Genomic DNA, 72,089 nt, shown 5'->3' on the forward strand with positions numbered 1-72,089 from the left:
TAAAGTATTAGTCATAGATAATCCACAGCAAATTCTTTCAGTTTAACTGTACATTGTGTGGCTTAGCAACTAAAGTGTCAGAGACTTTGAGAGGCACTAAGCAGCTGAAGCGGTTCACTCCTGTGTACTGCAGAGTCGGTTTGGCCTACAAATTCTTTATGCTCTCTTGCACAGACGTGGCAAATAAAGGAACTACTGACCAAAATTTTTGTTTTGTTCATGTCATGTAAAATAATAATAAATAAAATTAATAATGGCTGAATTCCATTTAGTTGCTTCAGTTTCCAGGTTCTGGTGTTCACACTGTCATGATTTACTGGGACACTTGAAAAGAACAGAGCCATTGTTAATGTTAGCGCTTTTTCTACTATAACAACTCAAAATGACTGTCTGCTGTAAAAAAAATCAGGTGATCAGGCCCCATCCCTTTACTTTCCAAAAATATAAGATAACGAAATCAGTTTTAACTTTATCTCTAAAATATTTACAAACGAGACATGTTACAATCACAGTCTTATTGTCTTCCTCTTGAAAATTTGATGTAATTGTAATGTAAATTGGTTACTCGATTTTTTGTGCTTGTTGACATTTGACTTTTTCATACTAAAAACCTCTTTCTTGAGTTTGTTTTTCAGAGTGTTAATCCCAAGAAAAATAATATTCATAGGCTTATTGAGGTGTTCGATTGTATAGTGGAAATAAGTTAAATTCAATTTACTTTAATTTGTATCCAGTTAAAAAGAGATGAGGTAGTTATATATCAAAATGTTACTGTTACAAAGATCCTTTTAAGCCCTTTTAAGTTCACAAGTATAGTTTTTTTCCCCCTCATGTCTTCCTCTGTGGGCTCCTTGTATGTAGTTCACTAGCTGAGGAGAACTCATTTTCTCAACACCAGAGGAAGAATGTTAAACAATTCTTGTTCTTCAAGCCCTCTGTCCTAACAAGGGTATTTCAGACCATCTGCAAATACTTCAAAACCAGTACAAACACAGCTATCCACTGGAATCTCACCACAAAGTTCTGATGGTTGTGAGAAACATAACTCATGCACCATGAGGATTCATATGCAGAGGTTAAAATCAGTAATTTCAAGGCTACAGGCTATTACAAGGCTATTTCATAGCTTAATGGGCAGTGACCAGATTATGAACATCATAGTGTAAATATTGATAAGTAATCAAGATCAAGAAGAAGTCATCAAGATTTCTGTCTATGATATGATATGATATATGTTATACATATGACAAAAAGGGAGTGTAGCCTTTGTCCAAGAGTTAGTAGTTAAAGCTAGCCTTATAATATTCAGAGGTTAGGAGGAGCTAAAGCCATCTTTGCAATTGGAAGGTCAAAAAGTTAGCAGTGAAGTAGTACCTTATGCTAGCCATGTAATGTCAAAACTTTAAAACTTTAGCAGCTAATGCTGGCTCTGTATCTCATACGTTAGTAGCTAATATCACTGACATGTTTTCATTTTATCTTACCATTATATTTCTGAAGACCAAAGGTAGCAGTTAATGTTAATGACACTTTGTAATGTAACTTAATGCTAGGCTTTGTCCAAGAGACAGAAACTAAGGCTAATGCTACTTAATGCTATCCTTGTAATGCACAAACATTAGAACTCTAGCAGCTAATGCTAGCCGTATAATGCCTGATTTATGTTAGTGACACTGCTGTGCTTAGCTCAATGCTAGCCTTGTTTTCTATATGTTAGCAGCTAATGCTATTGACATGTTTGCATATCATTTCACGATAAAATTTCTGAAGACAAAAATTAGAAGCTAATGTTACTGACACTGTTCAATAAAGCTTTATGCTAGGCTTAATGTCCAATGGTTAGTAGTTATGCTATCCACTAAATATTCAGAGGCTAGGAAGAGTTAAATCTTTGTAAATGTATGTCCAAAAGTTAGTAGCTAATGTCACTTGCCCCCACATTTATTTTTTTATGCTCTGCGTTTTTATACATGCTTTGTTTAGTCAGATTTCTACCTTGATCTTTAGCACTGGAAAACCTTTCTATCACAAGTTTGTTTGGTTAGCATTGTGTTACAGTGACCAGCACTATTTTTTTGGTTAAATAGATACAGTTCTACTGTACTTCATTGGTTTAATCTGAGCACTGTGGTCCTTTATACTCACCATTGAGTTGCCATAGGGTGTGGCAGCCAAACATTTCCCTATTTTATGCTCTTGCCGATGTCATCAATGATGTCACAGGTTATACCATGACTGTGGGGGTGGTCTCGAGTGTAGTATACTGTGTAAGTTGATATTTGTCTGATTTAGAGCAATTAAATAGTTTGTTAACAAGTTATGATTCATGGCTTCTTTGTAATGTTGATATTTACTGATAAAAGTAACTTTTAGTCGATTGATTTTTTAAAAAATGAGATAAACATTGACCCCCTAAATTAAGTTTGCTTTCGTCCAAGCTAATTGTTCAGTAGAGAAAGGGACTATAAAGTCAATTGTTTTTTGACTTTTTGAATTTTTGCCAACCGCCATTAAACAACATCAGAAGCTGAGAGAAGCTGAGAGAAGCTGAGGGAGAACGATGTCTGTGCAGGTGAGAGCTTTATGGTGTTAAGGCATAGAAGTTTGAGAGGAAGGAGTAGAACAGTGAAGTTAGAAAATACTCACCTAAATAGAGTCAGTATTTCGTTAAACGTACTCCGGTGTGGTTCCTTCTGCGAGCCACTTCGTGGCGCTGTCGTTTTCGCGTTTTGTTAAGACTGGTCTTCCCGAACCACCGTAGTAATGATAAACATGACAAGCAGCTGTTCCTCTAGTATTATGTTACAGAACTCACGTGTGACATTTTACTGCTTGAAGTGCTGAAGAAGAGACTAATTTGTATTCACTGATAACACAATGGAGCCTGATATAAAAATAAATCCTGGTAGGGTAAATGTTCGTGCCGTTTGTTTTGTCGTTAAAAATTAATATCGACGCATGCCAAAGTGGAGCAGATGTAATTGTTGGTAACGTTTGGCTAATGTTGCTTCGTTTTCTCTTCAGGAGCGTCCAAATGGGACATTCGTCAGAAAGTTTGGGACTACATCGAAGAAAAGAATCTCGCCAACTTCCCAAGGCCTGTTCACCACAGGATCCCAAATTTCAAGGCAGGTTTAACTGAAGGAGGAGTGAAGTAGTTCAGTTACACTGGCAACCAAACTGTTATATAGAGGCATCAATGTCAGCATTGTTGAGGGCTATCACTAAGGCTCTGATCAGTCATCTAATTTGTCATTCATTCACTCACATTTTTTTCATACAGGCTCGTTCAAGTCACTTTGTTGTGCTCCGTGTGTTGGGAAAGTAAATGAACATGTTAAATAACTAGGTACAGTACTGTTACAATAATGACATCAGGGTATGGACAGCAGCTCCTAACTGATTTTCTTGAACTGTGAACTATTAATGGCTATCTTGTCTGTGCATCTATGCATCTCTTTTACTGTGTACTTAATGGCCAGGGTGCAAATCAAGCGTGCACCAGGCTTGCAGACCTGCAGGAGTTCAAGTCCAGCCAGACAGTCAAAGTAAACCCAGACAGACCCCAGCAGCAGGCGCGCTTTGTCACTCTGGAAGTAAGTTAACTCTGAGAGAAAAGTGAAAAAATATCATCTGCCCTCCTCTCAAACAGGGTGCATTCACAGCCTGTGCCAGGGTGTCTGAGCTGGAGGTGTTCACCCAGACACCTGAGGTGAAGGTGGATCCTGACAAACCTTTGGAGGGTGCCCGACTTGCAGTGCTACAGGTAGCACTGCACTGTGGAAAAAAGCACTAAGAACCATATTGCCTCAGGCTGTACTACAGAAGTATCTTAAATCTGTCTTATCCATTTTGTAACCATGTCAATTTTACCTACATGTAGGGGTTAACATTTGAAACTGTTAGAAATTCCTGTTTTAAACTTCTTAAAGTGACATATCAGGCACATCAGTACTTTGCGTCTGCTAAATTTGAATCTACTCATTTGTTATTTTCACCAACACTCACTGAATTTGTTCCAATCCAATACTAATCTGCAAATATGTTAAATAACTGCAAATCTCTAGATAATTTTTGGATTATTTTTGCAGGCACAGAAAACTTTATTGGTCCCAACTCCTCGTCTCCGTACTGGTCTTTTCAATAAGATTACTCCTCCCCAGGGGGCCAGCAAAGAACAGCTACAGATATGCTCTTCCTCTCAGGTGTGAAGTTACCGATTGTACATATTTTCATTTTCATCCAGAATTTTCTTCTCATTCATAAACCCCAAACATTTAACCTGTTCCACTTTTCTTCCTGTCTTCTGTCCTCTTCCTTCAGGGTGTGAAAGACTTCAGTGTGCCTGTTGGCCTGGATGCGAAGGTGAAGGTTGATCTGGTGGTGGTTGGCTCAGTGGCGGTGTCAGAGAAAGGTGACTGTCAGTTGGCATTTCCACCAATGATTCACCATCTCAACATACCAATTCAGTTAAATACTGAGAGCCTAAAACATTGCAAATTTGCGATTCTAATAGATGATCAGTTAGCACAAACTTGCTTAAAATTTATTTCAGTTTAAGTATTAATGACTAGTAAAACTCCATGAGAGACAAAATCATTAGTATGTTCCCTCCAATATTATTGTGCTGCAAAATTTGACACTGACCCAAGATTCATAGTCTGTTAGATACTGAATCTGTTAAACCCATACTTTGAATATTAGAAATGACATGCTTTATATGATATTGTTGTTTATTACACTGTGGAAAATGACAGGATACTAAAAGGACAAGTTGTTTGGCAAAATATTGTGATCACTGCGGAACCAGGACATCCTGTCAGGGAGATTTGACGAAGAATAGAAATGAGAATGAGGGCAGATGTGAGCAATCAGATCCATTTTGCTCCTTGTGGGTTATGGTGTGTTCTCCCTTACATGAATATTGTGCCATCACTCAATGTGTTTTGATCCTCATTTTCAAAGTGCCTGAGATAACTGGTGCAGTGCTTCAGTGAAACAGACATGTTTACCATAATGCATATATTTCCTAATGGCTCTAACTGTACAATGCCACATGGTTCTCATAAAGGGTTTGTTGCACAGGGTTCATCCATGTTCCCATCAGACTCCATAAAATTAAGTTATTTTTTATGAATTGAAAACATTACTACAGCTGCCTTCAACATGTAAGTCAGTGTGTCAGTGTCTGTTTTGCACTATTTTTAATAGGGTGAATGTAATGCAGGTGTTGGTTATTTCAGTTTTATACACATTAAGTGAATCTGTGATACTGGCCAAGGGAAAAATGCCACCCCAAAGATTAGGTGTAGACTACTGTTGTATTTATCACATAATGCAAAACGTACCTTTTTTTTTTTTTTTAAATGAAAGGAAAAAAAAAAATTCCTTTGCTTCTGCCTCCTCTTGTAGGCTTTCGAATTGGAAAAGGAGAGGGCTTCGCTGACATGGAGTATGGCATGATGGCTGCAATGGGAGCTGTGAGCGAGTCAACTGTTGTGGTTACTGTTGTCCATGACTGCCAGGTTAGTTTGTTTAGGTCAAACTAAATAAACAAACCAACGGTTTTATGTTTTTTTTTTTTTTTTTGTTTTTTTTTTTTCTGTATTGTGAAGTTATTATTATTGATTAAAGCTACAGTATCTGTAGTTTGACTCATGTTATCAATTAAAAACCTGACAAATACTATAGCAAGAAAATGGTGAAAAAGCTTAACATAAAACTCCAAAATATGGTTTAAACTAATATTTTCCCTTTCTCAAAATTATTTAAAATTGTTATGAAGTTTGATGGAAAACATCAACTGTTAGCTGATGGCTAATTTGGATATTTGTCCTTTCAGGTGGTGGAGATTCCAGAGGAGCTAATAGAAAGTCATGACCTGACTGTGGACTACATCCTCACTCCCACCAGAGTTATTAAAACAAATTGCCAGTTACCCAAGCCACAGGGAATCATCTGGACCAAGGTAAATTTAATTTTTTTTCCTTTTTCTTTTTTTTCTTTTTAGTGCTACTGTAAGTTCATGATACAGTTATTTCATTGTGAAGTTGATTCAAAGGGGCGCCATAGTGACCAAGGAGTTAAGTTGCCAAACATAAACCATAACATCTCCAGTTTGCGTCTGACCAAAGACCTTTGTTGCATGTCATTTTTCCATCTCTCTCTCCCTTTATTTCCTGTCCTCTCTTGCCCCCCAAAACATAACAGATTGACAACAAACTGTTGAATTAAAAAAAATAAATAAATAAATAAAAAAAAGTACAAATGTGAGGAAAAAAATTGAGTTTATTATTGATTCAGTCATTCAGTGTTTTTAAAATGTGGATCAGTCATACGAATTGTATAACTTTGTATGGTGACAGGGGCTGTTTTATAAGGATAAATAGTGCATTAAATAGGCGGTTGGCAAAACATTTATTGTACATAATACAATGGGTCAACCTCTGTACCTCGATGAAATGAAACAACATGCAGTATTACTGAATTTGATTCAGCTGCTGTAGTTTCAGGGTCCTGGTGTTAGGCTGGCTCACTGTCATGGCAGCTGAGACAATTGAATAGAACTGAGCTGTTCTTAATGTTATTAGTAACACCTGTGCTTTACCAGTCAATATCTGCTGAAAAAGGCCTTGCCAGTGTTGTTAGTATATGAAATGTACATTTATGTTTCAAAGACTGGGTGCACTTGGGTTATTTTTAACGCAATATGATAATGTCTGTGATGTTAAAATGTATTAACTTTGTGTTGAACCTAATCTAATCTAACCTAAACTAACAAACAGCAGATCGTTTTGTTTGAGTGTATGTTTTATAGTCTAGACCAGTTTTTCTCAACCAGTCCTCCATGTCAGGTGTCTTCTGATCTGACTGAGGAGTACACATCTTTATGACCCTTGAATGGGATTAGTAAACTTGGAAAATAAGCTTGTACAGAGATGGTCCTATCAAAATGTTTAGCTACTCTCTTTAGAGACACTGCCCTCTAATGGACATACAATGATGCCACACCTCATCAGAGGACTCATTCCAACTGTTTCTGTGTGCATTTCATTTCTTTGTGCTAATAACGTACTCCTTTCTTCTCCCTCTTTTTCTTTCCTGTTCAATAACAATAATGATATGAGTCATCATTTTAGTTTTTATATACATAACTTAGAGTACATTCTGTATGTACTATGGTGCACCAAGACATCCAAACAACCAGTTATCAAACACAAAAGAGTGAAAATGATCTTGAGGAAAAACGGTCAACAAAACAAAATAAATAATTAACTGTGTGAGTATACTATTACAATGGTACTTCATCATCTGTCTATATATAAATGAGATCCTGGGCCTTAAACCGCTTCTGATTTACTGAGGGTGGCAGAGATGTCATGTGTTTTTCCACCTGATAATTTGTCTTTAATTAGACATGATGGGGATATTATTCTTATCATGTGGAGAGTTTCTGTGTAACCTCTGGGTTTCCTTCAGACACGCATGTAAGTAAACAGGACCCAGTGACCTCACAGGCAGGAAGGCCATGTCTGATCATCAAAGGCTCCTCTGCCCAGCCAGCTTGGCTCTGCAGGGGCAGGGGAATGACAGGTCAAACAGGCCACTGTAAAAACAATAGCCCCGTATATCCTTTACAGGACTGGTCAGCATCAAAGGCTGCCAAGACACTTGAGGACCCAACAAATCAAGACAAGTTTTTATTTTTAACTGCTTGGGAAATGAAATGTCCTGCTGCTATAAAGAAAGTTATTACCATAGCATGGGCTGTGCAGGATGGAGTAATACCAATTAATTTGTCAGCTTTTGCTTTGGTGTTGATTTAACTCATCCATAGGTATGCTGCCTTGGCTCTCAGCAGGGCTATTTGTTTGCTGTGTGTGACACCCCTCCCCTTTCAGCCTTACCTGAGCCTGTCCAGTTTTGTGTCTTCAGCTGGACACAGAAAAGCTGGAGAAGATCCCCATCCTGAAGAAGCTGCGTGCTCTGGAGGAACAGGTTGGAAAGGATGTAACACTGGGGGCGGTGCCTGCTGAAGCAGAGCCTCGTCTGCACACCAGTCAACCCAAAAGGCAAACCAGACGGAGGCCAAGGCAGAACACGCAGCAGGATGCTGAGGGAGTATCCACACAGGACTCCAAACAAGAGAAAAGAGCAGAGGGAGAAGAGAGGGCCAGACTGCGCCCAGCTAGAGTGAGAAAAGAAAGCAGAGGAGATGGCAGGAGGGATGAACAGGGAGAAATCTACGAGAAAGGAAAGGGAAAAAGTGGAGGCAACATGAAGGAGAAGGGCTCAGATGAAAGGGGAAGTGAAGTCATGTCTCAACGTAGGCTTCCTCCAAGTGTGACCACGGTATACCTGGGAGGAATCCCTGCCGGGCTGCGTGTTAGTGAGCTGAAAACTGCCCTCAGAGAGAGGGAGGCTGCTCCGCTGAGGCTCACCTGGCAGGGAGCTCAGCACAGGGCCTTCCTTGACTACAGCGACCCTCAGGCTGCAGAGCAGGCCCTGGAGGCTCTGCAGGGTCTCAGTCTGAATGGTCACAGTCTGCAGGCTGAGCTGGCCAAGAGCCAACGGGGAGGCAAGAGGTCTGGACAATCCAATAGGAGACTGAGAACATCAGCAGCTCTAAGATCTGAAACAGCATCACCAGATACCAAGGGTGACACAGCTGAAAAGACTGAGCAGTATGAGCAATAGGCAACAGTGGAGCAACCTTAAACACCTTAAGAAGAGTGTAGTTGTGTTTTTGTTTTGTTTTTTTCTTTTATGAATATCTAGATTTATTACAAGAGGACCTCAGTTATATAAACTGTAGACTGTGACTGCTAATGAACATCACAATATATGAATAAAATATGCAACAACAATACCTAAAAATATCATCTCTGAATCCCAGCATCATAAAGCATTTCACTAGAAAAGTATTTTGTTCTTTCCATTTAATTATATTTAACCAATACACCAATGTGCCTTTATTTAATTCTCACACACCTCCTGGTCTGTGTCCCAAGAGCCTTTGTCATTGAAGGTGCTTTTTTTGAGTGATTCATAAAAAAAAATATATATATATATATATATATATATATATATATATATATATATATATATATATATATATATATATATATATATATATATATATATATATATATATATATATATATATATTTTTTTTTTTTTTTTTTTTTTTTTTTTTTTTTTTCTCTTTCAAACCACAGAGTCAACATACAATATGTTTGTTAAATACTTGTTAGTTATCTCAAAAAACATTGAACTGAGGACTTGGGCCAAAGGAAGAAATGGTTAGTTTTTTTTTGCGGTAGCGCCAACATGTGGCGATTTATACAACCCCGATTGTCCCTGGCCCATGAGGCATAGTAAAATTGAAAATTCATTGGTCTAACATTTATGTATCCATATATGCCACAATGTTTGACCAAAAAGATTTTCCACAAAGATTTTTTTTTTTTTTTGGTTCTTTTCACCGCTATGAATTCCATCCAATCCTCACCACATCTGTAACATTTGAATCACTTTAAAAGCATGTTGGTTGTTTTTTCTATTCCATTTCATTGCTAAATGAATGTGGTCTATTTCACATAAACTACCATAAATCTTGGACATATTGTGCCTTTTCAACCAAATTTAGAGGACGTGAACATACACACATATCACAGACTACAGCAATACAATAAATTTAAATGGCCATAATTTAATTGTGGTTCAATTGCAGTTCAAAATTTTTTTTAAACGATTTAGGTATTATCTCAAAATATCTATTGTTATGCAGATTATAAACATCCAAAGCTATTTTAATTTAAAAATAACAACTGTTGAGGCACTAAGCTCTTTGATTTCTTCTGTTCTGTTTTCTGCTCACTTAGTTATTTTTCTGAATATTTTGGAATTGGACATTGTGCATTCAAGCAGTGATATTTGTACCTTTACTGATAAAAAAACAAGACTTGTACATGGCATGTCTGGTTAGATCGGTTTGGGTATGATGCCAGCATCAACATTTAGTGAATAGGAGATGCCTGAATGAGCTGTTACAGACTTTATGCATCTGTTTGTAAGATGTTACATAGAGACAATTTCTACTAAAGTGTTTGACTGTACCTGTTCAGTCTTAGTGTCTTTATTTATTAATTTTAAACAATTGTGCAGTATCTCACTTTGATTTTAACAAATATCTGGGGGTTATTGAATTACTGATTGCACTTTTTGGAGACCACACTGCAAACTTAAACTAAAAAAAAAAAGACCTTAGACCAGTTGTAACAAACACGCCTCAAACTGTCATAAAGAATAACGTGAATCTTTGTACTGATGAGGCAGTGATGTATGGTCAGATGCTAAACTTAAACATGATATATCAATCCACTGATGGAATTTTGACAAAACTGTGATCATTGGACACCAATCATAAAGTCAACTTTTAACCTTTTGAATTACCGTAGCACCGTAAAAGCAAAGATTTTAAGCAAATTTTAAGAGATTGATGTTTTCTTAATGACACCTGTTTTTGAAAGTGAATCTATCTATCTGCATTAGTACTGTTGGTTTCCAGGCAGAACAACAGGTTAGTTTAGAAATACCAAGAGTATCACACATATGCAAACCACTTATCCAGACTTTAGCGCCCAATAACTTGTAACTTGCACCCCCCCCCGCACAGGCATTACCCGATAAATGTTCACCTTCGTGTCGGTCTGTACTGCCAGAGAAGTGTCCTGTTTTCTCTGAAGTCTTGATTGTATTGAGACATAAGCACGCAGCATGTCTGTCTGCAAAGGGCAGGCCTCAGGCTTTTTATGGAGCTGTCATCCAGGCCTGGCCAGGGAACAGCTGTGGAGCCCCATTGCTCTCCCTCAGCCCCGCCAGAGCACTGAACCTCGGCAAATGTCATCGGTTTGTTAATGTGCTGTTCCACTGCTGTTGAGCCTGCAGCCCCTGTGCTCGATTGCATGCTCATTCTACTGGGGTTCAGTCAGTGGTCAACGTTGTGAGGGTGCAAAGTTACACAAGTAACAAAAGAAAAAAGATTTACCGTACTGTATGTCTGCACACAAACCTCAACTGCATGATATACACAATAATATTAACAAGACGACAACTTCAATTACTCTGTTCCTTTATCTAACTTACATGAGGTGTGCATCAGTGTAATCTGAGTGAACTATGTTGCCATGTTTTTCAGCATGAGGACAACCTGTTGTTGCTTTCAACACCACAGAATTCTCTGAAACTAAAAGAATTCAAATTCTAAAAGATATGTATACATTTTTTTCATTTGTGCCAATTCAAATTAATATTACCTGCGTTAGCCTTAAACTATAAGCAACAAGTTATTCATGTTGGTAAAACTGATTTTTTTTTTTTTTTTGCCATAATAATCAAACAACAAGGAATTTGATAAAGAGCATTTAGGAAAATTGGCTCATGTGCCTTTTGTTATATTTTTGAAAAACAGTATGTTGTATTTCCAAGACATTCAGGGATTCACTTATTTGTATGATTGAATCTTATACCTGTGCCTTTGCTATAGATTTTGAACTTAATATTTAAGAAGTACAAGGTTTTGCCTGCACAGCTTTCCTTCATATTTTATGTTAAACCTATTTAATTTTTTCCCCCCTCTTCATAAATTGTAATTTTGGAATCTGTATCTTCTTACAGCTCTTTCCTCTGCAGATTTACAGAAGTTGATGCGTCCTTGACAACCTGAACTATTCATTACAGGAGGTAAAGGATTATTTTTTATCAGCACCGTTTATTATATTTTCACCAGGGTATTATGCGGAAATATTCTTTGGACCAAATGCTTTAGAGGAAAACAACTGCACAACCTGTAACCAAACGCGAGTGAAATCTTTGTAACTGCCGCGTGGACTCTCAAATAGAATGCGTGTTACAATTAACTTTTCAAACCATTTATTTTAAATCTACATCAATTAATCAGCGTTTTGTGGAAAATCAGATTTGTTCATATAACATCAGTTTACAACAACAGGCACGACCTGCTCCTGCTGCGCTGATTGGTTAAACTGCCAGACTCTGGCTGCAGCCATGGTCTGAAATGCATTATACAGACACCACTGTGATATTCATGTTACATTTTTCTGTAGAACTTCTGTAATGATACTGTGGACCTGTGCGCAATGTTCTTTAAATGTTTTGGCTTCAGTGTCGCCAAAGATGTAGATGAGACCCACATGAACTCAGTTTACCCACCTTTTAGATTTATTAATTACAAGATTATACATTTATGAAAAATCCTGCTGAATTATTATAAATATTGTGTTTTTTTTTTTTCTTTTCAGGAAAATGCCTCACTGTCTTTAAATACTGTTGCCTTTGGGTTCATTGTGTAATAATGGTCGCTAAAATTTTCAGTTGTGGTGGCATATTTGTTTGCAGTGCCCCCCCACCCCACCCCACCAAAAAAAAAAAAAAAATGCCAGAGATTATAGGTGTGTGATAAAATCGAAATATGTCTTGTTCTTGTGGATTTAGGCTTCAACGTCCAACAAATGATTTGTTGTAATATAGCCAAAAGATTAGCCCTCACTAATTTTCCTAACAATATACAAGTATACAGTGCTGAAAGTAATGGTCTACATATATCTACCCCAACAACATAACAGTGCTTACAATATATCCTCAATTTTCATTTTAAAACAAATAATAAGCGTTCTGACAAATATTGCCAATAAAGCATATACCTCCTTGGCCAATTCGCCTGAAATTAAAATATGCAGGCCTACAGAATAAATAAAAAGTTGCGCTTATAGGCTATTCAAAAAGTGCCTTCATCGTTTTTACACAGTATATATGGACTTACAGTATATGTGTAATGTCCATAATTGTTCATTTCAAATTCAATGCTGGTATGTACGTCCAAATAAAGAGCCTCAGTCTAATTTGTCAAAGAAAAGTAAAAACTTCAGATGAAGAAAATGAGTGTGCATTTTTTACATTGGCCTACTTTAACAATAAGAATAAACATGAACAAAGGTGTGAAGTGGTAGTCATCCGCTCTGCAGGACTAAGTACCAAACAGCAGCAGGGTTTCATACGCCCAGTCTTTCCCCGCTGGTCGATGTTGATGGCATGAAAAAAAGTTTTTTATTATTATATATTATTATTATGTGGTTGCTTTGGTGATGATTTGGCCTGTCTCCGTGTCTTTGTCGCTGTGGGAACCAGTACAGAGAAGTAGTCCGGTCCACTTGAAGCGGTGAGCAACTCTCCAGGGCCGGGGGCATATGCCTTCATGTCTCTCAGTGGTTATTTACTCGTTTGTTCTCGTTTCAGTTCACTCTGCTGCGCGCCTCAAGTCTGTGACACCGTCCTCTGGTCTTGCAGATTGTCCGTGGAGGCATCACATGACGCAGGGCTTGATGTCCTGGTAGGAGACCTGTTGGTGGTGGTAGTACGAGCCGCTGCTCGGTGAGTGCATCGCTGAGGACGTCATGGCGTTGAACGAGAAGACAAACTCCTTTCGGTCACACATGCTGGGAGACTGGGAATGGTACCGAGGAATACCTGCACAAAGGTATTTTAAATCATGATCATTTGTAATGTCACAAGGTTTACTGAGACTTTGTCTATGAATTAAAATAATATATCCTCCCAGTTTCTAAGATAGTTATTTGATGTTCTGACATCTAAAAATAATAGAATTATTTTAATATTTTAAGCTTTAATTACCCAAGATATTACACATTTACCCTAAGAGCCTTTCCATTGACTTTAATGATGATAATGATGATGGTAATAATAATAATAGAGTAGTATCATTAGTGGTTAAATAAATGGAGTGCATACCCAAACTGATACCTGTCTAGCATGTTTTATTATTTGTATTTTAACATCAAATTTACATTTAATTTGTAGATATAGGCCTTTTCACTGACTCAAGTGCATGCCTATATATTTCTCGTAGACCTGAAGTCCATTTAGCAAGCACGATTAAGATAGTGAGAGGGGGAGGCGGGCTTGCAGGGCTAATTGACAGTGGCCCTCTTGCACGCCAGTCCCGGAGGACTGAGGGCCTCGGGGCAAGGCAGGCTGGACCAAACCGCGCTTGTTTTGCTTGCCCGGAGATTGGCACTGCTCTAAACTGTCCCGGCAGACTCTCTCTGATTTTCTTTTTTCTTTTTTTCTTTTTTTCTGTACCACTTCTAGAAATTTAGACCAAGCGAGTTTGAGACTCCTCATATCTGGGTTCTATTTGGAGGATCACTGTGCTCTATTTAATTGGGAGCAGGACAGTGACTAAGCTTAGGTAATTTTCGTGGGAGGAAATATGCATGTTTTTTTTTTTTTAGTTGCATCATTTTCCTTAATGGTCTTTATTTGAATTCGTCTTCGGCTTTGTACAGCTCAGATAAGCCTGTGATTCACTGATTGCAAAATACAGCGCATTTCGAAAGCTTTGTGGCTACCTCACTATTTCCATTAGGCCCATTTTGGCATACAACCTTACAAATCTGTAAACCCACCAGGCTTGACCATGTGTAGAAAATACTAAACATGAAACTGTGCTATCTAATAGGCTAATTAAGTGGTTTGGTAAAAATGGGAAATAAATATTCTTACTTCATATTGTCCCTTTAATTTCACTTTCCTTTATAAAATCAGCTTCTTTTTTTTTTTTTTTCATGCAACATTATGAAGTTGAAATATTGACCCACCTTGTAAATCTGTGGTACTGTGCCCGTTCTGGTGCAGGTAAGGTTGGTCTAGGGAATGTGTGGGCAAACTCGGTTGCAGCGGGTTCGCCCCTGGATTACAAGGAGACAGAGGCTGCTGCTTAATGTAGGAAGCACCGTTATTCAGTGAGGCCGTGGGGGCTGGAGCCCACGCCGAGGCTGAGCTCGAATAGACGGGGTGAGGCTCCATGACTCCCCCGCTGGTGAGCAGGGGCGAGGCGGAATTGTCGTGGTGAGGATAGTCACTCCCAGTGGATCCTGTACAACTTCCCATGTAGGAATGTCCACTGTTGGTCGACAAGTGTGACATGGAGTGCCCGGACAGACCCATTCCCTCCATGTTACCTGCCAAATGTCCATTCATCATCCCAATCCCACTGTCCAGAGACAAGCTGTTGGGCGGACAGGATAGGCCCCCGCCGCTCCCCTGGAAGTTGTAGGACTCGGGGATGTGGTTGAATCCAAGGCCGTTCATCATGCTGTACATGGGCTTTAGCGCCTGGCACTTGCGCCTAAAACCCCTGGGTCTCCTTCTGAAGGAGCCTTCCTCGAACATAAACTCACTAGCCGGGTCGATAGTCCAGTAGTGGCCCTTCCCCGGCCGGCCGAGGCCCTTGGGCAGTTTAATGAAACACTCGTTCAGCGACAAGTTGTGACGCACGGAGTTCTTCCATCCCTGGTATGAGCCTCTGAAAAACGGGAAGCGGCTCTGCAGAAACTGGTATATTTCACTGAGCGTCAGGCGCTTAGTTGGAGAACTCTGTATAGCCATGACTATTAAAGCTATGTATGAATAAGGGGGCTTCTCTGGTCGACGGATCCCTGCATTTGTCTTTTTGGTTTTCGTCGTGGAGGAAGCGGTTTCCATCACCGCCGTCTGTCCGTGCGGCTTCTCCGGAGCAGACATCGGGCTGCTCTGGGCAGGAGTCTGCGCTGGAGGCTGCTGGACCTCTGCCGTCATTAGTTGAATTTAGTTTTCGAGATAGTAAACAAAAATCGTTGCTTTCCACCTTTCCACCTATACACACAACAAAGTTGGTTACTAATTCGCTGGCATAAAGAGCCAAGAAAAAAAAATTAAACGTAGTCAAACTTAACGCGCAAGCCAAAGGCGAGACTGTCTTCTTAACTCTGTCTTCTTCCCTTTGATTCAGTCCTGCAGCAGTCTGAAGCCGGACCGCCTTGTACGCAGCGTCCGAAATGGGATAAGGAGCAGAACAGGAGCCGCTTTCCACTTCAGTTGGTGTGTTGTCGTGCGTCCGAGGACCTCACTTTTTACTTATCTGTTGCCATCAGCGCATTGGAAGCTGGATGTCTTGGCCATCCTAATGTTGGGACCCGCCCAGTTCCCTCCTACTCCAGTGGTGGGCTGTGAGCATGCACATCTGTGTGCGTTCACTTTTCAGGGAAATGTTTTTTTCCCTTCCTTGCATTTAAATAGGGAATATATATATCCCATACAGCCTGTAATAACTTATATCTGTATATTTGCAATAGTGTTTTAAGAAATTCATATGGATTATAATGTATTACATGATCACGCAGTAGCCTGTTGATAGTAACTGCACTGGGCAGGGCCTTTAGATGCAGATTTCTTATTTTCTAATAAAACTGAATTTCATTATTATTTCTTTCTCCTTTCTTCTTTGACACTGAACGTTGTGATATAAACAGCGTAGACTCATAAGCCTGCAGTGCAAACAGTATCTCTCCGTTTCAAGCCAACACGGTTGATGCACCAGCACGGCAAATAGGTCATGTCTCCATTGTTATTAAACTCCTGAAATATTTTATAAAAAACATTTTTAGCGCATGAAAAGCATTTGCCAGAGAACATGCGCCTCGTATTCAAAACCACCCTCCTGATTTCTGTAAAAGATAGACAGGAACATGGGCAGGATGTTTATACAGCAAAATGTAAACATTTTCCCTGGCCTTCTTTAAATAAAAAATCAAGCAAAAGCCCCGTTAGATCAGCTAATACTCAATCTGATGCGATATGCCCGTCTGTTCGCAGCGTCTTGTGTAGATACTGGACTTTTTTTTACACATGAATATTGTTTGTGTAATGCAGTCATAATATTTACGCAGGGACGCAGGAGGAGTGAACACCGGACTGCCGAGCTTTGAGCACAGAAACCCGGACTGGGACTTGAGATCGACTCCTGCCGGCAGTTTTACCATCGAATGATCCAGGAATTACAGTAAGGTGGATTTAACACTTTTTCAGTCGCAATATCAGCAGCAGAACTGTGGTCGCTTTAGTTCAGTGCCACATTGGAAAATCTGAGATGCTCAGTTTGTTTAATGTGACATGATACCTTTATAGGATAATTAGAGCAGCGAAGCCTAAATTATGCCTCAAAGCTCTGCAGAATGTTTTTGCTTTAACTAAATTGTAATTCACTCATGAGAGCATGCGCACCGGTTTGTTTATCTGTTTGTGTTTCCAAAGTCGAAAAGCTTAGTTTTAGCTCGATTTACTGGCTTTTCTACAGCTGTGCGCGAGAGCTACTGAAAGACGATCAGTCCATAACCCAAAACTGTTGACAGTAGGTTGCTTATTGTTCCCTGGAGATCTCGATAGCTGCTGCCTGCAACCTTTTGCCTCTCCGTGGGTTCTGTTAGATGAGCTTGCTGTGCTTTTGATCTCTGCCGGCGTTACTGTTTCCAGTGGATGCCTATGATGGCTGTCTGTTTTCACACTGTGGAATATAATACCGGAGGAAATAGTGGATGAGCAACTTTGCAGATTTTGGCCTGTGCGTAAAACCAGAGAATGTTTGGCGACTTCATTCTCCGTGCGTAAAACTCCTGTATTATTTTTGCGTAAAATAATGCGACAGCAATTTTAAGGAAGCACATTTAAATCAAATGTCAAGTAACAGAAATACCAGATGGTTTATTGATGTTTACCGGAACTGTCTAGTCCCAAAACGCAAATGGATGACTTTCTTTGTTTCATCCACAGAGGAAGCGAGAAAACAATTCACTGTCAAATTGTCTTTGTTAACCCAAAGGTGACAGACGTGCCACTGTTATTTTTTTGCTGTTGCAGGGGAGATTTAAAGCCATGGATAAATGAATGTAGGTATTGTTTTAACCAGTGCCTGCTCGGCCACTCGCCTGGAGTGAGGGCCACACATTTATCAGCGCAAGGGACCACCCAGCGCGCACCACTGGCAGGCGCGCTCCCGTCCTCCCTCTGCCCACTGCATTTAATTACCGCTGATGACTTCATTCCATTAAGGCGCTTTTTTTTTCTTCTCACAAGCTCATTCGCCCCGTGCCATGTTATTCTTTCTTTGTTATTTATAGATCTGTATATTTTTTAACTTGCATGTCCATCCAAAGTGTCTGCAATGTTTATGCAAACCATCAGTGTTGGACGGTGATGCGCTACTCCCTGCTGCATTCTTCTTTCTTCAGTAAAAAACAGCAAAATCTGTTATTTTAATGTTATTTTTATGTTATTTCCCACACTGTTGAATGTTGAATGGTCGTATTTCAGCAATCGAAATTAACAGGTATTCTCCTAATATCATAATATACTTGCATCAACAAAAAAATGAAAGAGAAAATGTTTTCCAATGGATATGTCCACATTTTAAAACATTTTTGCTCCTTCACAAATTTAAAACATTTTGTTCCTCCCATGTAAAGGATGCCATCAGAGCATCAGATTATGTTCATCATTACTGAGGCTTGAGTCCCGAGGTCAGAGCTTCCCTGTTGCTCCATCGCAGACGAAGTCATGCACTTTTCCATGACGTCCCATCATGAAATATTTGACAGCGCTGCATCCTCAGGAATGCTCGGCCACTTAGGTGGAGGTACACCGCAGAGTGCAACAGTCCTGACAGGCTTTCCGGGCCGTCTTACCGTTATTTAGTGCACTCAAACCAGCGTGGGACCCCTCAAAATCACGTTGTTGCAATATTCTGCAGGACTGTACACATACATGTTTTCTTATTGGTTACATTTTTACTCCAGCCTTATACAATGCTGGCACCCCACGTCAACACGCCAAAATACATATAATTTAGGCCTTTTTTTTCCCTCGTAGGCCTGTAATCTGAACATCATTGTATTTCAGTCTTTCCAGTACAGGCTACATTCTGAGTTTCTCTTGCAAGGATTAATTTCATATTTGTACATTAAGATCTTATTGATATCACAGGCTTTGTTCTTCCAGAGCCTACAAAACTACAATGTGCTGCTTCATCAGAGCAAGTCAGGACACAGGTAACTTCAAAGTTATTGCTCATTCATGCCAATTGGGCGAATACACCCGGCGGATTATAGATCCAGCAGCTGCATCGGTGAGCAGTGGGCCTATAATTTGATTTGGTCTCACAGCAGCAGATTAAACCGTTGGGGAGATGAGGCACGATCCAAAGCGATTCTGAGAATTTTAAGTGTCAAACTCAGATTACATTTTATTTACAAACGATCATCTTGTGAGAAACAAACCAGCTCCCCTCCTCAGTGGTGAGAGAGGGCCGCAGAGGGTCACCGAGAGGCCGCATTGACTTTGTTTGGAGGCCAGTGCCACAGAGTGATCGATCAACTGGTCGTAAGTTCATCTGACTTGAACTTGAAGTTTCAAAGCAAGCTCTAAAAAAAAAAGAAAAAAAAAAGATTAATTATATTGTGAATATTTAAACGTGTCAGTCACACAAGTAACTTATTCCGCACCCTTCTGATGTTATTAGTTAAAACGCCTGTCTTAAACAATCTGGAGAGAAAAAAATTAAAACATTTTTTATTAATATTATTTCAAACAGATGAATATTAAAGTATTCGTTTAAAAACACGCCATAAAGATTAAAAAGTGGAAATTCAAACATAACATAGTAGCTTATGTTCATAAGAATTACAAACGGTCAGAGAGCCTGCAACTGATTTGGAGTTTGATAGTAGAATCGATTTTTATATAATAACATACACATATGTCTGATTTGATTTATGCTACTTTATTTTTTCACCTTTATATCGGACTAAAATAGTGAAGGACTAGCATGTAAACAATGTAAACAACAATCTGTATTGTGCACATACAAGTTGCAGGCTGTCAGTTTTACACAGAAGATAAAAAAAAGAGCGTTTTTAGAAAACAAACCTGTGCTGCTGGTTTATCTCGTCTTCATATTATAGGGATTCTGAAATAAATAAATATGATGTTTATGAATAATTTAACTCTTATTTTGATTAATATTGATCGCATAAATTAAAATTGTATTAAGAAAATAATAATCTTATGTAGACTAGATATCTGAAATCATTTTTATCAGTCGGTATTTCAAGTGTAAACAAGACGTTTTAGTGTCTCCGATTTTTTTGTCCAACAAATTATTTTGAGATGCATCCTAATTGGTTTCCTGGCTCTTCGTCTCTGTAGTGTCGCCTGCAGTTCACTCAACATTGTCGCTTTAATTGAAAACAGTGTAATGTCGAGGTGGGTACCCCCTGATCACTTTCCCTGCGCTGTAGGTGGCCGTGTATATTTTCGTTTTAAGTAGTGTTTATGTGAAGGAGAAAGGACGGGATTGCTAGCAGACCGCTGATTGCACGCACCGGGCCGCTGCATGGATGTGAAGTGTGTTTGATAGGCACCACCCTCTCCAGTAATCAGCTGCAGCAGCACTGCGCTATGACTTTTTAATTTTCTTGCCGAGATGTCTGCCCCGTGCCTTGCTGCGTGTGTAAAGGCGCAAAGTAAATTAGTTCCTCCTCTCAGAATCCCTTCCACGTTGATTAGTTACTTAATATTAATTTCACAGCATAGAGATGCCCATGTTTGGTGGCCTATGGAAGTATGCAAACTCATTCGAATTAGTCTGCAAACATCCGCACTACTGACGTGTCCTTGAGCACGGCACTGGCACCAACCAGCTACAGTATGTATTGGCACTACGGACCCTGCTGTTTAACTCAGTTCATATTTTCAGACCGTGCCTCGTGTCGCAGGTGTTGCAGTCTGAAGGGAATTGTAAGGTGTTCATTAATCTGATCCCCGACATGTATTTCATCGCTGTTATCTTCCGTTTCATTTTCATCTCTAAAAGGTCTCACACGTGATTCAAACAGATGATATATCCAGACACTGTCTTTGTAATTGAAGATAGAGACAGCTTGATATAATGTTAAATTATGATTAAAGTTGATTAAAGTTTAATAACGGACTTTATCACATAGAGCGGCTGATAACAACCTGTTATTATCATGGAAGTGAGATTTAAAAAAAAAATGGGCGTTTAAATTTTTTTTCCTAGAAATGTTTGTACTGGAGGTTTCGCACCTTTTTAATTTAAATTTACTACACGTATCAATGGCTACATTTTCTCTCTTTGATAATCCTTTCATACACTGCATTAAAAGCTAATATCTTTAATGTAATAATCAAACAGTTGGCTGGAGTCCCCAATGTTGTTTCCCATTGGTTGGTAGAAATCACGCGTGAAAACGCTCACCTGTCTGTCTGCGCTGCACACCTGCAGTAACAGGTATGCAAGGATCAGTAGCTATATTGATAATTGACAGTGTTTGATTATTGCAGACCTTTAATAAAATTGAATTCATGCTTGCACATTGAATGTATTTATTAGCGTTTATATCTGATATTTTCGGTTAGATAGCTCATTAGCATTTTCACAGCAGAGATAATAAAATTATCAGTGGAGTGTTTTAACCTGTAAGTCATCAGGTGTATTTGACATTTGTTTCTGGGATCATGGAGCAATCGACACAAAGTATTTTTTTTTTATTTTGTTACACACAACGCGCTACACAGAGAGCGCGAGCCATCATGCCAAAACACATGAGTCATTGACATTATTGTGAGAACCCCGGCCTCCTCAGGAAAACCTCACATGCCTTCCCGCAACAGTCTCTGGTGTACTATATTGTCAAATGAAAGATAACCCACTCAAATAGTCAGATTGCCTTTTTTTTTTTTTATTTCTGTAGCCTTCTGACTTGTTTGTCACATGTAAAAGCAGATTAGGTTCAATTTTCAAACTCGTCTCCGTTTGACAGCCTCATGTTGAAAAGCAAAACGTGCCTTTCAGACAATGAAGAAAGAAAAAAGGCATATGTAAAATTCTTTCTGGTTTATTTTGTGATCATAGGCAGTACCACATAATTTGACATGAAGGACAGCAGTGGGGAGGATTTGGCAGGTCTAGAGGTTTTACAAATTCCAAACTGTCCAAATGTGGTTAGCACTTGCAGGGAAAATCTTCCATAATTTTAAATACCTGTTTGCAGCAAATTGGTGTTTCAGCAAGGTGGCAAGCTGATCTTTGTGTAAAACAGGACAAAAAAACAGACATACAAAGCGTAGAGAAAAATATTAAAACAATAAAAATATGAGCTGATTTGAAGCTTAGATTTTCAAGGTTAATGCACAAAGAAAAAAAGTTTGTGGTTTCAATGTAGGATTTTGTAAGAATAGTTGACAGATGGTTTGTCTTTGTATTCAAGCCCAATTTATGGAATAATACAACAAAAATTATATAACAATATTTCTGATTTTTAAATTTTTTACAATGAAACAGACGCATGAGGATTTTAAGGATATGTGTTCTGGTTTATTATTCAGGTATATTAACATTCTAATATATTTATAAAAAAAAATATCAGACTTTGTCCGGGATAAAATGAGAAAGTCCAACTTGTTTCAACTGTTTGGTTAACAGAGTTAATGAAAGTTGTTGACACCAAGTTATTCTAACTAAATATTGAATGACAGTGTTTGACATCCCTTAAGTTTGTCGGTTTCCCTATGTTCCAGTGTAGTATTTTAGTGTTTGTGTGTGGTCTTCAAATCCAGTAAAGTGAGGAACGTGTATACACCGATCAGCGACAACATTAAACCCAGTTATCGGTTTTAATGTTTTGTAATGTTTAATGTAATTTTTTATAAAAGTACATTTAAATTTGCTGTTGAATATTCAAACTAGGATCCTGTTGGGTTGCTGAATGATTGTGTTACTCGTGTTTGAAGAATAATTAGGGATCATATTGAGCATTTATTTCTCCATGGGGTTTTTTGTTATGATGCTCTCATAATGTAGAATATATAAATGATCAGTAAAGTAAATTTGCAATTTAATATGGATTTAATTTATTATGTTAAACTTCATTACAAAGTTGCATTATTATCTTCGACGATTTTTGCCCGTGTGAAAGCATTCATGCTTTTTTTTTTTTTATCCCGGTGACCACCTCTGCAGATATCACGCATTCATGACAGCAGATGGGTATGGATGAAAACACACTGCACATTGCTATCCGCTCCCATATAAGGCCAAAAAACACAAAGAGATTTTCCTTTAGACGCTTCCTCGGCGCTCCGCATCACTGCTCCTCTCTGCTCTGCTGTGGCCTTTCTGAGAGGATTCAGTTCCACACTGTGTGTGGGAGCCTGTTTGGTGCCCCACCCTACAGCCCTGCACACCTCCCAGGGCCAGTCCATCATGGTCTGTCTGATGCAGGGAGAGACATCAATAATAAGAGCTGAAGCAGAAACCACAGTGGAGAACACAAAAGAGAGAGGGAGGGCAGGCGCAGGCCACAACCGGCTCTGCTGCAGGTTAGCTCCTTTGATACTGCCTTGATGGCAGTTTGATGGGTGCACATGGGGCGACATGGGTTTATATGTATGTGTTTACATGCATGTTTACATAATATCTATGGTGTTTACGCACAGCTCACCAACTCTTTTTTTCTTTACTCTGAAGGGGGATTTTCCTGTGGCAAGCTGCATCGGAAAAAGCAATTAAGAATTCCCAAACAGTACACCACAATGGGAGATATCATTTTGTGCAATGTGTGTTCCATGTCCCTCGCAGTTTTTGTCTGGAATGGGCTGGCTATTTTTAATCTGCACAGAACCGAACCCACCTACAGACAAACCACAAATTGAATGAAGGGGAGGGGGATGCGTGGGCATGGTAATTGTCTATTGTGGAGCTCAAACTCCTCTGTTCTGCCATAAACAGCTTTGGTAGTTCACAACTTGATACCCAGTGCTTCAGCCGGTTTGAAATGAGGGCATATCCTCATTGTCTGTGGGAACCCATAGCCAGGCCAGTGGTTGGAATCAGTCAGGAATGCTTTGGGATGGTAACTGGATTCGGTTGTAATGCCCAGCTCTCCACAGCGGAACACTAGGGTGGGAAAAAGGCCGAGAGCATTTCCTGAGTAGAGGGGGGTCCCAGCGAAGCATCACACGCATGGGCATCATGTGACAGTGATCCTGCCAGGTTTTAGCCTATGATCCCAAGTGGGGGGAGTTGAACAGTGGGGGAGCTGTGGGGGTTGAAGTGGGCAGTGCCAGGGAAAGAAAGCAGAGGACAGAGCGAGAATGAAAAGGATTCAGGGCTAGTTGACGGCTGAAGACATTAGTGCTGTAGTGTAGTGGTGTATGTTATTGTCTGTATCTGTATCTGTATGTTTATTTAACAAAATTTGAATTTATTCATGCCGGGCATGCACTGAAAGTTGTCTACGTGCCTCACTTTCTGTATTAATTGTATTTCTTCTGCCATTTTTACTCCTCATACACATATGTTTAAGTTTAGTGGCTCACAAAATATGCAAAATATCATAAATATTTTAACCATGTACCATATTGATCAAATGATAAAGCATGATTTGTATTAGAACTCCACCTTCAAAACAATTAAGGAAAAAGTGTAACCTGAGTTGACATATAATCTGTCAATGTTAATGGCCCAGTGGAAATGAATAATGGACAGCAGAAGATATTAACAATGGGAAAATATGTCAGAATAGCACTGGGCCATGTTGCATAATCTACTGTATAAACTGGAGGTTGGATATATAATCAGAGGAATATCAGATGAACAGAATGTGTCCATGATTTAAAAATGAGAGAGCTATCAACAAAAAACTCAATTTTGCATGAATTTTAGAGACAGCTCCTTCAGCTCATCAATTTCCCATCAAGTGTCAAAAATCTGGTCAAAACTGATGAAAAGTTATTGAGGTTGACTCTTGCGGAATGTCTGAATGCCTCAATTAAAACTCTCTACACCTCAGTGTTTTTAGCCTGAAGCCTATTTGTATGATTTTTGGCAGATCAACAACATGGAAAGTCATGCTGCTTTGGCTATTGGCAGTTCCTGTTTGCAATGTACAGACGACAATCACCTTAATTTGTACTTTTTTAAAATCTGATTTCTAAGTACATTTATGGACATTTAACCTCAATAGACACAACTATAAAGAGAGAACTCCACTGATTGCAGAAGGTTGTGCGTGTGGTGTGTTGTGTGTGTTTTGATTTGACTGAGTTATGACTGTGAGAGGAAGGGGTGTGACGTTTGTGGCAAACTGTGTCAACTGGGTGACAGAAAAAAACAGCCTAAAACAAATATTGCAAAAATAGAGATGCTGTGTCTGTTCAGGGCACATTCTCTAATCACATTCATGTTCATTCACATCCAAGAAAATCATGCTTCTGCAAAGGGAGCTGCATACTTGATACATACAACAAACCACATTGTAATGTCAATTCTACACAGTGGTGCAGCATATATTATTATGAAGGAAACTTATTTCCATTTGTCTGTCTCTGTGTTTTTTTGTCCGTGCACATGGCTGCATCGTGTGTACACGTCTTTGCGCTTTGTGCATGTGTTCATGTATCAGTGCATATGAGAATGTTGCTGACTAAATATTTGCGTGCGTGTGTGTGCATGTGTGTGTGTGTGTGTGTGTGTGTGTGTGCAGCTCTCTTTGGCTTGTGTAAATGTTGTGACGATCTTGGGAGGAATCTTACCCTATACTTGTCAAAGGGCTTTTTATTTCCACCTGCTACCGGCCTCTTTCCGTTGGTCTGCTCTATAACAATGGTACTGGGAAAGCTGTGGAGTGCAAAGTGATTGATGTTGGACTGTATTTGGATCCTTCTTCAGATTGGGGCCTGAAAGGAAGTGGCTATCCCTCCCTTCCACCCCGACTATACCCTGCAATAACGCAGGGCTCAGGAGGGCCGATCAGGACTTAGACATCACATTTTTATAAAATGCCAGTCGGCCCAAAAGACAATTTGGCAGGCGCATAAAACCAAGGTTTCATAACTTAGAAATCAATTTGCCAATTTATGCCACGCAAGTAAATCCAAGTTTATCCCCTCCATCTCGTCTCCAACCATCACTCTTTTTTTTGTCTGGGATGAAAAGAGATACCAGCTCATCACGACCGCATTCTTTCCATTTTGCTGAAGAGCGGTGTGGCAGCGAAGGTAATCTATCACCCAAATGGTCTGTCCTTCTCTCTCTCTATTTCTAACTGTGTTTCTCTTTCTCCTTCCTCTAGGCTGGAGTGGGCAGGCGTGCGGCTTTGGCCACAGGAAGCTGTGAATTATTTGGAGAATGGAAGATGTCTTATGGGGAGACATACTGGCCCCCCACCCACCCACTCACCACCTCAAAATGACCTCTGACCCCTTCATGTGTTTATATCAGACGGTGGAAGTGAGAAATAGTGATGAGTCACTCTGGCTGTGTGTTTACACTCCGGAGTCACGCAAGGAAGGAAATCAGCTACGGTCTGCTAAAAGTGGCGAGGTGACAGAGAATAGCTGCAGTCCCCGAGCGCTGCAGTGATTTACCTCTCGCAACCAGAATTTATTTCACATCATCTGTGCTGTGAAGACTTTCGAACCGACAGAAAACAGCAGCATTCAGTAGCGCTGTGGACTTATGTCGAGGCAAAGGCAACCCAGCAGCAAAATAAGTGGTAGTTACTAATGATGTACTGTACGTGCAAGTACAGTATGTGTGTCCATCTATTTCTATTTCAACTGATAAAACAGATGTAATAGGAAGGATGATTCATCAAGAAAATCATGCATAAATTGAATTTGAGGAAATTCTTGATGTATTGATGTCTTTCTAATCAAGGCAGGTAAAACACACATCACTGTCATAGAATGAAAACTTGTATCTCCACACATTAAATGTTTTTTCAGTTTGATGACTGTACATTTCACTGCCGGATTCATCTTGAAACATTTTCATAATGTTTCTCAGCTACAAGGAGAAAATCTATCTTGTTAATTTAAATTAAAAATTAAAATCTGCACTGATGGAATATAGTGTTTTATCATCATTAATGTACTATATTGACATGATTTAAAAATACTTTTTGAAATAATTTTCTTTTCATCCACAATTCAAATTCCTGGTCATGATCTCCTACAAAAGAAAAATAACAATTTCTAATATTTTGTGTCTGACATTGTGTCTATCAAAGGCATATCCCAAGTTGAACTAGGTTTAGGAAAAAAATCATATAATTATGATAATAGTCAATGTATAATTATGATGGTGGATTAAATTTAAGTGACAAGTGGATTTTATGAACGCAAGCCAGCGACAGTCAGCACCAATGTGATTAAGTGATACGTGTGTTTATGGAAAAGATTCTATAAAAATACCAAAACCACTGTAAAGTGAAGATGCTGCTTAGGTCTTTAAACACATCGCTTAAACTGTCTTGACATTCAATTTTCAGCATCTTCATCTTACACATCATGCAACTGTGCACTTTATGGCTTCAAACATAAAATATTATAATGTGCATTTGCCATTTGTGTTATAAAATATGTTTATGATATATGCGAATGACTGTTCTTACAGTATCATTGCTGCATGAACCACACTGGACACGTATTGCATTATGCTCTGCAGGACTTTATGTTCTATGTACTGTAAGGTGTGTTTACTGTGGCTTCGACCAGTGTTTCAAACATAGTGTCATTGTTGTCCTCCACACGGAGCGACTTCAGATTTCAGATTGCACAAGTGTTGTTTTCGAGAGACAGCTGCAGTTACTGCAGTTCTGCTCTGTAAATAAAAGTGACACTTTATTTCTTTCCCTCATTACATTGGTGCAAGTAACTTCATTGCTGACTGTAGCGGGTATCCTGTTACACACCCCCATACACACCGCCACAATGAGAGAGTCAGCAGCTCTTATTTTGGCTGATCTCTCCTGAATTGTAAGTCCTGTCAGGGGCTTTGATTGATAGTTGTGTTTATCACCATATTATTAAGTAATCAGGCTCACCACAGCTGGGCCTGAAGCTCCTTAATTCCAGCTAAAGCGCACAGCTTCATGCTAATTAAAGGTTTGGCGAAAGTGTTTATTTTTGTGAATTTTTAAAATATAGTTGTCTGTGTTTTTATGAGAGTGCGCTGATTGTTGCATTTGTATCCTCTGTGGAAAATTTAGTACCAACCTTTACTGTTGTATCTTCATCAGATCATGCACTGAATGCACAGTGTAAAAAACTTGCCTTTCAATAATGTACTGTTTTACATTACTGTAAAACCTGCAAAATGACAAATAACTTACTTACAATACAGTATATAAGATGAGAGGGTCAATCAGTCTATGTTGTGGGTATCAGCAGAGGTTTCTTCTCGCTTCGTTAATACAGCCTGCGGCAGGCTGCCTTTGTGTATTCTTCAGGTAAACACAGTCATGGCAAAGTGGACATGCTGCTGAGTGTGTCCTGACTGGAGACAGAGAGCACTGTGGCACTGTACTGACTGAGACACTGGCAGCTCTCTAGAGGCAGGGTTAATGTGATGAATGGCCATTTGGTAATGGGCCATGTATTAGGGTGAAATAGCTCTTTTAAAAGCCCGAGCTCGAGCCGTTGCTATGGGCAATTTGATTCAGGAATCATTCAGGTGGCAGATGTTTCATGTTGGATCAGTCAACTTTGTCTTGCTCTCTCTTTCAACTAAATGAAGGGAAAAAATTATTGTAAAACCTGCACATAGCAATCAAATGAAAATATAACTTCACACAGTCAGAAATATCAGTGATGCCTTTTTGTTTAAAAGTCTTATGAAATTTTAGGAACTGTGTAAATAAACCCGTTGATTCTTAAGCAAGCTGAAAAATGTGATCATATTATTTCTTTTTTCTATTTTCTACTTTGAGAAGTCTAGGTTTTCTCAAATGCCTGCAGCCCCCAGACTGTCTGTGCTTTCTGTTGAAACCACTCCAGTGTCAGCCAGGATGATACAGAACTTATCAATTAGTACCTGCAGTGCTAATTGTCCTTGCTGTACACAAGCTGGATTTGCAGTTTATTACAAAGACCTAAACTTGTTTGTCCTGTTCATTCAGGTTTAGGAATTTCACACATGACGTGAAAGGTGCATCTTCTCTCATACCACATAAAAATATGTATATGTTGCTGAAGAGGTTTAGAGGTGTTCACGCAATTATGAGGGTGTTTTATGCAATAATTGTCCCCATATTTTCCATTACTATGATGCTATAAACCTTTCATTTTTGTATGTTGCATATTGTAAAAAAAAAAAAAAAAAAAAAAAAAAAAATTTAATTTTCAGCTTGTTCATAATGTATTTGTTATTTTGGACAGATGTTAATCTTGGATTTAGTACCACATTTGTTTCCACATTTCAATCAATAAATTTCCACTTAATACAAGTTGGAAATGTTGTTGGTGCCTTTGCCCGTATTTCTCCTGCTCTAACCCGAACCTGCTTTAATTTGAGGTACTGAATATTTGCTTTGCTGGGTTTCGTCAGGAGTGTCAAATGAAATGGCGGCTCTGAGAATCTATTCGGTAGACGCCTTTTGTGTAGAAATGACGATGAAGCTAAACAAGGAGACTAACAAAATAATACTTTTAAAAAAGTTTCTTTTCTTTCACTTAACATTCCTCATACAAATTCTTTTATGCATGAAACCACTTTATTATAGTTAAATTTAGCTTCTTTAGTCTTGTTCTTTGCCAAATTCAAGTGAAGAACCACTTAAGGACTTCATGATGAGTTCTCTGTTTTTCTGTGGTGGCGTGCAGGATCATAAGATAAACATTGCCAGAAACAAATTCAGCAGTATTTAAGCTGTTGGTGGTCCTGTTGTTTACTTCAGTGTTATTAGTTTCCTCCAATGGGCTAGGGATCACTGTTCATACTGTCCAGCAATCTAAATAAGTAGACTCCACTACTGAATGATGCTTTACTTAATCAATAATGACCACTATGTGTGATATATATCTTAAATGCTGGCATTATCGCTGTTTGACCTCTGCTTATCCAAAAGTGGATTCACATTGGTTTATCAGTAATTCTGAAAAAGGTCATGTGAACCAGAGGAGCTCAAATATGCTTAAAAAATTCCATCTGAATTTCCCCATTTGGAAAAAAAAGTGGAAATGATCAGTGTGTGTTTACACTGTTGTCTCTTATGGCAGCATTTGGACATTTTATTGGTTTTACACTATAGAGATGGAAAAAAATTAAAAGTGAATCAAGGCATTGCAGAAGTTGTGTCTTCTTGGTAAGTGGATAGGCTTCATTAGCCATGTTTTAGCAAGGAGAAAAAAAGTTCATTTGGCCTCAACACAGGAGCCTCTGAAGCATTTTTCTCAGATTTGGATGGTTTTGAATTTCCTTTCTTGCTTACTATCACTTCTGCCTTTAGTATTTAACAGATAGTGACAGACACTGAAGAAGTAAACCTTCAGGGATCCCTGGTGGCCAAATTAATGTGTGGATAACCAAAGGCAGTGATATGCCATTTCTCTGTGTCCAGAGAGCCTTTTCACAGGTGTTGGTAAGGACAGACAGATGGACAGACAGACAGCCACATGGTTCCACTTTGACGTCTGCTAATTCTAGGGAATCAATCCTAAATGACACCTATGGGATACACAGAGTGGATTTCCCTCTGATGCAGATTGGTGGTGGTTTGCAGATGAAAGACAGTAAAATAAATAAAGCTGTGGCGAGCAGGCAGAGCTCTTCTGTCCGCACAGTACAACCATAATGGGATACATACTGACATGAGGGAAGAAGTGGAGGCCTGCTCCTGTTTTCACCACTGTTGCCATAGAAATGCTGATGGACTACTGCTGGTAGTCCTGAATATTTTTGTTGACATTTGTTGTGAAAAATATTCAGATTTTTTTTTTTTCTCATTTCACATAGTAATAGAAAGTTACCTAACAAGTGGAATAATAGTGATTAGCAGGAAGCAGCTCTGTTCCTTGTCACCCACCCTGCCTGCTGGCCACTGCTGCTGATACTGTTTTAATCCTGAAACACACCATTAAATCAAACTCAGCGGTATCAAATGACTTTTTAACCTGCCCCAATCAATCTTTTCATCAGCTGCAGTGTCTGCGGTCGGCCTGGAGTAAGAATAGTAATGGTAAGACAATACTGGCTTGTCTCATCCTGGCTGGGATCATGCCTGATACTCCTACAAGTTATACTGACCTCCTATTCGCCGCAGTGCCAGAGCAACTTTATGTTGTGCAACGTTGCAAAGTTTGTTGAGAAGCACTTCCAAGTTTCTCTGCCCACTCAAAATGTGTTTTCCTTATTGCAGCAGCAATGTTTGGATGCTTGACCATCACTGTGCAGATTGATGAACGAGTTTGACACTATGAAAGCGGTTTTTAAATTCATTACTGAAGGGGGAAAGTTTCTTTGTGCTCACCTTAAATCTCACTCGTATGTACCAGCATGATTTTTGTGACATCACAGTTAGCTTGGAACCCACCCATTGTCTAGTATACATCTTTCACATGTGATCTTCTACATGACATGATGCATGCATTGCACATAAATGGACTTATCAGCGCAGTAGGAGACATCACGTTCGACAGTGAAACTTTGTATAAGATCAATATTTGCACATGCATGATTAAATAATGGAGAAGGAGTAGATATAGTGTAAGAGGCTAATTGAACATTTTTATGGACAAACCATTTCAGACACAAATTATTATTCCAACCAGATTTTCCTTTTTTTTAATATATATTAAAATGTTTCTGGAGGGGATAAAATAAAAAGTGACTGTTTTTTCTTAAAAAGGTAAAGGCAGATAACCAACTGGCTCACTTATTGGCTCACAATAATTAATGCTGATTGAGAGGCGCACCAATGCACTTAAAATGGGGCCATTATCAAAGTTTTGTCACTGGTGCCACTGAGGTGATTTATTCAGATTCTGGTCGACTCCCGTCTGATGCAATTTAACAAATCGCAGCCTGAGGTCTGGCGAACCCCACACCACACTCATCTCTGTCCCCCTCGCTGACCCCCACACAGCTCAGTGTGACTGCGTGTAGCACCCAACACAGATATCAGCCAGGGGCCGTTTTCTAAAGCTCAACTGACCAGATGTCAAGCCACGCTGCCCCCTAGACTCCCAGCAACTGCATTAGGAATTAAAGCCAATTTGACAGCCACATTCTGGACAAATGATATAAAATAAAGTATATGATGTAAAGTATGTGAAGGCTGTGCTATGTGTTTTCAATCTTCACATAAAGAGCGTATTTCCAAGCGAGTCATAATTTAGTTTCCAGCAGACTCACCTCTTCACTCACAAGAAATACCTGTGTGCTGAGCAGAGCTGTGAGTTTTCGTTATGATTAAGGGGTCTGTGACCACCAGCAGTGCCGTGTGACCCAGGGGCTCAGGGTGATAAGACCTCCATAACTCTACTTTATCCCCCTGCTCATTATCAACCTCAATCCCAGATCTGCCCTGAGCCCCCGGGCCACAGCGGGGGGACAGGGAGCTCTCCACCTTCCACTGCCCTCTGCAGCCTGAAGATTACCAGGGAGACACACAGACTGAGTTTAACTAAGTCCAAACACTTGACAGCTTCTTTCTACGGGGCAGACGGTTAAATATTCTGTAGTGAAAGAAGAAGGACTCTTCAGGTTATAGACTCCTGATTGGCAAGGAGGTAATTTATTAAGATTAAAAATGACACATTTATATCCATTTTATTCTGATTGGGATTTTAGTTTTTATTTTGCATTAGTCCTTCACATCTGAGAACAAATCCTCAAACCAGTTTAACAGTCATATATTTCCTAAGTATGAAAAGTTGAATCATACTCTGACCAGCAGTGCTATTCAGGCTGTCAGGTTGTCGGCCAGGACTGTTGCACTCCCCAATTTTGGCTTTTTGGAGGGAAACTTACAGCAATCAGTAGCTAAGGCCAAGGAGATGTGTGAATATATGAATAGAGGAGATTTTCTTTTAACCTCATGCTGTTATTCCTGGCCTCCAGTATCTTCCGCATGGCCACGTATTTTTCATCACTTTCTTTGAGCGGCAAAACACTGGACTGTTTTCATTTGTTTTACTTTCAAGTCTCTGTAAGAGGGTTTTTATAAAATGAACTACTGTCCCACCAGTGGAATATGATTAATGTCTTCCATGTTGACCAAAGAATAATTATGTGGTGCTCTTTTAAATTACTTGTTAAAATGTCTCCTGATTGCGATACATTAGTGTTTGTGTGTTTTCTCCATATACAGGTTTGGATTGTATACAGGTTGCATCCTAAACTACGCCGTGTTCTGTGCTTTATTTTTCAAAGTAACTGATATCCTAGATGCATAAGATTTTGTTCTCTCTGAATACTGTGTGTCTTTTTTGCTCAGCCTGAACATTTCCTTCAGCTATTCAACTGCTTGTTTATGCATCCATGTTTATGCATGTGTGAAGGGAAGTTCATTACAGCATGTGTGCTTTTCTCTCTCTCTCTCTTTCTCTCTCTCTCGCTCTCTGTGTGTGTGTGTGTGTGTGTGTGTATGTGTGAATGCGTTTTATATTTGGTATGAGGAGTGTGTTTCATAACAATCACTTGCATACTCTCAGCCTGATAACCATGCTAACATTTATGACAAGGAGACTATAATCTGATTCTATTAAATGTCACCAAAACAGCTGCAAAATGTAGTAGTGAAAACTTTTTTTATGTTTTGAAATATCTATAATATATGTTTATTTTTAGTTTTATAGTCAACACGTTTTGTGGTAGAGAAAGTTGTATTCCTTTATGTATACATGTTGTTGTGTGAAAAGAATGAAAGTTCAAGTGAAAACAGTCGGCTTGTTGATCATCAAAGAGGTGTTACAAACTGTTGTAGCATTAAATATTCATGAAAATATATAATGCATAAGGTTTTAATTTCTAAACAGTTAAAGCATCAGAGAGAGAAGATTATTTTTAGACTGCTTTCCTCTGGGGGCTGTAGAGTAACCAGACATTTTCAGAACAATATGAAAAACTGTGTCTTCCGCTATGATGTTTTAATTGTGAAAGTAGAATGAATAGACTCACTGTTGTTAATAACCAGGTTGCTCAGTCTTAGGATGTGGTTATTTTACGGTTTGCACTTATATTTACTGAAGAGACAATGTCAGTCTATCTGTCAGAGAGAGACGTGTAATTGGAGGAGGCTTACTAGAAAGAGCTTGGCAGGCACTGCAGAGCAAAGTAAAACCCTGGACAATATTCCTGCTTCGTGCCTGAAAATCAATAACCCAGACCCTGGTGGTGAACGCACGCGAGACAGACCCCACACAGCGATGAGCTTTTCCCCGTCCACTCCCCCTCATGCCCCTCGATCTTCCCTTCCTCCCCATTATGCCAGAAACCCCAAACTCAGCTGTGTCCGCCCAGTGTTGGGTAAAACCCCCTTCACATCCCTCTCTTTTTCTACTTTTTTTTTTAAATTATTTTTTCTGTTTCTCAGTTTATGTCTTTCTCTTCTCATTTACCGCTCTCTGCAGCAAGCTGCGCTGCAGAACACCAGTGAAGGACAGCTGTAAAATGATTCGTCATCTGGCTGACCTTTACAAAACGCATGCTCGTGAGTGCATATGTAAGAGAGGCAAGCAAAGAGCAGGGAGGGGGGCGGAGGAGTGCAAATTTTCTTGTTTTAATTTCTCAATTGGCTCTTAACCAGGGGTCAAAGGTTGGCTTAGCACAACAGCTCTGACAAGATAAGCACCTGTTTTTCTGCTGGTAGAGGCCAGAGTTATCCTATTACCCTCAATATGTAAACCTCTCAAAGGACCTGTACACACATGCATAAATACTGACATAAATATGGGAAAACACCACGGCTGCTCTCTCAGGGAAAACACTAACACTGTCAACACCTTCTACCCCCGTAACTTCAGACACATCCAGCATTACCTGACAACAAGCTCCTCATCAAGAGCTTTGTTTTGAGCTGCGTTTGATCCTTTGTTTATCTCGTTAGTAGAAAATCTGTAATTGAATGTTTCAGGATGCTCATTACTCTTCACGAGTTCAGAGAAGGTGCTTTATATAAAAAGGTGCTGGCACGGATACCTCTGTGGGCACGCAGCGCTTTGGGTTGGCATTGCCGTATTTTTAGACAGTAAATAGGCACAGAGAAACCACCTTTCTCTGCCGCATTTTAGCACCAGTAATTTGGCCCACCCCTTGTTTATCCTCCCTTAGGCCTGCCTGATCTTTTTGTTTTTCTGCTGGTGAATGATGAGGGGGTCACCAGGACAGACTCACAGAGGCTTAAGAACACAGATATCCTCCTACATCTGAACAGTATATTTTCTCCATCCCCTCCATGCAAATCCATCACAGTGGGACAGGGCTAATTTCAGTAAATTAAAGTTAGGGCTAATCAGACAGTACCAGCTGCTGCACGTGGAACAGTAGGCACGGCCTTGGCCCTGAACCGAACAGCTATACAAAGCTGAAGTGAATGATTTCAGTGTCTGACCGTGTCTTTCAGAGCAACGTTGGAGATGGAGGCAGTTTCCACTTACTGGAGCTAATGATGCCTAATCTGTCTATCTTCTGGGGTGCTCAGAAGTCTCATTAGACTGAAGCTGGGTTGTACTGGCATGTTATATTTTCACACTTTTTTGAGATGAGGTTAGCCAAAACCCCCCAAAGCCCCAAAACCCGAGAGACAGAGCGAGGTACAGGCTGCTGAGGTGAAACTTGTCAACATGCTGCAGTGAAGACAAGCGGTCATTAAAGTGTCAGGAAGATGTCAGAGCTCTCTCTCTCTCTCCCTCTCACCCTGTGGATTTTTCTCTTCTTCAGATTGCTGTTTTTATAGAAACTGATCATTAAGTGCAATACGTTTCCTGAGATGAAAAGAGAGCCTGGAGATTCAGCAGCTATCTGTGTTGTAAACAGGCTACTCTGTCTGCCCCTGCGCAGTTAATGAAGGAGTTTTCTTATGTGATGTATTTGTTTTCATTTTCATTTCCATTCATATGTCACTGTTTCTAATAATTTCACTTGTGCTGAGCATCTGCACGTTTCTACTGAGCCAACGAGGTCACTGTGTGTGTGGTACAGTTGCCAGAGAGCAACTGTGTGTAGCTGACAGGCAGCACTGTTAATCCATACACGAGCAAGGGGTCATATTGCTCAGGGGGTGTATGCGTTTTTTATGCCAGGGGTGTATGCACTGTACTCGCCATTGTGTGTTTGCGTGCGTGTAAGTGTCTTGCTTCACCATTCGTTGTTAATTAGGTATGGTGATGTGAGTATGTTGCAGGCTCGCATGATCAAATGCAGTGTGGTGAATGTGAAACCGTACAGGGACCAGAAGAAGCAGTCACGAAAGCCTGGTCTTGGCAGTTGGCGTGTGTGTGTGTGTGTGTGTGTATGTGTGTGTGTGTGTGAGCGAGTGAGCACCGTCACTCCAATCCTGGCGGGAATCTCTGGACGCTGTGGCCTTTCACTAAGCCCGGGCTTTCTGCTGTATTAATCACCCTCTGCAAAGTCTGATTTCTTGGCCTCGCACACCGAATCTGAGGCCTTGACACTCGACTCTGCTCTCCGTGCTGTCCGTGAGCATCGAGTCAGCATGCTTTCCCACAGCATGTGGTTTCAGATGTGTGCGAATGCATGAGAAGGAAACTGGAGAGATCTGACATGTGTACGGTTGAAGGAGAGTGGAGCACAGGGGGAGGAGGTGGAGGTGGAGAGGGGGAGGAGAGGTGAGGAGGGGCTGCTTACATGCATCTGTGTGCAACAACCAAAACTGGCAGCACTGATAAGAAGGGTCGATCCAAATAAATGGGGGTCAACGCTGGAGTGGTGTAGTAGGGATCCAGTCTGGGTAGGAGAGGCACTCTGGGGCACAGGGGTCCCACAGGTCACTGAATCACACAGACAGGGTGTGTAGCCTTACATTGTTCTGAGGCAGCCTGGCTGTATGAATGACGGTGTGTCACCATGAAAACACTTTCTCACAATTGTCTGTAAGAATGTGTGTGCTCATGAATTTTGCACTCATGTATGCTACAGCTTACCCCTCGAGCCTCGGACTGACAGATGATATATATGTAGATGTTTAATTTAGAAGTAAAGAGAAGTACAGTCATTAAACATGACTTACACCTTAAACCATCTCACAAGGAAGAATAATAGTACTTTATTCTTTATTTATGTTTGCAATTTATTTAACTAATGGTGTCACTCTGTTTCTCCGTATTGTAATTTTACCATGTTGTTATTTCTACCAACTACGTACATACATCTGGGGGATCCCTCCACTGTTTCTCTTCTGGACTGGGGTGGAGTGGGTCCTTTTGAAGTTGTCATGTGCTGTACAGCCCTTGCTGCAAATGTGTGATTTGGGGGCTATGTATAACATTTACTTAAGGTTACTGTTCAGATGTATGCACTTTGGAACAGGCCTCTAACTGGTTCCACTCCCTTGTTTGTATAGCTCGTGGAGCTGGAGGGACCAGGGATGCAAGCGAAGTGTGTGAGTGAACCTTCACACCACCACTGCATCTTCTTTAATGGATGGATGACCAACCTCATGCATGAGTTTCTTGCTGATTCCCTCTCACACATGGCAAAAAAAGCAAGCTGATTCTTTAAGTCCGGACAGAACTTCAGTTAAATACTATAAATAGAAATATTCAACTTCAATCTAGACAGAATAACACAATCAGTTTGGTGTTTGAGCATTTTTCCTCGGCATCACACTGTCATTAAGAGTTGCAGCTGGTTTTTCACAAGATATGTGAACCCTAACTGTGTTAGTTTGACTTTTGATTCCCCAAACCTTCCTGCTGAGGCTGCTACTTTTAGGACCATAAAATAAAAACACTGAAGTGTAATCTGTTCAAATAGCTGACAAATGTTGTTTTCTTTTGTTTGCGCAGGGCAAGAAGAGGCAGTGTGGTAATACTGTGAAATGAGATGTAATTATTTAATTCTCTAGCCCTCTGCTGCTCTACAGAGATGCTCTTTGTGTGTGTTTGAGTGTATGTGTGTGTTGTGTGTGTGATCTTCTGTCTGGGTTGGCAGTGCCAGTTTAATGACCTAGAGCTCCCCAGTCTTAAGCCCGGGCTATTAAACCCCCGTGCCTCTCACACAGAGCCTTTGCTTGAGTGCTCTTGTTACTGGGGGGAATCTGTCAGTGTGACGCAGCACTGGTTTGTCTTGGCGGCTACTCCACTGCTATGGGATACAGATGTTAACGGTCTGTATGTGTTTCCCAATTAAAGCATTAATCCAAATCAACCCAAATGATCGCACGCGGCGTAACGACGACCAGGGAGGCCCCTCTTACTCTCTTTCTACTTCTCTTTCCTACTCTCCCTCTCTGTCCTCCCTTTCTTTCTTCTTAAATGTCCATCTTTTCTCACCCTGTGGCCTCTTTAATTGTCTCCATCACCTCTTCAGTTCATCAGTGTAATCCACCCCCTCCCCTCCCTCTCCTCCCCCTGTGATTACTCACACTGCATTCCTTCAGCATGCATCAAAGCAGCCAATGCTAAATGTGGAAAAAGTGAATGTGGAGAAGAGGAAGACAATAGCGCAATGAGGCTCCGCTCTGTCGACCATTTCATTTTTCCACTATTTTCTAAGATTCAAATGTGTTTATTTTCCTCTCTCTGCAGCAGCTATGGTATACTGTATATTACACAACTATAGGAGGCATGTAATTTAACACAATGACAGATTTCAAGCCTCTCAATGAAAGCCTTTAATTCAGACGGATAACACGACTTTTAAGGGCATTGCAAACTCTCATGGTAATGTCTGGGTGCAAGCGCGTACGCAGACCAACAGTCCACCCACCCACCCACACACTGATGTGCACTCTCACACATGCTCAGATTCCAAACATCCTGCTGCAGCTAACACTAACTCATCGTGTGTACAAACAAAATGTCCTGATGAAGCAGGACTCGCTTTGCAAAGTGACACCCACCTGCACAGGTCAAACAGTTCACAAGTTAGTGGCCTCACAGATATGTTTGCACGCCAAACACTTGTACAGTCATGACCCAGCTCTCATTGAAAACCTTTTCGCTCTCACCTAACATACGCATGCACGCACGCACGTACGCACGCACGCACACACAGACACATACACATATACTGTAGTGCTTCTCCACTGGCACATGTAGCACATACTCCCACTTCAAACATGTTTGAGTGTATTCACAGAGCCAAGCAGGCTTAAAAATGGCCAGATATAGAGAAATTCTGAGTAAACAGTCAAAATATGGCTTCAGGCAGGGAGGGGATGAGCTCCATCTGGAGAGGCTGATGCCAGATACGCATAAGTGTGTGCATGTGTGTGTGTGTGTGTTTGCTCATGTACAATGACAGTTCTGAAGATGAAGATGTCAATGTCCCACTGTATGTATCTGCATTGTGGGGCGTCTGTATGTGTGTGTTCCCCTGTCGTCCCAAACCAAACACAGTTAACAGTAGCCTGCTGTCATAACACACTGCCATTCTACAATGGAGGCCGCTGTTCATTCTAAACAGGCAGAGGGGAAAGGAGAGGCAGAGAAATGCTGGAGAAGCAAGGAGAGGCTGCAGGAGCAGCAGCAGCGTGGTGAGAGACACATTAAAAGAGTGAACGGGAAAAGGTAGAGATAAGGTAGGAGTGAGATACTGACTGTGTGTAAAAGCTGAGCTGATTATTCTATTGTGAGCTGGAGGCAGGTTCCTGATTATTGTCCTGCCTACAGGAAGTTTCAGACAGAGCCTGAGGAAATCATCTATATACTCGCTGAGGTCATAAAGCATCTGTGTGTGCATGTATGTACCTGTGTGTGTTTACTTACAAGCATGCATCTGTGTCTGTGTTGATACTATGGTATTTGTAATTGTGTGTGTGTGTGTGTGTGTGTGCATGTCTGGCACATAATCAAATGATCATCAACACACACATACATAGTGTACACAGAGAACAATCTAAATAGCATACTCATAAATGGCCCTGAGATAAAAGTTTAAACAAGGCTACATTATTGGGATTTTCCTGTAAAATGTCATGGTGACTTGTTTAATTTTTTGCCTATTCATGAATTGTTTTCATCATTTTTATTATTTCGTTTTTAAACGTTTAGATTTGAAAATCTTCTGTTTAATAATACGAAAGCAAATTTTCGTGTGAACAAAGAATACTTGACAGCAAAGTAACTCTAGATGGTGGTGAATTTCAAAATTTCCTTTGAGGCCAACTCACAATAACACACAGCCTAAACAGTGAAAACAGTGGAACACACACACGGACCTTCAGTTGAGGGGGTCCAGTGTAAACAACAATGTCATGATTTTATTTTCCTATTTTCCAGCAATCAGTAAAGCTGCTTTCACGCTTGTGCTTTCTTTCCACTTCTCTTTTCAACATGAAAGAGGAAGAGGAGGAGGATGTAAAATAGGCTTGTTATCCACATTTTACTGTGAAAGGTCCTTGTAGAAATACTTTGCTCTTATAATAGATAATATAATAGATAACAACAACAACTATTTAAAACATCCTTGCTGATTAAATGTGCACAGCAAAGAAGGAAGCTCAACATTATGTCCATGTAATATATTCATCATCATAAGATTTTTTTTTTTGGGGGGAGGGGGGTGACTTTGTTTGATTTTTACACTGAAAATAGAATCAAATATTTTTAAGGTTTTTGAACCAGTTTAACTGATTTTTAATTATAGAAGAGGAGTTTTGCTCAAAATGACGACTACAAGGCTTTCTCTCCACAAAGCCTTTAATTCTCTGTATCCATATAAACCTTATATTAAATCTGTTAAAATGACAGAACAACTGTAGAAAGAAAAAAAAAATGGTGATTTTTACTAGATCACTCCATTTACTAAATCCACTGAAATTACAGAACTATTGAAAGCAATTCAGGTTTACCTACATTGGATTATTTTGATAATGCTGGGAGTACGTTTTGGTATTTCTAATACTTTTATGAGAATTTCATTTTTTAAGAGCTGTTTAACTTTACCAAGCATGCTTTGTGCCCATTATACTTGACTACCTGTAATTGCATACATGCAGATATAAACTTCATGTGGTATGTGCCCCTCAGAAACTGTGTGAGGTAGTTTTTTTGTCCTTTGTCTCTCATCCAGTCTTACCCAATCGCTGTGGTGCTCTGCAGGATTATAGGGTTGAGAGTGCCACCTAATAACAGGGTGCAGCATGGGTTCTACTCCAGACCATTTTGTGGAGGGATACCTGATAGCTAAACTCATCCTATCATTGTCATCTAAGATGCATGGCTCTAATTAGCTGTAAATATAGGTGATTTTTTTTCTCCTCCAAATTATGCACATGGCTCCCTCTCTCTCATTTAAATTGAGTTAGAAATTAAAAACACATTGTCAAAGAGAAATGAATGTGCAAGAAATCAGCTCAAATTATTAGAGTGCAATAATGATCAAAGTGCAACCTGCTCAGAAAAAAGAGATATGAATCCCAGAAGCTGGATTCTTTTTTTTCTTCCTCTCTGGTCAGGCTGAACTTGGCAGTAGTATTGGTGGACATTTTTCTCTGTCAGGCCGCAGGAGTCAGTACAGCAGAGCCAGCTGCCGAGGCTCACAGCCTGGCCTCTAATTAAAACAGTGGAAAATGAGATAACTCCACAGATCCATCATGGCCGCCGTTGGCTGTCAGAGCGCTCGGGGGCTGCCACCCACCGTATGTTTACACCAGGGCCACTCGGCCTCTCTGCTCTCAGGGTGTTTTTAGAGTCCCGGCCTGATTTCTCTAATGGGCCGAGAGGTTTTTTTAGCCTCCTTCCACCCTTGCTTTGCTACAAACCTCTCTCCACTCCCACCCCTCCTTCAAGTGTTCCTGATGGGACTGACAGAGGCTTGGGGTGGCAGGGCAACCCCCCCCTTCCCCTCCTCCCATATTTCCCACCCACTCTGCCTCGTTAGCCCTTCATTTATTAGGCCTTAATGGAAGCTGGGAGTGCTGTGATGTCATATACTGGTGCACGGAGAGGACAGCTTTTCTCTGTTTTTTTTTTTCCATCCCTCATCCTTTAGCAGTGCCTCCGATTCTTCATTTATACCCAACAATTTTCCATTTCGTCCTTGTCTGCTCATAACATCATTCTTACTCACGTTTTCTTTCCTGCTTGTCTTGAACTCATTTATTCTGATCCGCTTAAGTCAGGTGTTCACCACGACTTTGCACAGAAGAGAGCAAGGTCAGTCTGGCAGATCTGTTGCAAGGTTGCTCAGGGTGTTAGGGAGGGCGAAGAGGTGCTCAGCACGCCACGGTCGGCAATTTATTTATGGGCAGACACTTGGAACGTGCCTGGGCTGCCTGACTATTTTGTGTTAAAAGACCTATTTTGACAGCTGCCATTTAAAAGAGAATAAAACTGCCGCTGTGATTAGAGTCAGGCAAACCTGTCTTCATTCTTGCTGAATAATGGCAGAGTGTTAGCAGATCTCCTTCAACCTCTCATGCCAGCCTCACTAATGATCCTGAGGCCTCTTCCACAGCTTTTGCCAACACACAGCAGAGGAATCCAGCTACCAGCTCTGTTTCCCTTCCACAGGCAGAGAACAGCAGCCTTTTACGCTGGAAGGAATGTGAAGGTAGAGTTGAAGGACTCGTCACAGCTGGAGACATGTTAGCACCCTGTTAGCAGCTATGAAATGTCAATTGTTGAAAAATAATCCACAAATTAGTTTTTCTAATGCAGTCTTGACGGCAACAATGTTTTCTCTGTTACTGAGAATTTAATGATTTAACAGTTAGTTTAATAAAGTGCCCCATATATCTGATGACAAGTATCTCCAAAACACATGAGTTACATGAATGATGTGTTGCATTTCATGGCGTACAGCTGTTGATAGTTGTAATATCAATTTCTGATTCTGAACAAGTCATTTTTATCCATAGAATAGGATTTTATTTTTTTAATTTTTTTCATGCATTACTTTACATGCCGTTTTTTATTGGACTTTAAAGAGAAAACACAAATGGATGCTGGGAAGATGAGCAAGATCTATGTTTTTAAATGTTTGTGTGTGTGTGTGTGTGTGTGTGTGTGGTGTCCAAAAGGCCACCCAGCTGCAAAGCTCATTAGTTTCAGCAACACATTACTTCATGTTTCAGGCTAAATATCATTACACAAACCCCATTGATCAAGCCTCTGTGAATGCAGCTAAGCTGATGACAAAAGACCACATATGTGATACTTTGTCCTGTAACTGGATCTGTGTTTTTGTTCGCATTTCAGAGGGCGTGTACACTCTGCTTGGTCAGCGGCATGTGCCTCATTTAGAAATCAAGCAGGGATCATTACAACACCACCCCTTCGCTCTCTGTCTCTCTCTCTCTCTCTCAGTAGTAGCTAACACGTTTGCAGACGTCAACAGATGTCAAATTACTCCACAATTAGCCCAATGGGCCTCCTTGCACGCCTGCATTGTGTGCTTTTGCTAAAAGAGGGCTTGGTGGATTGGGCTTTTGATTTCTATAAGATGACAAGTCATCCATCACACTGAACGCTCTCTCCGCGCTGCCTCACTACATGACTCTCTCTCTCTCTCTCTCTCTCCACCAAAGGCTTTCTCCTTGCTCCCTCTCTCTTCCCCTGACCTCATTCTATGCTCACTTGCTCTTTTTTTGCCCCCCTGACTCCTTGTCCCCTCCCTCCTGTCACTCTGAGGCAGGATGAAAAAAGGTCAGTGTGAGAGTCGGCTGAGAGAAAGAACAGGAGAGTAAACAGGGGAGAGAGATCAAGAGCGTTTTACACCCGGTATAAATATTTGCAGAAATGTGGCTGGAACACGTGGAACACACATGAAGGAAAAAAGAGAGGGGAGAACATTGCTGCAGTCGGATATTTGCACACATGCACATGAGACCCACATGCAAGCATGCACATATACACAAATCTACAAAGTCTTTCTCAAATTTTTCTCTATTGATGGCATTCAGGCTGGCAGAGTGGTGTAGTGAGTGGAAAGACCACCCTTCAACCAAAGGGCTTCTGGTTCAAACCCTCATGTCAGTAATAATCTCCCCTGCTGTAGTGACCTTGAGCACAGTATCGAATCCCTCCAGCTCCAGCTGACCATGTGCTTCTTATAAAAAACTTCCCATGTGCACAGCACTTCAGCTCCAATGATTATTACTTTAAGAGGCAGAATATAATCTCATATGAAATTACACTGGATAGTGTGACCTGCAGACATGCTGAAGAGCTTTAACTCACTCACTGTTGTCAAGTCCTTGTCAAACCCGTGTCAGCTGACTGACTGCTGAGTTCAAATCGCACACAGCTGGTTTCAGTCTCAGCACCTCCCCTCTAATTACTGATAAACATGCAAACGCCCAGTGATGCCACTGAGCATTGCGGCTGTGATGGATGGACAGGTGAGGAGACCCCGTCACAGAGAGTGTGATAGTTTATATGAAGCAGCCGGGTGCTGACAGGGAGATAAGTCTCTATCAGTGGAGGGTAGATAACATGACAGAGTGGCAAAGTCTCACCTGATCTCACATGATAGAGGTACCAACAACCAGCGAGATGAAGTGATGAACAGGACTATTTGTGTATAAGCATGGAAATTATGAAATAAACGGCAGTGAGGGACTAACACTGAGGTTGAAAGAGAATTTTAAATTATGTTAACTTTTAATTTCCTCTGTATTTGAGATACAAAGGGATGGAAATGAGTCTCAATGACTCATTAATTGCCTTTGAATCTTTATCACCATGTAGAAAAAAACTCCAAGAAAGATGGAGCTCCTACAACGCCTGCTCACTTGTTCTCTGTGGCTGCACTGCAGAACAAAGCAGAGCATCACTGCTGCCTTAAAAGGAGGGAAACATCCCGCAGAGACAGAGACGTGACAAGACATGGTAGCTCTCTGTGCTGTCTTCCCCTCTCCATTTACCACAGTCACATTCTCTCAGTGCTCAGTCCTGCCTCTGTTTCCATCCCTGACTCTCTCCATCTCTGTTTAGAAGGCAAACCTAAAGGCCTCAGAGCGTCTTTAAGGTAACGTAAGTAGAGCAATGTTTCCTGCTCAGTGTGAAAGAAAACATATCCTGAAAAGTCTCCTTCACACATATGGAGGGTGATATTTCCACATCTGCACTATGAAGGTTTTGATGTATTATGTTGTTAACATAGATTATGGATTGGAAATTCAGCAGTGATGGTGGAACATACCCCTTGTCATTTTTGGTATGCAGCTGCCCAGCTTAGTGCAGTGTGATTAACAGATCAGGTAAAAATACTGAAAATAGACAGACACAACCTGGCAACTTTGACCTAAATTTTGTAATTGCTGACAACGGTCACTAGCTCAGTCATGGATTCAGTGGATCATGGATCAAGATTGTATATATAAATTAAAAGACATTAGATGTTTCAGCTTATAATCAGGTATTGTTGTATGTTTTAAAGAAATGTAATTTAACACATTCCTAAATCTAATCACGTCTTTTCCTGTTTATTTTCTCTTTCCAGTATTTTTCTTGTCAGATGCGTTATCAAAAAGATGAGGATCATCCCTTCAGTATTAATTGCTGACTACCAACTAGTCTACAAATGTAAGTAAGACAGTTGAAAAATTAATATTTCCCCTCTGGAATACACATGCACAGAAACTTGTCAAACATTATTTTTCAGTCAGGCTTGACTTGATAGCAGCCTAGCATCACATCATTGGCTGAGGAAGGAGTCAGTCAAATATCTCTCAAAACTTTAAACAAACCACAAACTCAGTGCTATCAAATATCTCGTGACAAACACTTGTGGCTATGGAAATCAGGAAGAAAGAATCACAGCAAATGGCAGTGTAGTTTGATTTTGATGGATGGTTTCTCATGAAAAATGAACCAGATGAAGTAATTAGCAACTTTATTATCATAGAGATTCTGCATATAAAACAAACATACACTTTTACATAATTAACCATAGCTTTAGCTTACTCAACCTTTGTGTCACTCCATCCCATTCCTTCATATGTTATCTCTGTGTATGGAGGGTCAAAAGGCCATCAGCAGCCTGTGCTTCCTCCCAGTTCAGCCCACTGTAACCTCCAGGCCACTTGTCTGAGGCTTCAAATGCCCTCAGCAGCACAGGGAAATTGAGTGGTGAACAGATAAGGAAACTAGCTGGGTTGATCTGCTGGTATGAGCGGGGAGGAGAACAAGGGGTCCCAAGAGCATCAGGGTCATTTGGCTGCTCTCTCTGGATTGGCAAAGGAATGTCAGAAACGACCAAACACATTTTATAGACCTACTTACTGTAAAGCAGGGCGATACTGGTAAACTGGAAAAATATATCTTTTTTATCTTTTAGTTCCAGTTTCAGTTTGAATAAAATTAAACTCCCCTAATTGAGCACTAATTATTGAAAGCATATGAAATACTGTCTTCAGATGGTTTCATATTTAAAGGAATAGTTCAACATTTTTTGGAAATGTGCTCATTCACGTTCTTGCAGAGGGTTAGATGAGAAGATTGATAACCACTCTCATGCTTTTATACCCTTGATTAAGCTGTCACCAGCAGCCAACTTACCTTAGCATGAGACTAGAAACAGGGGGAAACAACTAGCTTGATTCTGCTCCAAGCTAATTTTCCTATGGTTCATTTTTTAAACAAACAATAATACATTTCAACTAGCAAGCTTTACAGGTGCTGGGAAGAGAAACTGCTTTGGACAGACCCAGTCGAGCTATTTTCCCTTATTTCCAGCTCAGCTAAGCTAACCAGCTGCTTGCTGTAGCTTTATATTTACTGTACAGATATGAGTGTGGTATTGATCTTCTCTCAGCAAGAGAGTGAATACATGTATTTCACAAAAAATGTTGAACTATTCCTTTGGCCATAAATATAGCCATAGCCATGAAATAAATTCAAGCCTTTATGTAAAGTAAAAACCACTAACATGACAGACAAGTTGTTCAAATTAAAATGACATATGCTGTACATCACTGAATCTTGTCCTGGTCACACGATGAAATAATGTGAAACATCTCTCTCTCTCTGTATCTGTCTCCCCCTGTGTTTCCTCCATTGGTGCTTTCTGTGTTGCTCTCTGTCAGTGTTACCATCGAGCACTTCTCGTTTGCTCTGGTGCTGCTGTCATTTCCAGCTGCTCTCTCTATCAGCTGTCATCACTTCCACAAGACCACCACTGCCAATTATTTCGCCGCATCCCCACTCTACTATTCAAGAGCTGCAGCTCCATGTTTTTGTGTACTATTCTTGGGAGCTACATCAGCGGTGTTCAAGGCTGTGACGTCATCTCAGAGGCAGCTGTTTTTATTCTTATGTCCTCCTTGCACCCACTCTCAGGGCCTGGCAGGGTGCTGAATAATAGTTTGGGAACTTTTCATGTTCTTCTAGTTAGAAAATAAATTATCTGACTACATTTTCTACTTCCTACTATCTTTTCTAAAAGTTCTTTGAGTCTGATGTTTCTCATGTTAGAGGCTTTTAATCTCTCAAAACTCTCCTTCTTCTTCTTCTTCTTCTTCTTATATTATTCTTATTGTTATTCAAATAACTGGAAAGTCATTCAAGCTGTCAGGCAAATTTTTCTCCAGTGTCACAAACACAATTTCAGGAGGATTCAAGATTAAAAGTCCAGTCATCACAGATTGATAATATAATGAGTTTGAGGTGTGATCAGGATTATGTTGTGCTACAGGCACAGAGTGAGATTAGGGGGGGGGGGGGGGTAATGAACCCTGGGGTCCTGTGCTGGCCCAGTAATGGCCCAGTTTTATCATCCTACGACTTCCTGTAGCCTCCTCTCCTGGGAAGGCCTGCTGGAGCTCTGCTGGAAGCCCTCTGATAAAAACCCTGGCTAATGTTCACATGCTGCTGGGAACGAGAGAGAGAGAGAGAGAAAGACAGAAAGTAGAAACAGTGAGGGCAAGAAAAGACAGAGTAGAGGCAGTTTTAACTATCATGAAAACAGAAATGATCTAACATGCCACCACTGGCTTCACCTCTTAACATGCTCAAAATGATTGATAAAATGCAGCATTAGGTGGGGGTGACACAGCCCCATGAAAGCACATGTGTCACATGTGGGCAGCTGAAAGACAGTGGAAAAGAGACCAGAGTGTAAGAGTGCGCAGATGAGGGGAGGGAAGATTGTTATTTTGGTGTTTTTGGCCCCAGATGAGAGTAGGTCCAGTCAGAGGATAGGCATGCTGGACGCCAGGCATGAAAAAACCATGGGAGCAAGGACCAGGAAGAAGAGCAATGATGATCACACAGCCTCATATGATCCCAGGGTACCACGCTGGTTTCCTGTGTTGGGAAACAAAAAGACTGACAAAGAGATTTAGAAATGGGTAGGAGGTGAAGGAAAAGGTACAGCAAAGAGTAATGAGTTGAGGAATGTATCAGTGGTAATCAAGCTGAAAGACATGGAAACTTACTGGAGATTGCAGCAAAGAGAGGAGGAAGGGGAAAGACACAGGAGATGAACTGATAAGCACTCAGCAGGACATAGAGAGCTGCGTATGTATGTGTATGTGTTATGAGTGACCTTACGCTGACAGAGGTTGAAAAAGTCTCCAGTATGTCATGGCACATGAGTAAATCTTGTGGCAGATTCTCAGTTTGTGGATGTCTATGTGACATTTTCTCACGTGTCTGAGGAGTATCTGCTTTTCTTTAAGATGAACTGCTGTCATACAATACATCATATTCCTTTATAACTATGCTGTAAATTTGAGTTCTCACATTCACATAACTCTGTATCTAGCCCTCAATAAATCAGACCTCAGTGGCCTGTTTCTGCCCACTCACATTAATCTGTTGCAGATTCCGGATGCTGCCATTAGACAAAGTCACATACAAATGCATCTGGCAGCAAAGTTTTTCATGTGCAGGCAAACTGTCATTATGTGACTGTTTAAGCACTAATTCCATGCTGGGCTGTTTCCTTGTTTTGTACTTCTTATGTTAATGTAATTCTTTGACCTCTTCTTCTCTGGCCAGAATCCTTTGTGTTAAAACCCACTGGATAAGGTCATAATACATTATGTAGGCTTTAAGGAGCAATCAGTAATATGTTACTGGCTCTTACCCAAAATCTCCACTGATGCCATGTGTTCCGAGCTTTCTAAACAGGTACATCCTGTGAATGTTCACATTCTCAAGGGCCCTGAACTTTGCACCACATGGTCCGCATTCAACAGGTAAAAGCACTTGTGATGTAGCTAACATTAGCCACATAACAACTAGTTAAAAGTTGCTTGTTGCTTGTGTACGTATTGTGCTGGAGGGTAAAATGTTGAGTAATAGTTTTGTCAGCATTGCCTAAGTAAGGCTTCCATGAGTCTAACAGTGTAAGTGCTATCAAAATCTTTTTTTCTTTTTTTTTTTAAGCTTAGAATATGAACAGAAAACCCCAGGGAGAGAGTGATGGGAAAATACTGTACATTGTCTTAATGGGATTAGTGGAACAGAGGCTAACATGAAAAAAGGGGATGGTATCTGGCTCTCTGCAACATGTTTCATAATGTTGAACGATATTTTATTCGAGGAGAGATAAAAGGCTTTCTTGATGTCCGGCACAGGAAGAGTGGTTTCTCCACAGTGCCGTCTGGGTGGGGCTGATGCACAATGTTGAATGAATTCCATTAGGGTCTAAATTACCTTTAATAATAAAACAACAGGCAATTACTGGGGCGCCATTAGCATGGTATTGAGGTGTTTGCTCGTGCGTGTGGCGCGGGCCGAACATATGGTTCGGCTCACAGCGAGCCCGCCGTTATAAAGCTAACATTGTCATGACTGATGTATGGTGGCGCGGTAGTGGGCTCTGAAAGATCCATTTGTCTTCTCAATTAAAGCTGAGGGGGGGAAGAGAGGAACGGGTTATGGGGGCAGGGAGGTTAGGGGGCTACCCCCTGTGCGGTCCGCACTTAGGACCATATGGTAGGGGTGAAGCTGTGTGTATTTGTGTGTTTGTAAGAGAAAAAGAGAGAGAGACTGAACAAGTGCGTGTCGGACAGTTGGATGCAGGCCAGATGAAGCCTGGGAGTTGTTTTGGCAGCTCCTTTTCACCTAAATGCCCCTACTCTCCCACTTTACTCCCTTCTCCCATATCTTCTCCCTGCCGTATTCCCCACCCCTCTCCATTTTGCCATGTAGTCAGGAATCTCTTCCCTGGGGCAGAGGCCACTTTAATGTGGGAAGCCTAGCAAAGGCAATCAGAGACCCAGACTCTTCTACGCCATATATACACACACACACACACACACACACGCGTACACTTACACTTAAACATAGACACACACTCTGAGTTGTCTCTTATCTGACTTGACAACATGGCATGCGTGTTCTCCATTTCCCTCCATGATCTAACACTGTCTCACCACCAAGCACTACAACCTAGATAAGACCAAATGAGCGAGAAGGGGGAAGAGGGGGCTATTATTGCAAGGCTTAAAACTCCACAAATCAGTTTTTTTTATCCATGAGGGTATAGTTTTCAACAACTAGTTAAATAATTATACTATCTACAAAGACATTCTTTGATGCTTGTCAGCTCATCCGGTTCATACATGATGTTTTTCATCTTATTTTATCTGACAAATTAACTTAAATACAGCACCATTTAGGATGGACTGTTCTCCTTTTGGGGGTGTATTAATCGGGGTAGCTGATGAATCAGATGCTGTGGCTTTCTGTCTGAGCTGGGAAACTCAGTTTGCTCACCCCACTGATTGCTTCACCTCTACACAAACATTAGTAGCTTCACAATGGTTTGGCAAAAACGACTCATACAGTATCTGTGTGTAAAGCCATAAGTTCATTCGCATTGCAGTTCACCTAGGCACTAATGATAATGCATTGTTTACGTTATCAGACTGCAATGTGTTGAGTGATTGCTATTCATTTTTCTTACTATAAGACACATATGAGATTAATAATAAATACTGATACAAACTATCACACTGTTTTATATGATATGGTTGATTGCCTCCACCAGGGACTGTACGGACATAAGAAAACACTCACCCAAACCAAATCTCTCTCTGTCTGTCATTCAGGGCCTGAGGTGGTCTGTACTAAACAACCACTGAGACTAAACAACGCTTTGTAATGTGTCAATTGTTATGTGAAGTGGCCTTTCATTAGCAAAAGCATGGAGGGTCTTACACTCATGCCTTGGTAATTTTATACATAAAAGGTATGTTGTGTGTAGAACAAAATGTACAAACTCTGTAAACACCTGAAAAGCATGTAATACAACACATGTAGGGAAATCATGTATTGACGCTGAACGGACACTAAAATCATGCATACTTTCAAGCATACGAATGTTTTTCTATGTATTTTTTTGTATATGTGTGAATGTTTGTGCGTGAGACAGGGAGATAGAGACAGACCTGGGAACATGTGAGGCAGTGGTGGAAGATGTATTTGGATACACCATGTAAGGAAAATTAGCAATATTGAAAAGAGAATTGTTCCTTTAAAGTATTGCCTTTACAGGAGCACAGAAGTATTAACAAAAGTAAGTTTTCTTTATGTAGAATGACTACTAACAAAGTATTCATATTTTATAAGTAACCGTTTAATGCCGTATCCGTAGCTATAGTAACCAATCATATTTTAGACACTGACCACATTTTCTATGTAAAAATTTATTTTAATATGCAACATAACTACTTACTATGACTATCAATATACCACTGGGATCCAAAAGTCAGAGACCATTTGGTCCCCACTGCATTACATAGTGGAGTGGAAACATAAAATGGAATTACTCAATGAAAGTAAAGGTACATCAAAACTATACTCAAGAGTACTTGAGTTACTTCCCACCACTGCACTGGACACACCCCTCATGGTTAGCATGTGGAATACATACAACATTAACAAAGCTATACATACAAAAAAAATCAGATAAAAAAATGAACTGCCTCTGATCCAAAATCAGATTTTCCCCTTTTTATTCTTAATGATAAACACACTAAAAAGAAGGATATCACTAGTGACTGGATTCCAAAGACAGTTTCAAGTATGAACGCACAGACTGGCTGCGCTAATGCTACTGAGAAATCATAATAAAGGCAGTATTGTTCTGAAACTTCTTATCCCGTCCAACAGCTCCTAATTGGCCCTTCTCATTATCCTGCCTCAGTGGTACACTGTTGGTGGTATGCAGTGAAATGGAATAGCACTTCTAAGGGGCACAGGGGAAGTGCACTACATGCTCTGTGTGTGATGCTTTTTAATTCAAGGTCTCATCCAATTCCCTGTTGCTGCTTGTGCTGGAACATCTGGAGCAGGCGTTAGCCCTCCGTCTGTGTGTCTAATAACTGCTGGCACAGAATACAGATCCAAACAGAGCTCATTGGTTGTCTTTGAGGCTGTATTCCTCCTAGTAGGCTTGGTGATCTTTTATGGAGTTGAAGACATACCTGTTACGAACGGAGAGTACACAACACCTTCATTCACCTTATTTCAACTCATGCAGCTGCCACAGACCAGACACTCCTCAGCTGGCTGCCAGTGTTGCGGATACAAATCTGCCTAAAAAAAATTGTGGAACATGTGCTAAAGAAGGATGGTATGAGCTAAGATAAGTCAACACATGACACTGTAGCAACTTGAACGCCATGTGGGTTGACGTGGCTTTGGAGTTAACCTCCTCTAACAAGGCGCTGGCCGCATTTCCTTTTGTATTTATTGTGAAAATGTATAATAACTTAAGTGAGCGGTTTACGGTGGAAATGGTTTGTGCGTGGTGCTCTCGTGTGAAACTGAATCCTCTGCTGCATTATGGAAATGTGAGGCTCGGAGCGAGTGCAAAGCAAACTGAGGCGGCTCTAATAGTGTGGTGCACTCTAATGAAATCAGCAACCCCAGGCCTCAGGAATGAGATCCATGCATGGCTTTTCATTCCCTACATCCTCACCCAAGCCGTCTTTTCAATTGGGCGTTCCAGCGCTGGTTTTAAAGGAGAGGAGGCCTCTTGTCTCATCTGGCTAAAAGGATGGAAGACTATCTTGGAATCAGCAGCACTTTAGTATTTTGGAGGCACTGTATTTCCTGCTTAGGTCAGATTGAGAACAGAGGAGGAAGAAATGTATAGTGCACTGAATCCTAAGCTACTGTCATTGTGTACTTAACACACAGACTGGGCGGGAGTAAAAGACAATGCCAAGAGTCGTAATTTGAACTTTATATGGATCGTCTGATGAGAAACAGGACAGAATGACAGAAAAAAGGTCTCTGGTCAGATGCTTGTCTCTGTCTTTCTTTTCTGTCTCACCACAGTGGCAACTCTCTCTAAACACAGACTGTCATCTTTTAGGCTGCTGTGTCAAAATGCAACATGTTGCTTTCTCTGCACTAGAATGAAATCATTTCTTATATTAACGTTGTGTTATTTTAAGCAAAGTCCTGAAATGGATTTATCAAGCCAATTTTAGAATCTGTGTTGAATCTTTATTAATAAAACAAACCTAAAAGCTTCTCTTCAACTCCTTTACATAACCAGGTCTTGCATTTGAGTGACTGGTTGATGTATCAAGGTTTGAGCAGCTTAAATGAGGAGTCAAACCCTTTTAGGGAGGTGAATTGGCGATGTAAGAAACACCCACGCAGCCCCACAGACGGAGGAACCCTTAGGAAGTTCTGGGTTAATTAGATTTGTCCTACAACGCAGCGCAGCCCATTCCACTTCAAATATTTATGGATCACGCGTCAGGAAAACAGACATTTGAGACCTCTCTGAGAGCTGACTAACATGAATTCTCATCGTACTGTGCTGCTCCCCAAGCCGCTTGCAGACACACTCTCACACACCATAAAGGCAGAAACACACACAACACAAACAGTAGACTGGAATTAAAGTACTTGAACACTCACCCACATAAGCACCAATCCACTCTCCGACCGTAATGAGTGCAAAGGAATTTGGGTACATTTAGATTTAATGGCTGTGATTCATAATCTATCTTCGCTCAGAAGAGCGTGCGCGTGTAAAGAAAAACTCAAAGATGGAAACTTTGAAATTTTATCTGTTTACCTTGATATTGAAGTGACGTGTGGTATATGTTGTAACCTTGAATTTACTTTCAACATCTTTTTAAATGCATGTTAACTCCCCATAATTTCTGATTGTTACGTCCAATCCTTGAATGTGTTTATATGCCTACATATGCGTGTTTGCTGCGTCACATGCTCACGTATGTGTTTGTGTCTTTTCCAAAGGGCAACTGGATGAATAACACTTAAAGGTTGGATAGTAAAGTTTTTTGCTCTAGTACATGACATATGTGGTCCCAACAGCTGCTTATACAGCAACCTGGGAGGAAAGTCTGTCATTGCTTTGCATGCATGAGTATGTGTGTGTCTTTGGCAGTGTGTGTCTGTGTGTGTTGATTTGTGAATGACAGTGCGGCGTGATAAGAACTCCCTGCCGACCGCTCTTCTCTGTGTGATGGGTCACAGAAGACCTCTGATTCTCTGTGACCCCATCCAACACTTGAGGGACACTCTCTGGTTTCTGTTTCCCCAGACCTCTGCCTTAACAACTGTCACTACACACACACACACACACACACACACACACACACACACACACACGCACACACACGCACACACGCATACACACATACCTTTAAATAGCCCTGTCAAACCAATGCTCGATGCTCTCTATTATGAGGGACACAGACAAGCCTCACTAAAAGAGAGATTAGGGAAAAGAGAAAGTGAGAGAAAAAGGGAAAAAAAAGGAGAGACAACAAGAGAAACAAAGAGAAAGTGAGAAAAAGAAAAAGACCAAGACTCAGAAAGGAAAGAGAGGGAGAGACAGAGCAGTCTTGAAGGCAGCCAGACGCCTGTTTGCAGCCTGAGAACAGGCCTGTCCGACTATCTCTCTTTGTCCTTTACAGCTCTACAAGGCCTGGGAGACATTTTATAGTAGCAATCACTCAGATCCCCTTGGCTTTTATTCCATCTCTGGATGCCTCAGGATTGTATTCCATTACTGTTTCTATATATAGGTAAAGGAAAAACTTGGACACATGAGAAAAACCAGCAATTAACAAATTCCTCTCTAAAAAATTAAGTATAGAAAAAAAGAGAATAGCAATTCATTATTTTCTTCATAGATCTGTAAATCAGAAACTGAAATCACTGAAAATAACCACAGGAAATCACAGAAAATCTCCCCGAGTGAAATCCTCTCTCTAGGGGAAGGTGTTTCCACATTATGGTGACACAGACCTTGTATGATGGTAAATGCTTGTCTCTGTTTGATATGGAGTGACACAACAGTTCTTTTGTGCAGTAGTGAGATCTGATGTCGACTAGAGTGTTATGCTGCTATTTGATCCAGAGAATGAATGTTGTTTCTGTCCCAGAGGGGGGAGTGGGGGGTGGGGGGTGGCAGGGGCACTGCTTTTCATTGAGCCCGCTGTGTCTGCTCAGGACCACACAGCCATGGAGTCTGGGACCCTGGGACTCCAAATTATTAGATATAAGGGGTCTGTGAGATTCTGCTTCGTGTACCCCCCCTCCCCCTCCCCACCCCACCCCTTCCTCACCCCGAAGGCCTTTTTTAGCCCAATCATGTGCTGCCAGCTGACAGACAGATGCATCAATTATGAGCATTTAGTGCAGCAGATATGTGAAAATATGTGAAAGGGCAGCAGGCACACCAAAGTGTCTCAGAATGACGACCCGGTCAGTGAGTGTGTGTGTGTGTGTGTGTGTGTGTGTGGGTGTGCGCGTGCGCGCGTGTGTGTGTGTGAGAGAGAGAGAGAGAGAGAGAGAAAGAGCGAGAGAGAGATGCTCTAGAAGTTTGTGCAGATTTTTTTTTAAATCTTAAGTATCAAAGATTTTAATAGATTTTCAGTCGTTTCCTCATCTCACTTATAACTGATATTTTTCAGTCTGAGTTACTGTTTTTTTCCTGTTAATCATATTTTTCATGCTGTTCTGCACTTGCCTGCTCAAAATAAGTTTTGTCAGTAAGCAACTTATCAGCCACTGCCTGACCCAAACACAAACATATTCTGTGCACAACACTGTCACAAACAAATGTAAAGTAAAGATAAGCTGATATTTCTGTGAAGTCAATTCAATGCAAATTATAGAGCTGTTTTTATGATTTTCTGTCTGTTTTCAGATAATAACCTACAGACCCTCAAAGCATGTTAACGCCATCTAGAGGGTCATATCAGTAAACCTTACATTCACACTGGTCTCTCAGTTACACACTCATCTTCATGTTATCTGTGCCATTCATGTGCTATTGCGAATATTAAACATTTATACATTTATACTAAGTCCTTAGTATTGTGAAAGGCTTTCTTATTCATTTCATTGTTTGTCGGAGAGTTTACACTTCAAACAGACAATGGAATTTTCCTAAGTTTATTGGTGATAAAAGAACGAGTTCCTCTAAGAGAAAAAAAACTGCTATTTGACAATAAATATAATAATAATAATAATAATATAATACAAAATGCTGAGTTTACAAAATAAGAAAAAAAAACATTTTTAATTTATTTTTACAGAAAATTTAATTTTTATTTAATTTTAATTTTAATTTCCCATAGTAGCAATATAATCTTTCTTATCTTCTTAGGATGAGGTAATCTATTTATTGTTTAATTCTAAGCCTAATAAATGTCAAAACTGTAGTGTTTCATTTGATATATGATATGGACAAATTTTAAATATGCTGACTTTTTATCTAATAATGGGTCTGAACAAATACTTCGTGTTTTTTTTTAAACCTCAGGACACAAATTCTTTTACTATTTGCGTCCAAAATTTTGACCAAAGGAAAAACTGATGACTGGCACAGTATTATTATTCTATGGTCACATAAATAATGTGTGGTGATCTAATGCATCCTCAATTCACCAACGCCTGTCAATCATTCTTTTTCTTTTTTTTTTCTGGTTACAAAAGTGATGGCTACTTTTTTTTTTCTTTTTTTGATAAATAAATAAATACGTGCAGGCCTTGACACGCAGGGGCCTGTTAGTTTATTCATTTGTCTGTGTTTCAGCTCCAGCGCAGGTGCTATTTTAAGAGCAGACTAATGTTTCATGCGTAATGTGCTGGTCATAACCCGTGCGAAGCGTCGTCGGCGCTGGACATGTTAGACAGCAATAATAACACAAAAAAAAGAAGCCATCATCTGGAAAGCAGTGAAAGCTGGATGGTGTTCCACATCCCAAAGCCAGATACAGAGTGAGTCCATCCGTCCAACTTTGTCTGACAGACCTAAACCATAAGTCCGCATATGGATTTTACCACTGAGAATAACTGCTGCTCTGTCACAAACAGCTCCATTTATAGTTTACACATGAACAAGCAACAATAACAAACAACAGCAGCTACCACTGCTAATTTTAATACCTGTCCCAGTCCTCATAACAACAGCCAACTAATGTGAGCCTAATATCAATTTGATATGTAAGGTTCAGAGAAAAAATAATGCTTTCAAAATAATACTACTACTACTACTACTACTACTACTACTACTACTAATAATAATAATAATAATGATAATAATGATAATAATAATGTTTTCAATAGATTCATACCAAATTGTATTACCTGGTACAAACTTTTAATTGTAATTATATCGCTGGAATATTTTTCAGTACTGATATCATCATTTGTGATTGTGGGATTTTTCAGAGGTCATCATCCGCACACACAGATGCGCACAGGCTTTGTCACTGATAGGCTACGCACGGCCTGTGCTATTGACGCAGCATTTGGCAGCAGCCGAGACGGGAAGTGTGTTGCATTTTAGGACCAAATGCCCACGTTTGAAAAATTAAATGAGTCACCTCTCCCTCTCTCCCTCTCTCTCTCTCTTTCGAGCCTTCCTGGACTGCAGCTGCACTCCCTTTTCCCTGATCCTCCTTTTCCGAAGAGGAACCGCGGGACAAGCTTGGAGATGTCGGGGGTCAAAGGGAAGTGGCCTACGTGCGAGTCTCATTAAGGACCAATTTAGAGAGCTGAGGACGTCTCCAGTCTGATTTAACAATAGAGTAATCGGAGCCAAAGTCTTTCAACTTTCAACCAGGCTCGTTCTCACAACAGCCGTAGATGTCTGAAAACGGGCGATATTAATATTTTTTCCTCTGAAATATTTGGGACAAGGCTTCTTCAAGTCTCATTTTTTTTTGCCTTGCCTTAATAGCTTTTAATAGACATAATAAAAACTTTTACATTTGTGAAGAGGTTCTGATGGAAAATAGGAGACACTACATATAACAACTGAAAAAGAGACTGACATTATTCAGATGATTACATTTTTCCATAGATATATTGTGTTCATTTTGTAACTGAAAATATATTCGAAAAACAGTATTCATCAAATTAATCTGTCTGTTTTATTATTATTATTAATATTATTGTTATTATTATTATAATATACAAATCTAATTAAAGATGTCTTCATAAAACCTTATAGGATGAGGGTCTTGTCCATCTTCCATGTATCTTATGTCTGTGAGAACCTCGTCTCAGCCTGCTCATATGCAGGGCATGACCCCACCATGTTACCCAGTGGGGACGCAGACGCTCTTGCGGCAAGGCAGGAAGGACAGAGTCTGCGTTATTCTTCCCTTCTACCTGACAGCCATATATTACTGCTATGTGACCTTCACCAGCTCCCAACCCTGCAGACAAGTGTCCAGCTCCCCCTGAAGCTCACCGTCTCCGCTCCTTAGTACCATGCCCCCCCCCCCAGACTCCCCATAACCCTGACCTAACAATCACCATCCCAACGTTAAATCATCTGTCTGCCTCACAACAGCATCTGCTACCTTTACAGACTGTGTAGCCAATCGTTTTCCTCAAACAGGCATCCATGACCTCAAATCACCGCCACTTCTTATCCCGCTGACCCCAGCCTCCTGTCCAGACACGAACAAATACCCACGTCCTTGTCAAGTCCGACCCCCAGACACAAACTGTCAACTTCTGCTTAGCTCAAAACTACCAAATAGCAAATGTCAGCATAAACTTCAGACTTTGTTAAGGAGCCTTTCCTTTTACTCAGAAAGACCTTGAATCTTTAGGTCAGCTCAACAATGTATCCAGAGACAATAAAGCACTGCTGCTGGTGGTGCCTCCCCTCATTCACATGCACAATGCACTCAGGCATAGCTTACTGTAAAACACGTAGCCTGCATATTTCATTTGCAGCAAATTTCGTACTTATTTCTCAACTACCCTCTTTTGCAGCCAGAAAAACTTTTAGCCAGTGGTTTGCCCACCCTGCGATCAGGATTTATCAAGGCTTGCAGGGCCCTGTGCTACAAGGAAGAATGCAGCTCGTACCATTATGAGATAAAGGCCAGATGAGGAGGGATCACAGCCCAAGCTACCTGTCATCCGTTATCATAAATGCGGTATTAAATGTGGAGATAAGCGATGAAAGAAGAGGGAGGCAGGGTGCTGAGGATTACTGATACACAGGAGGGTGTGTGTTGTAAGCAGGCAGATGGTGCAGTCCAGCCCTGCTCTGCCTGATCCCTCTGACAGCTGCAGTAGATCCACAGCGGAGGTGAGCTTGGACTTGCTGCCGAACTCAGAGCACATCGTGTCTTTCCAGTGGAAACGCTGACCTTGTGTTTCAGTGTGTGCAGGCATACATGTATGTATGCACACGTGGTAAGGTGATGCGAGGCAGGCGGCATGACTGGTGGCAGTGGGGAGTAATTGTGATTGAAAGCGTTACTCCTCACTCCACCCTATGTCAGGCAGAGACACACACACACACGCATACACATTCACAGGCTCTCCCATGGGTCATCCTGACACTGTCCAGATAAAGAAAGAGACTGATGGTTATGTGGAGTAGAGGAAAGAGAGAGAGAGTGTGTGAGTGCGTTTGTGTGGTATATATTTATTTTTGTTTAGCCTTTGCGTGTTAATGTGTTTTCCAACGTCCTAACTGTGGTAATGTGAAAGAGAAAGTTTTATGGAGTGTGATAAGTTTTTTTCTGCATTTTTATTTTAATAGAAGTTTAATGATAAGAAATAAAAATAAAAACAGAATTGTAGTTTATGTAATAGTGAGGTCCTGAATTCCTCTAATGACTTTACATGCTGGTGTTTTGTTTTAGAGCAGTACACAGGGACAATTGTTTTTATCCCCAACATAGTGTCAATTTATTTCTTTATATACCATGGCAGTGAATTAGATTTAGAGAGATTTCAATTACACAAAACATGCTATAACTTTATTTGAGGTTATTCAAGATCAGGAAATTTTTATCCAAATGCACTTATTTGTGCAAAACGATTAATATAATTTATTATGTGCCACATAACAAGTTCTGAATATAAAGACCAATAATTTATAAAACAATAAACTATATCCCTCACTGTTGCTGTTTTCCCTTTTGGGACTATTCATAAAGCAAATAACATATCTCGTTGACAATTGCTTATTTTCTGCAACTATCAACATAATGTGATTTCCCAGCTAATGTACGTGTGGTTTTTCCCTAGAAGAGAGTGCGTGCCTCCAACATGGAGGCGGACACATTCTCCAAACTGCACTTTAAGATTTGGCAGTGGAACAGCAGCGTACTTATGAATCTCTTCCTGTTTGTGTTTATTCTCTCTTACAGCTCTGCTCTATAGGAGGATTATGTGTCCAGTCACTGGGTCAGAACTGCCAGTTTCTCCCTCATACTGAGGCTATGTAAAGGTTCATCCAGGCTCACAGAGGGTCCCAGTCCAGCTCCGTGCCAGTCTGTTGTTCTTCTGTGCTCCATGTTGCTCCGCCCTGACCTGCAGCATGCTTTTGCCCACAGGGGATCCCTGCCGATGGGGCGTGTGCTTGCGTGCGTAGGCCCCTGAGCCCCGGCCCCTGTGTGGTCTGGCTGTACGTGTATGTGTGTGGTCTTCCCGGCCCCCTGCTCATCTGTCCGAGGCCTGCTAACGGCCTGCCCAGTGACCACGGCTGTTTACTTTACTTCTGTCTGCACCAACTGAACTCTGATCGCCCGCTTCCTCCAGCTGGGCCAAATCAGGCCTCAGCTCCGACTCTCAGCAGCCCATGGAGAGGCCCCAGAGTCTGGGACAAGACAGGACATTGGGTCTTGGTGGATTAAGACACCCTCAGACCCACCCCTATGTCCCGACTTTGCCTTCCTCTCGTCTCCTGTTCCAAACTGCTGGGTGACTGGTAGCCATACCCAGGCATATGGTTGCTACAAGGCTAGGCTGCCTGTAATTATGCTGTCAGAGGCCTGTCCTCATTGGCCAGGGTAATTGGTCTCTCTGTAAGAGTCAGTATCAGAAACTACTCACTCAGAAGCAGACAGTCAGATGTTGGAAGCTGCCTTTGCTTTTTCCAAAGCACGAGCTGCAGAGGTTGGCATTACATGGGTAGCAACAATTAAGGAAAAACTATTTTCTAGTATTTTATTTATTTATTTATTTGTTTTTATTCATTTTCATTCACTGCAATAGCAGAATGGTTAGAAAAGGACTTGAAAATTAGATCTAGTGCTAATGACCATAATCTCCGCACTGTATCTGCTGTATTAACCCTTCTGAGTTTCTCTGATCTGCCTCTATCCCCAGACAGCATGGCTTTGTATTTATTAATTTACTTATTTACAGTGCAGGTCAAGGAGTTAAGCACCCAAGTGCACCACTACACACAGGGCATATGATCCTACATAAATCCACTAAGTAATGAGGCGGAGATGGCGGCATACCTGCTTCCCCCTCCCCTTCTCTTGCCCCTGCCTGGGGTAATTCCTCTTATTAAGGATGGAGTGGTGTTGAGTGTGTGCACGCGCGTGTGTTAGACTATAGGTCCTGGTTTTGGGACGGGGGAGTCAAGGGGAGACAAGGGAATCAGAGGGAGGCTGGTAGTATTTAAGACCCATGTTTGGCCAGGGAAGCCAGGAGAGGCCCTCTGGGGTCACCCTCTACCGCTTTACAAATTGAGGGCTGTGCCGGCAGGCGCCAGGGCAGAGCCGAATGAGCAAGCCTACTGACCTGTGACCCTGGCCCGGCCCTTTTGCAGGAGCCCCTCTAACCCAGGAGAGGGGACCGCTGACCCCTAGGGGTCACATTCCTCTTCTTCCTCCTCCAAGGCTGCAGGGGATTCCTGGGTCTCCCAGCACCCATCCTGCACAAATTAGATTTAACACAGACCATTCCGAAAATAAACAGCTGGTTTATGCTTGTATTTGTCTTGAAGACCATGATGTTGAATAAAATGATGTGATGGTGGATTGGAGGAAGTGGCTTTATTGACAGGAGAAAAGGACTGATGGTTCGGTAATCAGTGTTTTAAAAAGCGTCGGACCTTCAATAGACCTACTACATGTTTTTCATGTGTACACACTGGTATTATTGATGATTCACTATAGAGTGGAATAATTTAGTAGTGCAGCAGAACTTAAATTTCCTCTGAGCGGTAAATGGTTCACACTGAATCATGTATTTTTTGGCATGTGTGCCTTTGACACATCAAAAGGTGCTTTAATCAAACACAAGCATTGTTATCTACTAATCTACTACCAATGTTTTCAGATTTTGTAGTTTCTTACTTGCTCAGCCCATGCTTACCATGCATGGGATAAAAAGAAAATTTCCATTTTATAAGCAACTTTCAAACTGATGTGAATGCGAGGAACGCTGTTTTTGGTCTGACCACTTCTCAACCTGCCTCTCTTCATTGGGCCTTCCTTGTCTTTCTGTATGTGTGTGTTACTGGACTTCAGATTCTTCATGTGAAACTGAAGTATATCTGTCTGTAATGTACTGTTTCCTGACATTTCATACCATGTGTGTGAATTCTTACAGCTTGGACCCTGCAAAAACAGATCAGTGTCCTCTAAGCCCCCTGGCCCCACCCTTTTCTGCCAGCCTACTGAAAGTACCTCTGGCTGCTTCTGGTGTGGGTGTCACCAGGCTCCTTGCTGGGCTTCATGTAAATAGCCTCCTGCTTCTGTAGCACACTCCACGCTACGCTCTCTGGCCACCGCTGCTTAATAGTAATTGCTTCAGGAAGTTTGATCACCATGGTTCAAGGACTCTCTAATTCTATCAGAGGGCAAGAAACAGGGTTACAGGGGTAGGGAAGAGAGTGGGGATAGGTTACAGAGAGGGAGCGGGAGAAATAAACACTGTGTGAGAGGAAGAGAGAAAGGAGAGAATGCATAGAAGGGTACAGTTTGTGATTGAAAACGTGTGGCCTTGTTGTGAGACTCTGAAGGATTGTCATAGTCCATTAAGCACAGACACCATTTAAACTCTTGTCAGAGGAAATTAACATGTGGTTCAATGGGAGCAATTAAAATTCCAGATTGCTTTTGAATGTAAATGACTGATGCATTTATCTGAGGCTTTGATTTATAGAGAGCAACAGGAAGAAGTCATAACTTCCACTGCAGAACAGGATGAATCACCCCAGATAGTATTATTAAGCCACTTTATGGCCACCAAGGGGCCTCTCACTGCTCCTCTGGATTGTCAGAGAGCATAATTAGCCTGAAATCAGTGCAGTCAATGCCAAAAGGCAAGAAAGATTCCAGGTAAAAGGTGAAACTGACGATGAAATACCAGATATACTGTTTCATGGCGAAGGAGCTGATATTTGCGTAAAATGTGTGCATGTGCGTATGTGTGTGTGTGTTTGTGTTTGTGTGTGTGTTTGTGTGTGTGTGTGTGTGTGTGTGTGTGTGTGTGTGTGTTTGTGTGTTTGTGTGTGTGGCCGGCTGGGGCACACCGCTCCTGACACCCACGAGATGAAGAGGCCAAGGGGTGCTGAGAATTTCCTCCACAGGCCTCTGAGCATGTCCACATACATGGTTAAACCTCACCACTGGAAACACATCCTGCCCCATCACGTCACCCTCTGGCCAGAGCTCTCCTGGGCTACAGTGTTTCCCATGGCTGACAGCGGCACAGACAGCAAGAGGTGTCAGACCACAACCCTCGGCTGGCATTCCTCATGGCCATACCCAGACCCTGCAACTGATCCCTCACATTTATTCCTCCTTGGGTATGTGTGTGTGTCCGTGTGTGTGTGTGTGTGTGTGTGTGTGTGTGTGTGTGTGTGTGTGTATGTGTGTGTGGAGGCATCTGTGTAAGTTGTATATATTCAAGCATGTGCATGCCAAGTGTGCGTGAGTGTGCGAAGACAAATCTCTCGCCAGCAAGGCTCCCATAAGAGCCCCATCCGAAAGGCCTGGTGACATATATAGAATAGCAGGAAGAGGGGACATCCGAGGGAGGCTGCTAGGAATTTTGCCATTACATGCGACTTTAGATGCTCCTGCTCTCCCACGTGTGTCACAAAAGGACAGAGAGAACAAGACAGAAAAGAAAGGTAGTGGAAAACAATATGTTCTTTGTGATCAAGCAGCTCTTAAATTTTGTATGGCTGAGGTAGGCGGATGCCAGATGTGTGTGTATGTATGGAAACAGAAGCAGTTGGATGAGGGCTTTATTGAGTCTAAAAAAGATGCTGATACAAAAGGTTGTGTGCACATTCTGGTGAACTTAATTGCATTTTACCAGTGAAATGGTGCCCTACTCTGAAGTTGAGCAGATGGACAGAAGAGGTAAAGACAGAGTGTGTGAGAGACTGACAGAAAGTCATAAAGAAAAAGAGCACTCCAGTGTGCTGTGTGTAGTGAACTGTGAGTGGCCTGCTGGTTGGTAGACCATAAGAGTCCGCTCTGCTCCATATCTGTTTACTACCCCCTAACACCTTTGTGAGGCTCCTCACAACATAGCTGCAACCATTTACACACATAAAAAACACACATGCGCACACACATGCACATGCATTTTCACTCATTTCTGAGCCGTGAAAGATGAAGCCATATGCAGTGCGCTATGCAGAGCAAGGAAAGTCTTTCTTGCTCTTTCATGCTGGGGTTCTTGTAGCTACGGAAAAACACCTGCATGTGATGCTCTACCTGAAGAGTACAGCACACCCTTTGGAAGTGCATCACACTATCTAAATATTAGATGTGTTTGTTGTGTATCCTCGTTCTGTAATCAGTGAAAAGTATTACGGCCTCTCTCCTTGCTCCCACTCGGGCCTGTGTCGTCCTCCAATACCCCGCGCTGGGCACAGGGGTGAACGTGCCTCAGCACCGTGTTAATGCTGATGGCGTTGATGGTGGTCAAGTCCAGATGTGGGGCCTGTAGTCCTCTGGTCATGTAGACTAAACCTGTGGAGAGAAGAGCTCCAGACCTCCATAGGCTCAGCCCTCCACTGCAGGGCTGGGTCCCACATGTGCACCTTACAGCCTGGGAGGCCACACCGCCTTACACACTCCATTTGCAACAAAAACTTGTCAATAAGGCTGGTATGTTGTATCAAGTACGACAGGGAGGAGTGAAGATCCGCAGGCTGGGAAATAGTGAGCCCCTTTATGTATGGATAAAACAGTACTGAACGTGACACAAATATTTTTTTAAAATTTGGCCTCAGACAGAGCACACAAACATTTTGTCAACTGATTTTGGTGAACAAGAAGAGAAGCTGTAGTTGGAGCAACAATAATTTAACAGAATCATGAAAATAAGCCCTTTTAAGCAGCATAACTTATCTGGCTTCATTCATCTATAAAAAGAAATGTTTCATTTACACAGAGGTGTCTGTTATGTAAATGTTATGACTGTCAGATAAGTCACCAAACCTGCAACTGTTTACTGTAACTTTCTGGTATTCATTGTATTATTCCATGATGGCGAATGGCATCGTTCCATCTGTTTTCTAAACCACTTCCTGTCCAGGGTCATAGGGAAATCCCAACCTGACAACAAAAAATGTCTGCAAATGCTATCTAACCTGCGTCTTGTTGGCAGTTACGTGGCTCCTGGGGTTTTTACTCATCCATCTAATTAAGCCTTACACAGTACAGTATATTTCCAGAACAGACATTCTGTTTTCATGCTTATAATCAGACTTTTTCAGAGTAGAGGGCACAGGCTGCCAAGGATATAGCTGTTCAAGGTAGAAACACTGTGGAGGTAAACGTCTGGATATTCACTTCAGTCACATGTGAAGTGTTTTGGTGCTGGCATTGGGCCTCCATAAGGGGTCCTTGCTCCAAGCTTGCTTGAATGAGAGTGTAAATTAAGCATAAAGCCAAACACCAGTGGGTCCCTCTGTTCTACATGTTTATCCTGCAAAACAGCATTAGGATGAATGGAGCACTGAGAGCCACCTTTAGTTGCAGCAGTGACCTTAAAAGGAAAGCAATGCACAGCAACAAATATAAAAGCTTTTTGAAGTGATGAAAAAGGGGACATGTCATAAATCAGCTAATATTGTTTCCCTAAAATCCCAGAGTACACAGTGGTGGCACAGTTTGCACAGCTTCGATAGCGTCTAAAATTGTCCTAAGAGGTGTATTACGGCAGAATCAGCAGCTATCATCCCCCTGGACTTAAACACTTCCTTCCTCTTAACAATTTATTCCTATCGCTAACTTCCTGCTCGGCCTCTGCCTTCAGGCCAGCCAGCCCTGAGAGAGATACATGATATCATATCTCAATTATGACTCTGCAATTTAGATTATTATGCTACACAAGAAAGTCCTGTCTCCTGGGGAACATTCAACCTTAGGTCAAAAGCTCCTCCAAACTGATGTGTAGTAGACAGTTAAAAGACATGTCTGGTCAAGATGAAATGGAAAGTGACCTTCTTGCAGTTTCCAGTCAGCACATTGCCACTGAGTCAGAGGTGGGGATGGGGCAGAAAAATCACCCCTAGTGTAAATACACATCCCCACTACGGCATTGTACCGCCTCTGTGTCCTCATCACCCACGCAGTGTGTGGTAAAAGTCCTTCCTTTTACCACCCCATCCTTCCATCATCCCTGCCATTGTACTGTAACACTACTGTCTCTCCTTCTTTCCTGTCCTTGGCTTTTGGGTTTTTTTGGACACCATAAATGATACAGGAGGCATTTATGTCTTTGGCTGGTGTACAGGGTCGGGGGCTCTGTCTACACTGGGAGAAAGCCTCTGTTGTATTGCTGCCCTTCAACCTCTGGGGTTATTGGCTCGTATTCGTGTGGTGCGGCTGTCTTTACAGGTGAAAGGCAGCCAGTAGATTTCAGGGAGGTCTGTCAGTAAAGCAGGTACAGTGCAGACTACTCCTCTGATCTGCCTCCCACTGGGGAGAATTGTGTTGCCTTAGTAGCCCCTGGACATTTGACGGTGGAGAAATATTTTTATAACTGATTGTCTGTGTGTGTGTGTGTGTGTGTGTGTGTGTGTGTATGTGTGTGTGTGGGTGTTTGTGTGTGTGTGTATGTGTGTGTGTGTGTGTGAGAGAGAGAGAGAAACAGAGAGAGAAGGTGGGAGAGAGGGAGCACCAGGGTGACATGTTCTCCAAATTGACACGGAAAAATGTAGCTGCTCGATAACCCCCACCCTGCATCTCTCCTGTGCTTCTCTCCCTCATCGTAGAATATTTGTATTTCATGCCAGAGATATGGGTAGCAGGACTGGAATGCACCGCGCTCTGGTTTCTGAGTGAAAGGCGTTGTAATACTTTTGACACTAATCACAGAGTTCACATATTGGTTTGATTTCTGCAGATCAGGCTCTAATGACCAAACACTCTCAGGGTTAATCAATGTGTGAGTAGACGGGGTAGGTTTGGGGCCTCACAACCACACAGGTCGCCAAGTGTGTATGTGTGTGTGTGTGTGTTGGTGTGTGCATGTGTGTGTGTGTGTGTGTGTGTGTCTGTCTGTATTTCCAAGGTAGAAGTATGGGGACACACTGAAACTAACTGGTTGATCCTACTTTACTACCTCTCTTCCTGTGTGGTTGATCTTCATGTGAGAAGTGAAGCAGGAGGAGCTGGTAAGTGGATCGGGCCTGTTGTCTGACAGAGGCACAGCTGGATGTACAGAGTGCTAATGGGCTGGAAGTGAAGAGACTCCAGCTGGCTCCGCAGGAGAAGTGAGACCACTACAGTGCCTCCCATAAAGTAAAGGTCACAGGTTCACTCCAAGTTTCTCTGTGAAAGAGCATAAAACAAAGTCCCTACACTGAAACACACATCAATAAAAAAAAGAAAAGAAAAGAAATATACAACACTGGGACAGAGCAAGATCACCTCATCTGAGAAAGATTTTGACATTTTTTTGGACACAACATTTTTTACATGTGTCTGTTTTTAAAAAAGACATAAATGAATAAGATTATCTCCCTTTGTAAAGTCTGCAGAGACAAAGAGAGTCAAACACTCACCAGTGATTAGGAAAGTGTGTTAGCACCTTTACTCAGGTACTTGAATATAATTCTGAGGTACTCATATTTCCATTTTATGCTACTTTATACTTCTGTTCCACTACATTGATGGAACAGCTATAGTTACCCTTAACTGTAAAGTTTAATAATTCACATATAAAACAGATGATTGCCTAATAAAATCTCATAATATGGTATAAACTTCTTTTGATTAAACATGAGGTCCATCTCAACCTGCAGCAACATTAAAATGCTGCTTACATATCAGTAATAAAAATAAACTGGCACAATATTTATAATTTCTTTCTGCAAGGGCCCACTGTGCACAGGTACTTTTACTTTTGATACTTTAATGTATTTTGTTGATAGTATCTCTGTACATATGCATTGAATGCAGGACTTCTACTGGAGTATTTTTACATTGGGGAATTCTGAATTCCTTTTCCACCGCTGCCAGTAATGTAAAAAAACTGTACTTCCCCACCATCATCATGTCCTTCTCCAGAAAAACCAGACCCTGTCCTGAAAACCAAGATCTGGTCTGTTGTGGTTAAGGCTTGGACACCGCGGTTGCCAGATTGTGTGCTTATTACACCAGTGAGAAAGCAAACAATTCAGAGAATGTCACATGGTAAGTCTGATGGAAAATATACAGCATGGCAGTGCGGATCAACCTGACAGGCAGGAAAGAAAAGCACATTTAAAGAGTTTTGTTCTTAAATACAACACAATTGTCAGCTGACCTTAATCAATACTACCAATATCAGTATGTCTAAAATACAGCATGTACAGGCTGGACCCTTGATATAGCAATGGAAATTTAAAGTAAGCTTTAAAAAATGTTAAGTATTACAGATATGAGAGGAAGGCCAGATTGTGTAAGCTGTAATGAAATAGGCAGCAGGCCTGCTGTGTGGCCTGGCTGCACTGAGGGAGTTTAAACAGATAATACATCTTTCTCTTTTCCCTGATGTGCACACACACATACACACTCACACACAAACTTTTCGTGGCATGCTGACTGTGTTTATCTCAGCCCAGACACTGGGCAATAAAGCATGGACGATGTCAGCGCCCAGGCCAGCCATTTACTTCTGTTTGCCCGACAAACACAGACACAGCCCTGGGGGAGATGTTGGACCAAGGGCCCCCTCCACTGGAGAACGTGGAGAGGTTTGGCCGATGGGCTGATGTGTGACAGCATGTGTTTACTTATTACAAAGCTGACTGTATCTTAAGTGACAATGAGGATGATCCATTATGGATGAGTCAAGGTCCCAGAGAGATAAATACTGGAATGGCCAAGTGCCATGAGGCCGATTTAAAATGCTTTGGTGCGCAGATCAGTTTGTAGAGAAAAGAGCATACGGTAGTGAAATGTGTCCCCCTTCCTTTTTGTGTATGTGGCTGTACGTCTGTGGAGTGCATTTAATCTGTCTATTGATTCAGCAAAGGTAGCTGTAGTTACAGTAGCTACAGATGAAAGATTTTTGGCCATTATATTAAAAATAACGGTCATATAGTACTGCATAGAAAACAACGTCCTAGGTTTTAATGATTCAGTGACAAATTATTACTATTTAAGGACGGTGATGACAACAAACTGTTAGAAACTATGATTCATAGTGAGATAACTTCAGGCCATTTTATGTGTGTTTAATTTGTTGATTTTTTGTGTCATTTTGTACTTATATTATCTGTGTGATCTATATTTGATTTATAGTCGCATAATCTGTTGTGTACTTGAGGGCACTGTTAGAATTGTGGAACATTTTATCAAGGTATTTTTAATAGTAACATATTCCCTCTGCACTCTTACTGTCCATGTTATAACAGTGATGATGTACCCTGGTGTCCTAATACAAGAAAACATTGACGTTGGTGGAGGGAACAACCTTGCATTGTCAGAATTGTCAGTTCGGCCTTGTTTGTTGTTTTCCTACATCAGAACACTGGGATAACGCTGTCTTTGCATACACAACACATTATATTTATTTTCTGCCATTTACCTGCAACTAGGTGAACTTGTTTAACTTATGCTAACTGACCTGGGTAAAGCAGTCTTGATGTCGTCATAAAATCATGTCAGAGCGGCTGGGTAAACAAGTCACATGAATGGTTGTGGCAAAATCATATCTTCTCATCACAGACAGTGGCTAACGAGAAGTCAGAAAGTCAGACTGAGTAATGAAGCGGTGTCAAAGTGACCTGTATGAATATCAGGTTAGTGCATGCATTTTTGGCTCTCTCAAAGAAAATGCAGTGATAGATGCTTTTGCGTGGGTGCAGCGTGTATTACATCAGCAAGTGTCTCTATGGCACTTTGTGAGCATGCATGTGTCCTCACACTTAAAGGAGACATTTTGTGTGCACATGCACTTCGTGCGTGTGTGAGTGTGTGTGTGAGTGTGTGAGTGTGTGTGTGTGTGTGTGTGTGTGTGTGTGTGTGTGTGTGTGTGTGTGTGTGTGTGTGTGTGTGTGTGTGTGTGTGTGTTCAGTCGTTTTGAAGCAGTGTTTATGTTGAGCTGTGATTAACACCATCCAGGTGCTCTTGTTGGCAGGGCCGTCCAGCCGCTGTTGTAGACGCTCGCACATTTTCCTCCTGGCTGGGACCAGTCATCCATATTTACAGAGCTGGACAAGCCAACATGCTGAACTGCTGACCACCATTTATTCTAGGACTGTCTCATAAATGGTGCTTCTCCATGGAAGAACAGAGCGCATGCGTAAGAGCAAAAGAGACGTGGGTCGGGGGGGAGGAAGAATTCCACAGTGACAGTGAGTGTAAGTTAGTGGTCGAGGATGGAGGGTGGAGGAAGAGGAGGCAGGCAGTGGAGGGGAAAGGGACCGAGGGGGTGGGATGAAAGAAACAAAGGTGTATACGGAGGTGTGATGGTCTGCCTCAGCAGGAACGTGTTGAAGATGGATGCCTCAGCCAACATTGAGACAGCTTTCAGACAGCGTTGAGCATTTCATTAACCCTATCTCCACGGGTCTAGACAGGAAGGCCATGCTCAGGTCTCACACAACTACTGCCCTGTGAGCGGAGCCGGTCGGAGGGCTGGGTCTGTGTTCGCTGGCTGCCCAGACGACCAGGAGCCTGTTTATTTAGTGCTGGTAGTGTACAGTGCTGTCTGTATTCACAGTCTGGTCTGTAAAATGGTCAGTGTGGCTTTCAGATGCATAGGACATTTCTCTGTGTCCATGATGCACGCCGTACTGATTGAATCCATAACCAAGAAAATGTCAGAAAGTGAGGAGAAACAGGGAGACAGCGGAAGGTCAGTAAAAGGCCAGTGCACAAAACAAAGCAGAAAGGTAGAACTGAGAAAATAAAGTTATTATTACGTTTCATTTGTGAACTGGAAGGTTCTGGATAGAGACGTGAGGGGTTGAATAGGGATCAGAGATGATGTTTGAGGGGAAAAAGGATAGAAGAGTTTACAGTGCAGTCCCAATGGAAAACCTGTCTTATTCACTGAAAAACATTGTGTAATTGTTGGCAGTGCTTAGAACAGTGGTGTAATCACTGACATTTAACACTAATGTCTCACTCCCGCTCTATATCTGTATAATTATGCACCTGTGTTTCAGACTATTTACTGGAAACTCAAGCTTTTCTTAGTGATTGTCCAGGTTTTAATTCAATATTTTTTTTAATTGTTTCAGAAATTGTTAACTACATTCATTGTACCATTAAATTGAATAACAGAACTGTCAGTGATATATGTTACTGCATACATAACACAATATGTTCATGTTGAATTCTTGAAAATTAAAATCTGAATATGTTCAAATCAGCTGTAAAACTAACACTTTAACCACTCAATTAAAAATTGTAAGCAATATATAAACAGTTAATAGGTTTATAACACATTGTAACACACACTAATGTAGTGTGTAATGTTAACACTGCATGATTTTACATATAGAAATTATTTTATAAATGTGTTTAAAACCCACAAAGACATACATGTAATGT

The 72,089-nt window shown here is 41.1% G+C and overlaps 2 protein-coding genes and 1 long non-coding RNA gene across 4 annotated transcripts; 2 read left to right on the forward strand and 1 right to left on the reverse strand.

Annotated features, from left to right (window-relative positions):
- The first annotated feature begins 2,764 nt into the window (after positions 1-2,764).
- mthfsd (methenyltetrahydrofolate synthetase domain containing) lies at positions 2,765-8,869 on the forward strand. 2 transcript variants are annotated; one of them, XM_056384828.1, is made up of 8 exons: positions 2,765-2,905; positions 3,025-3,128; positions 3,483-3,596; positions 4,092-4,205; positions 4,324-4,414; positions 5,413-5,525; positions 5,843-5,968; positions 7,936-8,869. In XM_056384828.1, exons 1-8 carry the CDS (start codon positions 2,878-2,880, stop codon positions 8,695-8,697), a joined length of 1,452 nt encoding a protein of 483 aa, XP_056240803.1. In that variant the 5' UTR covers positions 2,765-2,877; the 3' UTR covers positions 8,698-8,869. The 2 variants fall into 2 exon arrangements, with proteins under 2 accessions (XP_056240803.1, XP_056240795.1); XM_056384820.1 differs by lacking the exon at positions 3,483-3,596 and adding an exon at positions 3,653-3,766.
- Positions 8,870-11,917: 3,048 nt separating this feature from the next.
- foxf1 (forkhead box F1) lies at positions 11,918-15,971 on the reverse strand. Its single transcript, XM_056376846.1, has 2 exons — positions 14,700-15,971; positions 11,918-13,548 (listed from the first exon to the last, which is right to left on the reverse strand). Exons 1-2 carry the CDS (start codon positions 15,676-15,678, stop codon positions 13,385-13,387), a joined length of 1,143 nt encoding a protein of 380 aa, XP_056232821.1. The 5' UTR covers positions 15,679-15,971; the 3' UTR covers positions 11,918-13,384.
- A 381-nt stretch (positions 15,972-16,352) lies between these two features.
- Positions 16,353-26,832, forward strand: LOC130169834 (uncharacterized). The gene is made up of 2 exons (XR_008827897.1): positions 16,353-16,921; positions 26,067-26,832. It is a non-coding gene; the product is annotated as an uncharacterized LOC130169834 (long non-coding RNA).
- The last annotated feature ends 45,257 nt before the right edge of the window (positions 26,833-72,089 follow it).

The sequence above is a fragment of the Seriola aureovittata genome, chromosome 1 (genome assembly GCF_021018895.1).
Source record: "Seriola aureovittata isolate HTS-2021-v1 ecotype China chromosome 1, ASM2101889v1, whole genome shotgun sequence".
Lineage (NCBI taxonomy): Eukaryota > Metazoa > Chordata > Actinopteri > Carangiformes > Carangidae > Seriola > Seriola aureovittata.

Excerpts from the sequence above, each read along its gene's own strand:
- foxf1 (XM_056376846.1), bottom strand. The coding sequence starts at position 15,678 with ATGACGGCAGAGGTCCAGCAGCCTCCAGCGCAGACTCCTGCCCAGAGC. Across the intron at positions 13,549-14,699 it reads CAGTACCACAGATTTACAAG|GTATTCCTCGGTACCATTCC; the intron begins GTGGGTCAATAT and ends ACCTTTGTGCAG.
- mthfsd (XM_056384828.1), top strand. The coding sequence starts at position 2,878 with ATGGAGCCTGATATAAAAATAAATCCTG. Across the intron at positions 2,906-3,024 it reads TGATATAAAAATAAATCCTG|GAGCGTCCAAATGGGACATT; the intron begins GTAGGGTAAATG and ends TTTTCTCTTCAG. Across the intron at positions 5,969-7,935 it reads AGGGAATCATCTGGACCAAG|CTGGACACAGAAAAGCTGGA; the intron begins GTAAATTTAATT and ends TTGTGTCTTCAG.